Raw genomic sequence first — 60948 nt, 5'->3', positions numbered from 1 at the left:
AACTTTCAGACTTCAAACTGTTTGGCAGTTGTTGGGATATAATTAACCAGCTTTAAAATACACAAATGCTAAGGAAAAATTGTGTGTAAAGATTAAAAAAACAATAAATTACAAGCATCATGTAAACTGTCCAGAAATCACTGGCTGCATCCGAAATCATGCAGATACTCTCTTGTGTAGGTACTTATTTAAATAGACGGTTCACTGAAAAAATTATTCATTAAATGTACTAAATTTTTTTAAGGTAAGTGGTTGCAATCAATTTATTTAAGCTACATTTAAACAAAAAATTGTAAAATAAAATAAAATAAAAAAGTTTTGTTTAAATGTAGCTTAAATAAATTAATTGTAACCACTTACCTTAAAAAAATTGGGTAAATTGAATGAATAATTTTTTTCAGTGTTTCAGCATTAACAACATAAACAGATAGCTATTGTGGCCCAAACTTAAAGGTGCCATAGAATGTAAAACTGTATTTACTTAGGCATAGATGAATAATAAGAGTTTTGTAAATGGCATAGTGAGCCTTAAATACGATTGTTTCCTTCTACTTGTGCATGCAAAAGACAGCTGGAAAACTGGCCAATCTCACATAACACCGGCTTTGATGTTATAGTCGTGATGTATGCCCCAACATTAAATTAATTAAAATTTTGTTACAATGCGAAAAACAAAGTTGTGACTGCTGAGTTTGCACTATATGCTAGTTAATGCTAGTTGACATTACAGTTACGTTTTGCAGGTCCGTAGTAAAAAAAAAAAACGTACCACTCAGAAACGTGCATTAACAATCTCCAAACAATTGATTCCTTATTCCTTAAATTCGGTATCTTTGTCTGATAGAGGCTCAAACATAAGGTCTGTTTGCACACACACAAGTGGGAAATGAGCTGCTCTGTGAAACAGCCAATCAGAGCAGAGCTCAACATTATTATTCATGACCCTTTCAAAGGCAAATCCTATGGTTGTAAATGGACATGTAAATAGTTTCTGGCACTTAGGGGTTGTGTACACCAAAACTTTTAAACGCGGCTGAAAACGCCTTGAGGACGCCAAATGCCAGCTGTTTTTCAGCTGAGTGCCAGCTTTCTTCAGCTGAGCGCTTTGGTAGCTGTGATACTTCAGCTGCGAGCCGGTTGGTTGCTGTGGTAATGTCCCGCCCCTCCTCCACTGTGATTGGGCGGCCGTGTGAGAACTGACATTGACGAGCGGAGCTTTTCTCCCAAAGTTGAATCTCCTTCAACTTTCGACGCTCAGCTCCGAGCGCGGAAAAACCGCCGAGCGCCGGTTTTCAGCGCGGAAAAAACCCGCTTGCGGCTGGCTTATTTGAAAAACGCCGAGCTTCCATTGGAAACAATTGAAAACATGCGCCGGCCGCGGGCGTAAAAGTTTTGGTGTACACAACCCCTTAAAGGGATAGTTCACCCTAAAATGAAAATTGTGTCATCATTTATTCACTCTCGTGTTGTTACAAATCTATATGAATTTCTTTGTCCTGATGAACACGATGGAAGATATTTTGAGGAATGTTTATAACCAAACCGATCATGAGCCCCATTCACTACCATAGTAGATTTTTTTACTATGGAAGTGAATGGGGCTCACAAACGGTTTGGTTAAAAACATCCCTAAAAATCATCAAAACAAATAAATTTATGCAGGTTTGTAATCACATGACAGTGAGTAAATGATGACAGAATTTCATTTTTGGGTGAACTGTCTGTTTGATAAACTCACATAACAAACTATGTAGATTTCAGAGAACAATTTAAAATATTATTTCAATGCATTCTTTGTCAACTTCCGTTAGACTTCCACAAAGAATCAATAACAACAGAGTCCCCCTAGAGTAGATTATTTCTGAAAACAAGCATAGTAAATTACTTTAGTTCAAATCATAACTAAAGCGTATCGACTACTACACTGAGCGAACGTTACTGTGTAAAATTAATGTATAGCTACACTGTAAAAAATTAGCTGTAATTATGCAGCTGGTTGCCAGTAACTTACTGTAGAAGATAAAGACTAAAAAATTTTCATGTTCATTTAACTTTAAACAAACTGTAGCCAGTAAATAACATAAATGTAAAATCTACAGTAAGTTACTGGCAGCTAGTTGCCAGTAATACCCAGTAATACTGTAATTTATACAGAATTTTTTTACAGTGCAGATCTTTGCATTTTTTTGTCTGGCTGCCAAACCTCTCTTCGTACAGTACATGATCCATGTTTGCCGTCCCTCCTCATCTTTAAAAAAACTTTTTATTTTCAACAAGGTATTTGTTCCAGTGGTCGGTTTAACCACTAGCCAGACTGATAAACAAACACATACCCTAAGTCAACTCAGGGCCAGGGATCTAACCGTGACAACGCACCTGCGTCAGATGAAACCGTCTACTTATCTATCCTTCATTAACGATACTGCATTCACCATGTTGTCATGCGACCTACCAGCATCAGTTATGTCGCATCACCTCCGTTCACAAAATAGTGAATCAGATGGTTACTGCCAAAGTTGTTTGAACTCCACATGAAAACACTTGACCAGCATACAATGCAACACCACGCATAATGCAATCGTGGTTGACATTATGCTCCATAGAGTAATCAACATGAGCCATGAGAAAGGGCCTTTACTGAGAAGACTTTGAGCTTTAAGCAAGGTGTGACCGTGACCATTTTAAAGTTTTAGAGCCTCATGCACTCCCATAGCCGAAAGTCGACGGTTGATGTTTCGGTAGCGACATCGAAGCAGGTCTTTATAGGTTGAACGCAGGTCTCGATTAAAGTATGCATAAATGAAAGGGTTCATCAGCGAGTTGGTGTACCCCAACCACAGCAGTACCCGCTCCAGCCAGACAGGGGCGCAGTTGCAAAGCAGTCCACAGATGAACGGCCGTGCTGTAGTGAAGAGGAAAAACGGCAACCAGCAGAACGAAAAGACGCCCATGATCACCCCAAGAGTGGTGGCTGCCTTCTGTTCCCGTCTGAATATGGAGGCGCTCCGGCGTTCGCGGTTCAACAGGCAGGAGAGGGTGGAGAACTGCTCGGTCGCTGTGGCGTTCTTCAACCCGTTCATGCAGAGTCCCTCGACCCCATCTGACGCCGGGCCAGGACACGCCAGCTGAATTGGGGTGAGGGCCGTAAAGTGATGTTTGGCGCCACTTTTGCGGGCAGCTTTAAAAATCTTGTAATACATGAAAAGCATGACCACCATTGGGATGTAGAAAGCCACAGCTGTGGAGTAGAGCGTATAGCCCACATCCTGACTGATCAGACACATACCAGCCGTGTTGATGTTTTGAGCCCAGCCACAGAACGGAGGTAAAGTGATGGATGCCGACATTAACCAGACACCCACTATCATCTTGGCCATCAGCTGTCCATTCTGTCTCGCGGGGTAAGTCAAAGGTTGAGTGATTCCAAGGTATCTACGGAAATAAAGGACAGATATGGTTCACAGTTAATGGGATAAGTTCACAAGACACGTCAGATGATTATACTGCATTCCTCAAAGCAACTGAACCCTAACTTTTGCAAAAGATATGCCAGATAGGGCTCAAAATATCTCAAAAGCATCCAACCCAAAAAATCCTATTGACCTGAAGTTTACCAACAAAGTGGAATAGATTTTGTGTACACTCTCAGAAAAAAAAGCATAATACCTTTAAAAAAGTTCTTAATGTGTATCTAGATGTGTACCTTAGAGGTACCAATATGTACCTTTTAGGTACAAAAGTGAAAAATTTTAAAACTGCCCCAGAGACCACTTGTGTGACCAATGGTTCAAATTTGGCCAATGTTAATTGATGCTAAGAGAAGGGTTCTTGGGTTCTCCAGGGTTAAGGTTAAGTCAAATCTCAATTATTTGATCATGCTTTCAAATAAATTCCAGATTTCCAGATCAACTCAAGCTTTAAGTCGTGAGTTATTTGTTTTGCCATAAACAAATGTGTCTCAGGCCACTATTTAAGGGGACATTTCACAAGGCTTTTTTAAGATGTGAAATAATCTTTGGTGTACCCAGAGTACACATGTGAAGTTTTAACTCAAAATAGCAGATAATGTATTATAACATGTTAAAATTACCACTTTGTAGGTGTGAGCAAAAATGTGGCGTTTTTGGGTGTGTCCTTTTATATGCAAAATAAGTTGATCTCTGCACTAAATGGCAGTGCCGTGGTTGGATAGTGCAGATTAAGGGGCGGTATTATCCCCTTCTGACATCACAAGGGGAACCAAATTTCAATGAACCTAATTTTTCACATGCTTGCAGAGAATGGTTTACCAAAATTAAGTTACTGGGTTTTTGTTTTTTACATTTTCTAGGTTGATAGAAACACTGGGGACCCAACATGAAAAAAGTCAGATTTTCATGATATGTCCCATTTAAATTAATGAACTCGCAAAGCAACTCTTAGGCAGATATTTTTATCCGAATGCATTGGTCTTCCTGGATTCCTGGTTTGGATTCCTGATTGGTTCAATTTTTCTATGTTAAACTTTAATACAAATGTTGAATGATGGCTTTGTCAAAAGTTCAAGATAGCATTCACTCTGGCACTAACTACTGATACTTTCAAAAGCTTTTAAAAACAAAGTCCATGGTGAATATCTAATGCTCGCATTCATTAGCAGTCTTTCTTTCTGAGGCCCTTAATGCTTTGTAGAAATGTAAAGTAAGTAATAGTATGAACCCTGAGAACAAAAGAAATGTGCAATTAACATGGATTACAATTGTTAAAACTGTAATGCAGTCTATGATTTCACAAGTCCTCATCACATGAGGTTTAATTGGACCATTCTTGAGTGCCCTTTTCTCCAATGCTTTTAGGGAAAAAATGGCAAAAATTGAACCCTTTAGAAAGCTCCTAATATGTACAATATAGGAATATAGGATATCTATGCATTTGGTAATAATATGTACCTTTGATGTATAATACCGGTATGCACATTTTGGTACCAAATTGTACCTCTGAGGTACTAATATAAACTCTTTAGATGCAAACGTGTACTTTTTGAATGGGTACCACCCCAGTGACAGCTAGAGTCAAATTTTTGACCATTTTTGTCTTTCCAGACCTGATCCACATATTTCTTCACTTTCAATTTTAACCTTCCGCAAAACCTGATTTGCTGCAGTAATCAGTTCTATGGATCTAAACTTTGAATGTGGCACTTAAAAAGTTTTTACCTACAGAACTAAAAAATGCGTATTCCCTACCTGCCTTCAGAACTAATAGTTTTCATTTCACGCATGAGAATCCTTGTGATCAAGCTTAGAGAAACACTTATTGGACTGGACATTAAAGGTATGTAAAACCTTTCCTACACTGACAGAGAAACTACAAATAAATTGGCAGACCATAAAACCATTACAGATTAGTTAATAGAGTGCATTCTTTATCTTATTACTTTTTCTATTGGACACTAAAACATAATGGCATTTTACATAAGATTTACCCAATATTATTATTTAAAAGTTACAAAGCAAACATTTTTTTTTTTAAACATATACTCTTAAAAATAGGCTAATGTTGCTTTAAAGGGTCTTTAATGCCACAGAAGAACAATTTTTGATTCCTCAAAAAAGCACCATTCGGTCAAATATCTAAAGAACCATTATCTTTTTAGATTTATATAATCTAAAGAACCTTTTTCACGGCAAATAACTTTTTGTACAACAGAAATCATCTGTAAATGTTAAAGGAACTTGTAAAAGTGGATTTAAATAATGTTTAAACAACACACTTTAAACTATGTACACTCTCAGAAAAAGGTATACTCAAACTGGGTTCACAGCAGATGCGAGTTCAACGATTTGCGCGAGTAGATTATATACAAAGTTAAGGCAAAGACTCAATCAGACGCGTCCTCGCGTGGGGTGATGCGAATGACGCAATATGGGCGGCGCGTTTGCAGCGAAACACGTGCTATTCGCCTCAAACGCGTCTTCGCCCATATTGAAAATATTCAACTAGAGCGAAAAATTTGCACGACATGAAGTTAAATCCCGCGAAAAATCTAAAGCGAGTAACGCGATGCCCCGCGTTTGGTGTGTGTGTAGCATAAGAATGGATGTGTTCATTTTTTTTTTACATACTTTTTGTGTTATGCTTCTAACACATTTTTATTATTTTGTGTTGATTTTGTGTGGAAAGTAACACAAGATGCATTGTTCCAATAACAAAGAGCTGTGTGGATTCTAGGACAACGCATTAATTGTTTCGTCCCTAAACTAACACTGACTGTTTTGTTTTTAACACATCCATTCTAAGAGTGTACAAGAAGGTACAAAGTTGTCACTGGGGTGGTACCTTTTTTCAAAAAGTACACCTTTGTACCAAAAATGTGCACATGGGTACCTTAAATGTACACAGATGTACATACTGGTTCCTTGAAGGTACATTTATGTACCAAAATGGTACATCACTCTAAAAACAAATGGGGCTAAATAGCACTAAAAGTGGTTCACTGGCTCGTAATCATAGGGGAACCATTTTAAGTCCTATATAGCACCTATGTAGTACCTGTGTAGAACCATATTGTGCTATATAGAACCATATCTGGTGCTATAGTGGTGCTATAGTGTATCACCCCCGGACGGTTCTTCATAGATGCTTTACAGGTGCTGTATAGCACTAAAAATGGTTCCCCTATTTAGCACCAATTTTTTATATCACCAACTTTTTAAAGGTACCGTCCCAGTGACAACTTTTGTACCTTTAATTTCTGAGAGTGTAGTATTATTGATGCTTGTGTGCACTAATAATATTCACGGCTGCGTTTCCTGTTAACGTGTCTTATCGCACTATGAAGACCCTTAAGGCGGAGTGCACGATTTCTGAAAAACGCTTTGGAAAAGGGAGTCAGGCCGACTACCAAAACACACTTGGGTGGGGCGGATCTATCAAAAGAAGGCGTGTTTGTTTAGGTGATTTCAAATGTCAACATTGGCTTTCAGAGATCATGGACCCTTCCTTTAACTAAAGCCATACCTTTTCGAGCGGTATTTCCCGAACTACACTTTAAGCAACCCTATAAGGTAAACTTTCTTATGTACAATGTTACCAGGTGCTGTCCATGACAGTGGTGCTGAATTGGTTGGTATCGATCGCTCACCAATCAATTTTACACTCTGCAGGGACTACTTCGCTGTGTTTTGTGTCCTTAAAAGAAGCACTTCAGAAAAAGTTTACATTTATTAGGACTATCTTGTAAAAAATAATTCAAATTGCAAACTAAATCTAACCCTGGATATTTAACTTGCAACCTCAACCTGCTTCACCTGCAATATGACTTTACTTGGCCTGGCTGTGCATTATAAAAAGAGAAAGACAAATGTTGTTTCAAAAGATTAACAGTTACACCGTTCATTAGTTCACAGGTTTATTGTGCTTGGACACTGGATGCACAAGTAGCGCATTTACAGAGTGGGCAAAGCGTTTTGCTTCATGGCCTTCATGGCATTCTGGAGATTTTTTTTTAGTTTTAATGAGTTTTAATGTGTGAAATGTGTTGACCTTTGGAGACTATACAAACAGTCATCATTTCAGGAGTAGTTTCTTTGAAGTATATAGCATTGGGCGAACAGTTAATAATCACAGTAACAATATCAAAGGAAATAATACAAATAATCATGATTTCTGCAATAAACGGGAAGCCCTTAGGTGTTATAATATTGCAATCAAGCTTCATTCATGACCAGAAATATAAAAAGAGAAAGAATGTGTGTAGGGAACCCATGATTTCTATTATCAAAATTAATTTGCCATATGCCCCATGGCCCACATCAAATTGGTCTAAATAATGATTTTGGATGACCTACTCAAAAAGCACAATACACAAAACATAATGAACAGATGTCAGAAATAAAGACAGAAAGAGGAGCTTAATTTCGGGGCTGCTATGTTAAGTTTGTTTCGACAAAGTCGGTCCAACAAGATCCAAAGCTGCTGTATTTGCTGCAGTTGCTGGCAACTTTTTTTTTAAATTGCAGCTTACATGGGTCACCAAGGGAATAAAGATTTCACAAATGAAATGGACATACACTAAATGACTCTGTGGAGAGCACTGTCTTTGATTTAGCACAACTATTCACTGTATCACTGCTATAGTTTGACCAAATATGGTATATTACAACATCAGAAGAATATTTTTGAAATGTAAAAAAGCTTTTTTCATAGTGATGGCTACTAGTGGAGTGAACTGTTCAAACAGTCAAGGTATAGCTAAGAGTGGTCCAGACCAACCTTACGAACGTATGATTTAAGGAACCACGTTTTTGGAAACATGCATTAACGATAAGGTACAGCTTAAGGTACAACTTGTAGCATTAAGGTTTCGGGGAAACGCAGGCTAGACGTTTAAAAGCCTCTTCTTGTCAAAATACATTTTCATCTACAAAATAATCAGCAGTGTGGACATCTTTTGATGTTGAGTACTGTCTACACTCCAGTGCTCTCTATGTGGCCTGATCCAAATGGAAAAAATACAAACACAAAGCCTCTCAAAAGAAAGGAAATAATAACTGCATTGGGAACAGTGCTCGGCTCATAAGTGGGACAACAATATGGTAGACTGGTGCACTTCTCAAGATAGCAGTTGCTGACATTGCCAGTTCAATGAAATGAGCAGAAGGTGCTTCCTACATGCACATTTCACTGTGACTTTCAAATGAGTCGTAAACATTTTTAGAACCACCCAGAAAGTAACAACGAGATGGGCATGCACATGTCTTGATCTGTGCAATCTTTCTGTACTGTCTCGAGCAGAAATGTAATCACATTATACACACACGATGTCACAGCGGCATTGATATTATCATTCGGAACACCAACAGATATGTTATGCTGTATCAACCGAATCAGGCACGGACTCAATAGTGTGACAGTCAGACTAAAGGGAAAGTGTGGATCAAAGTGAATAAGGTCTGGATATAACAGGATCATTATGAGACTGTAATTTGTCAATTATATGCATATTATTGAATTTGCACCTCCAGTGTTCAGTGATGTGTAATGAAAGACTCTTGAACTGATGGTTACTATCAAAACTAATGAATTTGAGAGTGCAAAGTACAGATGCAAATAAAAGTAGAAACAAATCATCTGCGGAGACCTCATAAGAGAATTGTGTCTTTTATTTTAACATCACCTAAGCCTCTTTTGTGAAATTAGATTGGTTTTATCAAGAGCTTTATCTGTTTGAAATGACACATCGCTGTAGTGTTCTCAACTGGGGTGCATTGTGTTTATCCCTTTCACGTGGATTTGCATACAATATATGTGGTAGAGTACATGAAGTATGAAGTAAGTATTATAAAATAGTTTGGAAAACCTTTTATTGTTACGGACTACACTACATATAAATGTAATAGAAATAGCAAAATAAAGTGTAAAGCAACAACCACCCAGGCGGGATTACAAGAAACAACCATTTGCTTTTAACCCATGGCTGGGTAAATATTGGACATCAGAAGACATCACTGGGTTAAAAAATGACCTGAATGCACCCAACCAGTAGTTTTTGTTAACCCAACAATGTATTCTGTCCATTATTTACCCAGTCATGGGTTAAAACAATCCTGCATTAGAGTAAGGCCATATTCTGCATTAGATGCTTATAAATGGCGATAACATTGTTATGCAGAGAGTAAAAGTGCTGAATGCCTGTACTGTAATGAACTGTTTACTACACTCAAAAAAATATTTAGGCCTAATTCATAAGATTTATGTATTTTGATTACATGTAACATTTCCATCCATTTGGATTACATACTTTTAATCTAAAATAAACAAATAAACTTTATATGATATATACTTTTTAGATATATGTAAATGAAACCAATAAAATTTATGTAATAGTTTTACTTAATCCAATGTGTTTTAAATGCATTTAAAAAATGGATTATGTATTCTTTATTAATAAACCCAATTCACTTAAAATGCATTACATTTAGGTATCTTACTAATAAACCATTTATACATTTATATATTCCTCCCCCATTCACCCTCCTAAATCACAATATGCTATAACAAAAAAACACAAAAAATAAAAGAAGAGCCAGACCACTTGGTTTTACATTTTATCAATTTATTTAATACTTCAAGGCATTACTCATAAGGCAGCAAAAAAGAGCAGCTAACAACTAGCATGACAGCCATGGCTTATACACCTCGTATTGTGTGCAAAAATAAATAAATAAGCGTGTTTCAGACATTTCAGCCACAATCAACCTCATTCCACAAATAAGAGCAAACATTTTAACAGGCTGCAGAAATACAAAAAACCCTGTAAAACTCGAGGTAGACATAAATCAGGGACAACAACATTACTTTAACATTTTCAGAAATCTGTGACATGTAATAATAATTTAGAATGAAAAAAAAATGGCACATGTTTTGAGTGGCTGTGTGCCATTAACAATTTTCATGCATCTTTAATTACATGTTAGATATACATCAATTACATTTTTAAAAAACTTTTCAACTTTCAAAATTGTTAAAGGAATATCCAATTTAATAAAACAAAAATCACGATAATTTTCTAACCCCATATGTTTATGTTTTACTTTGTTCAGTCAAGAAGAAATAAAGTTTGAGTCAAACATTCCAGGATTTTTCTCAATTTAAGACTTTATTCGACCTCAAGTTTACAGTTTCAATGCAGATTTAAAAGGGCTCTAAATTATCCCAAATAAGGCATAAGGGTCTTATCTAGCTAAACGATTGTCATTTTCAAAAATAAAAATAAAAGAGGACTTTTAAATCACAATGTTTTGCACTAGCTGTGTGACACATAATTTAAACTACCGCTCCAGTGTTTACAAGTGAGGAGAAAGAGAAGCGTTCAGATGTTGTTGTATGTTGAATGATACTAATTAATGTCTTTGGGTACATTTATTATTTAAAATGTTCCACAAATGTGCGTTTCACATTTGTGATGTGTAACCATTCAACGTTATTACATAGTACGCAATGTCGCACTGTGTGTCACATGGATAATGCAAGACAAGAAGTTGTGTTTTTTGCCAAAAATGATAATCTTTTGGATAGATAAAACCCTTATGCCTCGATTGGGATCGTTTAGAGCCCTTCAAAGCTGCTTTGAAACTGCAATTTTAAACTGCATTGAAACTAAACTGTTGAGGTCCAATAAGGTCTATTAAATTAAGAAAAATCCTGGAATGATTTTCTCAAAAAACTTAATTTCTTCTCGACTGAACAAAAAAAGACAAACATCTTGGATGACAGACAGTAAATTATCAGGATTTTTGTTTAATGAAAGTGCAATATTCCTTTAATGTTAAAAACGTCACTTATAAATGTACAAAAATGTACCCACTTTGAGGGGGATGTATCAGCGTGTCTGTCAGGTATTCACTGAAGCATCTTTCAGTGATTGCTTGGTTGTATCAAGTCCAGTTCCATTAGGATTTTTTGAAAGGTCAAAGGTGCACTTGTGGTTCTTCAGGTAGTTCAGTTTAAGTGTTAAAGTCCAAAAAACAATTTCACACCAATGTGTGACACCAAGTAGGTTTTGCCAAACTTCCACTGTCTGTGCAATCCCCAACTCACCAATTTCACAATTCTGGAGAAGAACAACAAAAAAATCAGTCCCAATAGCAGACACACAGTGAAATTTTCAAATATGTGCAGGCAAATTGTTTTACAAACTCTGATATTTAAAATATGTAGACTGATTCAAACGTGTAAAATAATAGAACATTAGTCACAAAACCATCAAAAAAATTGAAAACAGATAATCACCTTGTTTAAACATCTAGTTATCCATAGGATATTTATATACACACACATACACATACATATAAATGGATAGATATAAAAATAGAGTAGGTTGACATACACTTACCACATATTCTTTAATGTGTCTCTCCATGCCTTCTTTGAGGTAGGTACAGATGTCTTCAACTAGAACAAGACAAAAAAAACACATTATTTAATGATTTTCTTTAACAATATTTTATGTAGATAATAGTTTTTATAGAGACAGATAAAGATTTTGTGAGACGAAGAGTATGTATTTTTCTGTTTCAGAAATATTGTGTCCCAGCATGTGTGTACACTACCGGTGAAATGTTTGGAATGAAGTCTCTTATTCTTATCATTACTGCATTTATTTGAAAAAAAAAAACACCTGTTTCCAATTTTCACAATAAATCATTATATTAAAATGATTTCTAAATAATCATGTGACACTGGAATGATGAAAATCCAGCTTTGCATCACAGAAATCAATATATTTGTAGTATAACTTACCCTGTCTAGCAGGTTTTCCCACCATATAGACGATGAAATGATGCTGTATCTGTAAAAAAAGTTTTAGTTAGACACACACAATGCACTCAACAACATAGTATAATTGTAACATTCTTTTGTTAATAAAGTCACAGAGATTATATGATAATTTTATTCTGATTAGCCTACAGTAGCCTATGACTTTATTTATTTCTTAGGTTTCAAACATTAAACCACAAAAAAATAACCAATAAAAGCAACAGTCACTGACATGGTAACTTAACGTACATTCCAACAGACCGTCTGTTGATGTCGGACTGTTTATTGAGGTGTATTTTACTCTGAAACATGCAACGCGTCACACATGTAATTAAACAACAGACAATTATATTTAAGATAATCACATCAAACTTGTTAACTTTACTCACCTACAATTTGGCGATCGTAGACTAGTGAGATGACGATCCAGTCCAATGCAAAATGGCGAAGTCCATGTGCTGTAGCGTTTGTTTTTGATTTTGGCGCCACCTCCTGACTGGAAGGCGTCATTTCCGCTTTTACTAAAGTCAGTTTCCTGACACTTGTATGTAAATCAATCTCATAGAATTTATCCGGTTTGTTTCACGTCTAGCTTTATTTAATTCATATTCATACATTTTAACTGATTAAATCTAATAGATTTTACATTGAACAGATTTATATATATTCTAATAAATCGGATTACATATATTTTAAAAAACGAGTATTTAAATAAAATCTAAATGATCCAAATACTTAAAAGTAAATATTGCCAGGAATCGTTTTTTTGAGTGTATGGGGGAATGGATTTGTTGTGAAGGATGGGTATAAAGGGGCCAACATTGCCTGCTCCAGTCACAATGGACATTTATTTGTGAATTCAACAATGCCATACTGTAAGCCACAAATTAACACATAGCTCCAAGATATACACCATGTGTAGTAGAGCAGAACAATAGAAGATGGTATGAAATGATTTAGATTTTATGAAATGACAGAAATAATTGAAATAAACATTTAAGTGAATATTTATGTTAATGTATGCACACATCTTCCACTTTCCCAATATTCACTAAGCAACTGGGCATATATGTACAGCTGAAATCTTTTATATCATACTTTTATTATTTTATTAAACTTCTTTTATCATTTCCTTTTTCTCACTTTCAATAAAAATATTTTTTTTTTTGAAAAAAAAAGAACAAGCCAATTGACCATATTAAAAACATTAGATCTCCAACATGTCATGTGAGTGGTTGTATTTTGATATGTGAGGATTTATCTTCTAAACAATCTGTAAAGACTTAAACGTTGGAGGAAAAAGCTTTTCACTGAGCTTTAAAAGAGAATATTTCTACGTGATCTTTGAATTTTTTAGCACCAGAAAAATTTCACTGTAACTTCAAAGGATAGTGAAGTAATCTAATATATGACTTTAAAATGAAGTTTGAAGTCTGAACCTTTTTAGCAGCATTGAAGTCTGTACTATTTTAAGATTTTTAAGACAAATCTTTCAGTTTACCATCAGAATCTAGGAAATATTTAAAAAACTGAAGCTGAATTTGGATTCATTTTTATTTATTCAATTATGCTGAACATTTTCATCATATTATTGCCAGCAGTTTCTTCAAAAATGAACCATTTTTACTGGTCTGCTGTATGTTTTTACTGCAACAGTGTAAATGTATTAAGTAATAATGTACTAACATACTACTGTACACTTTTCAATTGACAGTAGGTGCCTCTTTCTAAATACAACACATAACAACATTTTTGCTGTTTTACTGCAGTATTGCAGTCTCTCAGTGTGACTTCACCATGACTGTGATGTAATAAATAGTTTATTGTATGAATTTTGTTCAAAATACACAATTTAGAAAATGACAAAATACTAAAATGGTATTCATTATTAGTGACTTCTAAGAGTCTTTGGTTTATACAAAAACTGGTAAGAGAATGCAATGGCTCTTCATTAGATATAACAGCCTATCTAAAATATTAATTTATTGTGTACCATACTAATATAAAGACAATAAATATATTTAGTATTCTCTCTTAAGTTAACTCACCATTAATTATGCAAGGCACACCACTGACTGAGCTGAGGTTTTTCCACAGACGTGCATTTGAATTTCACTGTGCATAATGTGTCTTTGTGTTAAATTGAGTGCTTACACCTTTTGCTCAGACCGTTATCATTGTTACTTTAGAAAGTGGCTAACTTCTTAATCGAATTATTACGGCTAAGCAGGCTGATGTTGCATGCAATATTCACCTCAGATCTGAGCACACACAGCTTCATGAAAGTCTAATTCGGGCAGGGTTTTGTATATTTTATGACATGGACACATTTAATATTCTGATTTCTCATTTAGGGTAATTTATGTTGCAATGTTGTCGGGGAATATTTTATTTCATGAAAACAAATTAATTGATACCTTTTATGTTCCCCTGTCGTCTGCAAATTATTAATAAACATCAGTATGGCTCAGGTTTAAATGAGTGAGGAGCTAGTTGTCACAAGCTCTTTATCTCAGTGAATATAAAGTATTAAGTTAAAAGTACAGTCAGGATCTTCTTATTTAATCCTTCACATCAAAATTTGAATGCTTAAATATTTTTATAACTTCTGGCCAATTCATAAAAATTTGTGCATTTGGCAAATTTGAAGTGACTTACAGTGCATTAAGCAATATAAATTATACACAGATTCAATTAGTTTATATTATGAAGGTGGATATTTACCTAAAGGCTGAAGTCTTTTCAAACACAGTTTAACAAGTATACTTTTTTATTATAAGTTTGGGTCAACATGTAATATTGATCATTTTTTGATTGCAAACTTTACTAATACAACCTTATTGTAATGTGTTACCAATATTTTTTACTGATTATTTTCATGTTATAAGTCGGTTTCCTTTGCTACAAAAGAATATTCTCAATTTGTATTGCTCATATATGTGCATTTAACACAATTTTCTCTTATATGAAAAGCATATGTTTGACTGCCAGCTATTCAAATACAAAATGAATGATCTATTAGGCATTTTAAAATGTAATTTTGTTTGTTAATTGTCATTTATCAAAGGCATTTTGGTGTTGAGAGTTATATGCAAGTGCATAAAGAAGATAAAACATACTCACTGTATGAATTTCATCTCTTTTAAAAACCTGCAACAAGTCTGTATTTTGTTAAAATTACATGAACTATGAGCAATTTCGTTTTTCAGCATTTCTTAATCTCTGTTAATGCAATAACTAAGGTTAATATTTAAAAAATGTATAAAATAAAAACTCATATAAATGTTGCAGAAGTGTTTTTCATTCATGTTAACTTATGCATTAACTAATAGCCTACACTCTTAAAACAAATGTGTTAAATTAACACATCTTGTGTCTAGTTAAGGACAACACATCTAGTGTGTTGTCCTTAATTTAACACATCTCTGTGTTATTTTTGGAACAACACACTTTGTGTTATTTTAACACATCTTGTGTTGTCCCTTTTATTTATATGAACTCAAAATCAACACGAAATGACACATAATGTGTTAAAAATAACACATAATGTGTTAAATAGTTTAACACAAAACAGTGTGTTAAAATTAACACATCCAGGATGTGTTAATTTTAACACATTATTTTGTGTTAAAATATTTAACACATTATGTGTTGTTTTTAACACATTATGTGTCATTTAAGTTCATAAAAAATTAAAGGGACAACACAAGATGTGTTAAAACAACACAACGTGTGTTGTTCCAAAAATAACACAGAGATGTGTTAAATTAAGGACAACACACTAGATGTGTTGTCCTTAACTAGACACAAGATGTGTTAATTTAACACATTCGTTTTAATACAACCTCTTTGCAAAGTGTTAATCTTTATAAATCGTAATATGAACTTACCTATCCACACTGATCACACATAATGTCATTATGGATGCCGTACAGCACATGACATCCATTCCAATAAAAATATTGCAGAAAACCTCTCCAAACAGCCAGACGCCTCCGGTCAGGTCAGTCACTATCACAAAAGGCATCACTACTACAGCTACAGACAGATCTGCTACGGCAAGAGATACCAGTAAATAGTTTGATGGCTGTCTGAGTTTTTTCACAACACAAACCGCGATGACAACCAGAGTGTTACCCATGACAGTGATCGCCGTGATGGTGCTCAGCATTATACCAATGATGATGCTCTTAGTCAAGTCCAAGTCCAGGGTCTGCTGCTCTCCACAAGACTCATTACTTTTGGGCACCTCTGTGGTTATAGTTGGTGAAAACTCAGTCGATCCATTGAGAAATGCAACGTCGGTCTCTCTGGAACCCAGAACCAGTTCGGCTCCATGTGTCGTGAACATCACGGTATCGATATTTTGAGAGTGAATAAACCATCGGTGCGTCTCACACGGACATTGGACGTCATTATGACTACGACCTTCACAGCTTCACTGTAACGAAATGCCCACTCACGAAGACTTGGACTAACTCACACTGGACTGCATGGGCTAATATGACGAATGGAAAAAAACAAACCCAGACTTTATTAGACAAGTTTTGAGGTTTCCGATATATTGAAATTATTACTGCTAAAATCTCATCTTGTTCATATTTGTTCTTATAGTAATATTTATTAAAATAGCTGATACACTGTATAAATTTTACCTTTATTTCATCAACTCATAAACTTTATTTGAAATGCAGTCTTAAATTGATACTATTTAATATATATATATATATATAATAAAAAAATATATTCAACTCACTTTAAAAATCCAGTGGAATCTCGAATAACGTATATAGGTTTATAAATAAATAAATAAATAAATAAATATATATATATATATATATATATATATATATATATATATATATATATATATATATATATATATATATATATATATATATATATATATATATATATATATATATATATATATATATATATATATTATAAGCCTTGCAAAAAATGTAAACAAAATACGTTGATAATTGATAACGTCATAAACAAGTTTAATAACAATTAATATCAATATTATTATATAATTTATATTATTCATTTCTATGTGCAATAATGTTTGTTATGTTATAAAAGTCAGATTACTATTGTTACTAAATACGTGTGTCACCCAAATGCAGTTCTCTCAGTTTTAAAACATTTAAAAATGCAAAACTATGATTAGCCTACATTAAACAATCTCACATCTTTCCCTTACAGAGTTCAGGGTCTGCAGAATTAAAAATCCTCTCTAACACCTGTTTAAAAACTTGATGACTCAAAACCTTTGAGCGAAGTCTGTTCAAATCTGTTTATAGATTTAGGACCATTAAACCAATTAAACAGTTACATTAACAAGTCATCATGCTGGCATTTTGACGTCCATGCAGTCCAATTTTTGAGCTGTAGAAGGTCGCTCTCTGGTGGTGAATCCTGGATAGCTTCAAAATCACTTATTCCATTTTTTACGTCCACAGTTGCACCATGGAGCACACTGAATTAAGACAGTATATTTTTTAACAGTGAACACTGTCATGCAGTAGCCTAAAGTTAAAATGTTGGCTATTACTCAAATTAATTCAATCTTTACATTAAATAGTATATATAAAAATAGTACCATCTCTTTATTATAAAAAACATCCGATTCATGCTTTCTTCAATTGAACGTGTAGCCCTGCATGTGTATGTGCGTGTTTATAGGCCTAGACCTATATTTTACTGGTAGGCCTATATACGTTTATTGGTAACGCTTTACAATAAAGTTCATTAGTTAACATTAGTTAATGTATTAAATAACATGAACAAACCATGAGCAATACATTTGTTACAGTATTTATTCATTTTTGTTAATGTTAGTTAATAAAAATAAAGCTTTTAATTGTTTGTTCATGTTAGTTCACAGTGCATTAACTAACTTTAACAAGATTTTAATAAAGTATTACTAATTGTTAAAATTAACATTAACAAAAATTAATAAATGCTGTATAACTGCAGTTCATTATTAATTTATGTTAACTTTGTAGTTAACTCATGAACCTTATTGTAAAGTGTTACCAGTTTATTTATTGCCTCTCTGTCGTATTTCTTGTCTTCCTTTTCTGCGTGTCTCTGCATACATGTATTGTACATAATATTTCCCAGAAAATCTCAGTCAGACTCAGTTCTTTATAGCGTTATTTTCTTTTAATATTTAGGAAGCACGTCTAACTACACTACCCACAATTCTGTGCGCGAAACACAAGCCGCCATTTTTGCAGTATGCGGTACACTTTAATCCACATGTAAAAGACGAGGCGGATGATCAGAAAAAATGGCAAAAAACAAAGCAGCGCGGCACAGAAAATTAGGTCGAGTATATATGCAAACTAGGATAAACTGTTAATATTAACGGGGCTTTGGTCGCTTGTCCAAAACTGGTAGCATCACCAACCAGAATCGCGGACAGAGCCCTGCTCTTCTCGCGCTCCGCTCACACTCCAGTCCGTAGCCCAGAGGGGTGCGATTCCGTTTCCGTGTTTTAAACGAATCCAGGCGTATGAGTCGATAGAACCGACTCCATTAATTATGACAAAGTTCATGCTGTCTTATTTATAAACAGCTTCGGATAAAGTCGTCTTAAATGGATAAATGTAAATAACAGCTCATGCACTTTTAGTGTAAAAGCCAAATAAATTAAATTTAGAGACATTTCACAACTTTACCTTGAACTGTCAACAACACAATTCCCTTGTTACTATCTTGTTATAAATTGGGGGAAAAATCCGTGGAAAACACTAAAGTTTTTGCTATAGTAAACTGTAGTAAAATTACTAGATACTATATAGTACCCCATATAATCATAAATTTGTATGTGCAATGTAGTATAATAATCATAGTATAATTACTATAATATAATATAGTATAATACAGTTTACAATAGTGAATGCTGTAGTATTATATAATTGTATAGAATAGGTCGAAATTGCATTTATTTGTATTTCATTCTCTTACAACAAAAAAATATTTACGTGAAACGAGAGCGTACTACATCACACAAAACCAAACATTTGCCGCTGTTCAGGTGTCCCGCCCACAGGTTTAGTCTTTAGCATGTGATTGGTATTTTGAGCTCTAATTCAATAGTCTAAGCCAATCAACAACCCGTTTAAACGATATTAAGAAAAAATGAATCATTTCCTATACCGGAGTCGACTCCTACTCTAACCACTCCACTCTAAACCGTTGCTTTTATTTCTTGTTTTAATTTGTTACATTGTAAATATATTGTACATTTTAAATTGTGTAAATATGTATAAGAATGCTTTAACAATGTGAACAATATTTCACCATGTCCATCCGCTTTATTTTGTAATACGAAAGTGTGTAAAGTTTTACTTCCTTACTGCCTGTAAGACATACATAAATAACTAGAAAAATAATACTACAATTCATTGAATCTTAAACCTACTAGGGCTCCTGAGAGTCGAGGAATCGACTCTTTTTGAATCGAGTCCTCACTACTACCCCCGCCTCTCCCTCCCTCTGAGAAATTGACAGCAGCTGGGTCGCCTGTGTGAGCAAAGCCGAAGGACAGACACGGCAGAAAATAAAACTCTGCCGCTACAGTGGGCTCCCCTTTCCCCCTTCCCTTCACCGTTTGAGTGTACATATCAACAAAGCGACCCAGACGAGCTCTGTGACCCGGTTTCCCCGCTTTCACAGCGGAGCGGTCGGGACTTTTTTCCTCGCGCACCGCAACGTCAGTAGCTTAGCCGAGCTAGCGGACTAGCCGGGTTCAAGCTACACGTAGGAATTACAATTATTCTGCCGAGAGACACTGAAGGATGTCGGGGAAGGAGCAGAATAAACAATCCACCACCGAACGGCTGGTTAAAGGTAAATTGTATTCCCGTAACTTTTTTGCATTTTGTTTCAGTTCATCTGGTTCTCTGTTAGCTAGCCGTGGTAACTTAGCTGACGGGTGACATTCAGTTTGTGTAAGTTGAGTGTAATTGAAATATAAGCGAGCGTGGACGTGTGTTGTGTTTGAGAACTTGGTCAGTCTGTTATTTTAGTGACACACATGTTGATGGTTGATTTGACAGGTGGTTGGGTCAGGCTGTCTTGGACGAGGTAGCATAAATTAGCAACTCTCTACCATTGATGCTATAAGATTTTGTGTTAAACGTAGATTGGAAGTTGTTATTAGCATATCATTTTCATAGAGACTCCCGAGGGGTTGCATGATTGTGAGTTGAATATGCTAAGCCCCTATGGTTTGTGAAATTGGGCGCTGATGCATGTGGAAAATAATAATTCATAATTTAATTGAGATGGTGGTTGCTAAACTAGTTTGGAAATAAGGATTCTGCTTTATTGATTAAATAATTAGGCCTATTTTGAGTACATTTTAAGACTTTTTCCAAAAACAATAAGGTCTTTTGCTTCACATGCCTTGTAGTGTACCTGCTTTGGTCCCCTTACTTGCATCCTTGCTTAGTTCAAGGCATCATCAGTGATGACTCTCTTATTATGAAAGTGTTAAATTCAGAGAATATATGCAAAATGTCACAACACAACTGAACTGCCTGGATGACTTGCATGTGCGATCTTCCACAAATACCTTGTTTGTGGTAGATCTAAACTAATTGAAGTTCTCTGTGTAATCCCAGTTAACCCAATACGTATAATCTTACTCTAGAGGTTAGGTAAGCATCAGCTCCTTATCAAAGACTCGAGGGAATTTTGTATGCCGATGGATGGAGACACAGTAGAGAAATACTCTAATTGGATCATTAGGTCTATGTTTTCATGGATATTGAAGCACCCAGGGATCTCTGACTCCTTTGATTAAAAATGGTCGGTCCACTGACACATAGCCGGTTCTTCCTTTGTGGTCCCTTATTGCGGTAGCGTCAGCTCAGCTGTGTCTCGACTGATCCAACTCAATTGGCCTCTGTAATGAGCTGGTGTCACTGGGCTTCTTTTCAAGGGGGACACTTTAATGTACAAGACCGAAATTTAAGCCTTTGTGAAAAATCACCATAGCACACAAGCGTCTTTTCTGTCCACAATTCTGTGATTCCCGATTTGCGAGAACAGGAGTATTTCTCCCAATATGCTGCCAAATTGGTTCCAGGTTTCACTGAATGCCTCCTTTCAGTAAAGGCACTCCAACACCTGGATTTTACTCTACACGAATGCGTAATTGCAGACTGTCTGAGAAACATTTTGCTAGGGATTTGTTTTGTCGTCTGTGGTTGCCAGGCAGACGCGTAGCTGTAAGTTTGACGTGTGTGTATATAGGAGGAGAATCGTACAAAGTGCGAGGAAGCCGGATAGGGAATAACGTCCGTGAAATTGATGCAAGTGTTAATTGTAGATTGTTAGCACCTTGAAACCACTACTGCATAATCAAAAGTGTTGAGTGCTTGCCGGTTAGACGTCAGTATTTTACAACCACCTCCGAGATGATCTGGCTTGAAAAAAAGTGTTTTTCTGACGCAAGACTTCCTATAAAGATTAATTATATTGAATAATTGAATCAGTCATCGTATTGATGAAATTAATCCAGCAATCAAGTCTAAAATTAGCCTTACATAAGCTTAGATTAGCATACTGATGTTGTTTAACCACGAAAACGTGTTTTCGTGAGGTAAATGATAATAGCTTATGTTTGGACGGACTGCAGGCTCTTTGAGAATAAGCTCCAGCGTGATTGAAGTGTTGAGTGGGAGTTAAGGTTTTCGCCAAGGCCACGTCTTGATGAGTCCTCCCACAGCTAAAGAACGGAGCGTGGGGAATCAAGGATCTCAATGCAGTTTTTTCGACAAAGCACTCATCAGCAAGGCCGTGCTCGCAACAATGAGACTGAGGCGGAGGAAGGATGGTGGTTAAGTGCCTTTAAAAGCTTTGATTAGTTGCTAGACGTTTCCACACAGCTCTCTTTTCACTTTCTCCAGCTGAGCAAATCAAACAGTTGCTTGCATTTCGCTGAATGACAGACAGTTGCAAACCTGATCAAGTGTTACTTTGTTGAGATGGTTTTGCCTGTCACGAAAAGTTTAAATCTTGCTTGTTTCACAATGACAACATGTCACACTAGACTCGCACATAAAAAAAATAAGCAGAAAACTCTTTAGTAGGGTTGTGCTGCACAATATTGAAGATTCACACACACACACAAATAAAAACAATTTACAACATACCGGTTTATAGGGCTGGGCGATATATATCGGATGAGAAAGTTATGCGCATTTAATTAGTAAAGCCAGATCGGTGATTAGTTGTATCAGATGGAGCGGCATTTACTAAACCGAGCCCTAGTTCACTGACATGCTAGGCACGATCGCATTCATTATCGCTAGTGATTCATCCACGATTATGAATGCGATCTTGCCTAGCTTGTCAGTGAACTATTGCTCTGTCTGTGTAGTAAATGCCTCTCCATCTGAAAGCAGGTCATGGCGATTTACTACTAAACACCGAACCGGCTTTACTGATGAGATGTGCATGACAATCCTACCAGATATATTACCCTGCCTTACTGGTTTACAGTGTTGGGTGTAACTAGTTACAAAGTAACTAGTTACTGTAATAATATTACTTTTTTCAGTAACTAGTAGTGTAAGGCATTACCCGTCTGAAAATGGTAATATTATTACAGTTTTCCCAAGCTAGTTACTTGAGTTACATTCGCCAGTAGCACCTTCATCACACAAGGCACAAAACACAGAGAACAAAAGGGAAGGGGAGGAGGGCGTGAATGGAACAGTGATTGGTCTAAGTTTGGCACGAGGTATCATTTACCATCACCGATTGGTCGACACCCGGCAGCCAGCAGCACAGAGCGGCAGCGGCACACTCAAAGACAGATCGGGAAAATGGAAGCGTCAACAACGGCAAGCTCTTTTTCAGAGGAAGGTTCCCAGCAAACAAAAGCTAGTTTCGACGGGTGGAGATTCAGTCATATTTTATTATGTTCAACGGAAGAAAAATAACTTGACGGTGAAGTGCACACTCTTTAATGTTTCTCCGAACGCTGTGCCCCGCGTCCGGTAGCAGGTAAGGAAGCCAGCATTCTCTTGGCAGTGGCTTGCCCAAATAAACATTCTCGTCCAGAAAAAAAATGTAACTAGTAATATAACTAGTAATGTAACTAGTTACTTTCTCCAGGGAGTAATAAAGTAAAGTAAGGCATTACTATTTTTGAGAGTAATATGTAATACGTAATATATTACTTTTTTGAGTAACTAGCCCCAACACTGCTGGTTTAGCATTTTTTTTCTGCGAAAAGAAAACATTACTCTTTCTGTCTTGCTGTCTGCTATCTGCATCGATCTAAAATTGACTGTACGTGACTTTTTGAAGTAATAAATCAGTTGCGGTGTGCTCATCTTTCCACAATCCACTGTCAAACAAACATCTCTAAATCAAAACAAAATCTAGATGTATGTTCTTAAATATCTTATTCAGTTTAATTTTTGAATAACTAAACCTGGCTCTTGTCATTAATGTATAAAAGAAAGGAGAAAATCTTGCTTTCCGTAGCCTTTTTCGGGAGGTGGGGAAATCGCAAGTATAGCTTTTAGCTCAACTTTAACACCCCACCCAGCCTGAAATCATATCACTATCTAATCCATGTCACCTAGAAATGACCTGGTGATGGGTGTGTCTGCAAAATGTTTTGGACCCCTGTCAGGCTGACAGTGAATTTGATGTTTTGACCTTTTGGCTTATTTACAGATAGAAACTAGAGCTGTCAGGGTCAGCGTCACCCTGCTTGTGTAATTATTCTGTCCTCATGCATGATTAACGGACCCCGGGTCCGTCTCTCACCGTTACACCGCTACGTCGCTGTAGGTTTGCATGTACAGCCCAAGATAGCACTCATCAACTTAGCCAAGAAACTCAAAAGTCCATTGAATGGGATGAAAAGCCTGAAGAAGGATATTTTGTAATAGTCAAAAGACTGTTTTTGAGATAAAACCACAGATTAGACCGGGACAGGAAGTTACACATTTCTAGCTTCCTTATTAATCTACATGCGGTCCGATGAGAAAAGTGTCAGGTTAATATCACATAAACAAACTGATCTTGATAGTTGCCGATGGAGCTTTGATGAGCAACAACTTGGGTGTTTTTATTCTTTTAAAAATCTCTCTTTCATTAGGTTGGGTTACATCACATGTCTTTTACAGGCGGCAAACGATCCACTCGCTGCTGAGTGAATGCGTATTTTATTATACTTTGATAGTAAAATCCTCCTTCCGTCCTGCAGGCTTCAATTTCACATGCAAATTTGCCATACTGAGAGGTTACACATTTTCACTGTCGTCCACAGAGAGAGAGATGAAGTCAACCCTCAAGCTGTGTAATAGACCCATCACTGCTTTAGTAGTTAAAACAGGCAAATGAGCAGGTGTCCTTTCTTTACTCTGTCATGCGTGAAAGATTCAACCTTTCTCTTCCTCATCCTGGCACGTAGCCTTCTCGTAGACCAACGCCTTCTCATTTGCTTTTCTGTGAAGAGGCTCCAAAAATCATCTTAGTTGTGTTAACCCAAACTGATAATTGGATTCCACCAATGGAGTCCCTGAAAACTTCATAGTCATCTGAGCCTAAAGCTTTGTTGTGGCAGATCATGCTTGTGGTCCCAGTGCTGGAAGCCATGGCTGTTGGCCAGACCCACATTCTTCTAGAGCGTGAGGATTGCCAACCTGGCCTGTGACCCTGGCGGAGAGGATTTCACAACACTGCCAACAGCTGGGCTTCCACCCCACCCTGACCGTAACTTCCCAGCTCTTCTTGAACAAGTTTAGATGATGTGGAATTCCTACGACTGAAAATAGCTCTCAAAGATCGGGCAGGAGTAATTTCAGCAGGCATTTGTTTGTGTGCCACCCGCCGGAGTGATCCCTGTTGCCTGAATGTGTAATCCTAGGCCCTGGGTTGTTAAGGGTTTATTTAAGCAGTCTTCTTCACAACAGCTAGGGGCTCTGTATCATTTTAACAAGGTCTAGACGCTTTGTTTGGGAGAAGGGGTGGGACCAGCTGTGGCCATATGTGTTCTGATAACCCACTTTGCTTTGTGGGAGAGTCCCAAATCCTGACCAATAACGGTAATAACAGTTACCATGAATACGTTTCGTTTTTAGTTTCTGGCAATGAGCTCAGCATAAAGCTTAGTGTTGCATTTTCAGGTAGCGTCTGAGCAAATGATTTCAGTTTTCAATGATGATTGAGTAATAAATGAAGTTATTTTTGTAAAATGTTGTCATCGGTTTGATGTTTCTGTATTTGGGGAAGCATATTAAAGTGAAGATCAACTAGTTAGTATTACTATTGCAGTTACTTTGATCAGAATGATGTGGTTTCATTTTCTAAGCAGCTTTTTTGCAGATCAGATTTTTGTTTGTTGATGAAATGAGTGGGAAATAATACATACACTCACTTTGAAGGACCCAAGATGTATCTACCAAAAAAATGTGACACTTTTGGGTTTAAGCTTCTTTTGGGTGTGAGAGTTTTGCATGGGCTAGGATAAGTTAGACATAGTTATTTATCTAGTATATAAAATTGTTAGAAAACTCTTGTTGTGAATTTAAGCCTCAAAGTATATGAAACCTGAAGTCATGTTAAGAGTAGCAACAAAGCAAAATAATTTTAGCTTTGCTTTTGGTTCTGCATTTTTATCACACACCGTCTGTATTTTTATGGTGAATCTGTAGGACTGCAGACACATTTGTAAGCAGATATTATGGTATGCTTTGATACTTTGATACTACTTTGAAACAATACAAGGGTTAAATAGTGCAGCACTTGGGTGATTCTTACAAAATCCATACTTTTGTGTCCAGCATCAGAATTTTTAAAAAGCCCTTGAAGCCATTTTTTTTTTTTTTTTTGCACAAATAAGATTAAGGTCTAAACTTACTATAACCATTATTTTAAGAGGATTTAAAACATATTTCCTATAGAATTATTTACATTTTTTAGATTATCATTATAAAAATGATAATTACCGCAACATGATATTACATTAAATATATGCATTTACAAACTCATGTTTTGGTAATGAGAACTAAAAAGTTGTCTAGGTACTAAAACAAACAAAATTTCATGAAGAAAAAATAAGAACTGCTTACCTGGTAGCCATCTTGAGTGTCACAGTCAATTTTGTCCCTTCCAACAATTTTTGAAACGGTTAGTTCTTTGAGGGCTTAAACAATGATTAAAAATTGTTGCGGAGGATGAGAAATTGGTCTTTGACACATTTATATTCCTTATTATTGTCTCTATATTTACCAATGATCACCAAATACCACATGTTTCTTTACTGTAAATGTTATAGTATAACATGCACTGAAGCTTTTTATTTTTTTGATTTTTTTCATTATAAATATTTTCATGTCAAAGAACCCAAATCCAGTCATGGACACGTTGCGGTAATGAAAGTTTTCCCCTTAAATGTGGAAAAAAAATAATTGGTTGGTATGATGTCATTTGAAGTCATGTGCAAAATAGTACATGAAGAGATTTTTGTAATTGTATGCTGTTTATTTTGATACTCTTACTTTGCATTTACTTTTTTAATCAAAATGTTTCAAGACACCTCATAAGTCTAATTTCACCCACTTGCTCAGTTACGGTTCTTTGACACAATCCAAACAGACCAAATCAAGAGCCCAGATGCAAAAGCCGTTAAACGTCACCTCCGTCAAAAATATGATAATGATATTAACCGAATACTCTCGGCACGTTCATCAAATACTTTCGCTTTAAATCCCAGTCTCAAGCCATTCAGAAATACCTTGTTTGCAGAATCCGTTAAATGCCATGACGATTTTTCAGCAAAGTCCTCTTAAGTGCACAGCCAAATTATTGAATGAACAATGGGGCGCGTAAAAGGGTTTTTACCTAAATGAGGTTTACCAAAGATATTAGGATATTGACCAAATTTTAAGTCTTTTACATTTATTTAGAAAGGACTGGTGACATTTTTGCTTGCATGTAGGGTTTCAACCACTTATCGATAATAATTGATTATGAAAATAGCAATCAACAAATGTCATTATTGATTAGTTTGTATGTGATGTCACAACCATCTGCTTCACACAGCACAACCAGCTTTGTTGAATAAAAGGTATTTGCGCAGCACAGGGCAGTGGGAGTGAAGACAGCATGATGGTGTGATGATTGACAGGATGATAAAAAAGCGAAAGCACAAAAGAACGCTTGTTAATAAAGGTTTCCTTTCTTTTATAACTTTATTGTAAATTAGTTTGTTATCGTTTTATTGTTAAATCTAATAGTAATGAATCACAAACAAAACATCTGTTTTAAAGAAACATGTTAGATGCATTTCGAGGGATTTGCGCCTGACCTCTTTAAATGTTTCTTAATCTGTAAACAGTGACACCAGGTTTTGTTGCCAGTAGGGTTTCCCTGTGACTAAGAATCAGTCTCCTCTTCTTTCTCACAGCTGTGCCGTACCCTCCCACGACGCGGCTCACCTTGAAAGAGCTGTACGAGGACGGCAAACCCAAAGTGGAACTCTTGAAGAGCCACCTGGTGAAAGAGGGCCGTCTAGAGGAGGATGCGGCCCTACGCATCATCAACGACGGCGCCAACATCCTCCGCCAAGAGAAGTGCATGCTTGAGGTTGAGGCTCCTATCACAGGTAGGTCCCCCCCCCCCCCCCCCCCCGTTTTTGGTCTTTTCTGATGATTCATCATGTGGTGACACGACAAACCTGTCGTGATTCACGAGCGAGGCATCTACATCCAGGATGTGGTTCTCACAGGGTTTCACAGAACGTTTAGCACACCTAATGCTCTCCAATCACAGAGAGTCAATGTCCGCTTCCAAATATTCCCGCCTACACACCTGATTCCTCTGATGCTGACTGTAGCACTGAAAAAAGAGTTAGCTAAAAGTTAAAATGTGTCCGTTTGGTTTCCGGTGATTCATTTGAAACTGTAGGTGAATCATCTGGACAGTTTGAGTTATGTTACGTGATGAACATTATCTCATGCCCTTTTACCACCAACAGGGTTGGTTGTTTATAAATAATTGCACCTACATCAGCATCAGCCCTACAAGTTTCAAACCAGTAGCTGGTAACATCATAGGTTTGGGTGAGATAATGCTTGCTCCAAGTGAAGTTGTTAGAAAAATGTCAGCTCGGTCTGGTTAGACTTTTGCAAAACAAAACTAGATGCTCCTTTTTACAGTAAAGCTGTTTGCACTTTAACAGACACTTTAAGTGCTAATGCAGCAATAGTTCAGACATCCTGTTGATATGTAAAGTATGTTGCATTGCACAGTAGCTCATGCCACCTTTATTTTTTCCCTTCTTTCTATTATAAAACATCAACAAATGTAATATAAAATATATGCTGCCACAAATTCAGTTCCTTTTGCATTTTATTTCATTTATATTTATGCGTATTCAAGTTTTTTTTGTATTAACACAATCGTTCGAAGTTAAAATAGTTGCCACTTTGCAGATCCAATCACCATTTTTGCACCCTCAAGGTTCAGTGGTCACTTGATCGAGTGTCTCTGATATCATTCTTAATCTTCTAGATTATTCCTGACCCTGACCTAATCCTCAAGCCAGCGAGAAAAGCGTGATTATTTTCATACGGAGATAGTTTTCCACAGCAACATATAATACGGTTGCTCTATAAAGGTCAGAGAAACAGTTGTGTCCTAGGGCTCTCTCTCTTGCACCCCCCCAATCCCAGCCGCCCGACACCTGCCTGATTTTAATTCCCCCTGCGGAGGCCACAGGAAACCCCCAACACTCGCCCTAGACCTCCTTACACACTTTTGTATTTCATAACACCCTAACCAGACCCTGCAAATAATCATTGGGTCGCACAAGAAAGATGACGACATTAAAAGACGATGCTTGTAAAATGCGGCTTGGATAATCGAGAAGGCCTTTCTCTGTCTGCGTTTTCTTTCTGACAACTTTTCACCCTGTGAATACTTAAGAGGAAATGGTTTGGCCACATCCTGTGTGGTGGCTACTATCAATGTTTCGTTCTGCTGTTTTGAGGGGGCCTATATCTGTGCATTTTAGTGGTTAGTATTTTTGCACCCTAAGATGGCATAGCCTTAACATCTTCGAACATGTTGTCTTTACTTGAACTGCATCCAGAAATGTCTTTGCTGGTTGAATTAGCTCCCATCCTAATACACATTCAGTGTATTCAAATAATTTAAAGGGTTACTCCAGCTGAATATCAAAATGACTCCATGATTTACTCGCTCTCAAGCATTCTGACATACATATTTATCCTGCAAAATGTCTCTGTCCCGCCAGCGGGACGCCTACATTTACTTCATTGTTTTGCATGTGAATTGTTATCCAATCACGACAAACTATATATTGTTGGAATTTTCTAAGAGTATCAGTTCATTATAATCACCATTTTGGTAAAAAAATGACATGGTGAGAGCCATTTTCTGAAATGCCACGGTTATAAAGGTGGGCCCACGTTGTTATTATATATTTGGAACACTAATACCCTGTTCTAAACCTAAACAATCATGACAAACTATATATCATTGGAAAGCTCTAAAAATGTATTTTTCATATTGCAGTAATTTTCATATTGCAGTAATAATAATGCAGTGACAGTAATTTATTAATTTGTGACAAGAGTATGCAGCAAACCGTTGACACCTAGTGGCCGTTGTTGGTAAAACCACTAAAAGTGTAACACAAGCCTAATTTTTTGTGATTTTAACTTGAAATTTGGATCGGAACTACTTGATACTTATGGATCCATGTTTGCATTATTACTTTTGTAAAAAATTACTTTTGTAAAATATTTCAATTTTTATAATTTTCTTTATAAAATTAATATTATTATAATTGCATTATTTTTATTTATTAATATTAATGTAAACTGCTATAACAATTAATTTATTTAATATTTTCATCTACCCCCAAAAAACCCCAAAGGGGAGCCATGTTGATCACTTCTGTGAATGATGGATGCATGTTTTTGGGTTTCAAAGTCAGTTGTACCCATTTTCTACCGTTATAAGATTGAAAAAACAAGCAAGGACATTTACTAAAATAACTCCAAAGGTGTTTTTCTGAATGATGATGGACATTTGTATCCCGGATTGCTTGGGGGTGAGTAAATCATGGGGTCATTTTGATATTTGGCTGGGATATCCCTTTAATACATCTTTTCATTGATTCAATTTGCTACTGCAATTGATGATGTCATTTACCATGTTTTCGCTCTGACCTTACATGCATCGTGCTGTATTTTGTCTCCATCTGCAGTGTGCGGAGATGTCCACGGGCAGTTTTTCGACCTGATGAAGCTCTTTGAGGTTGGGGGTTCCCCACACAACACACGCTATCTATTTTTGGGCGACTATGTGGATCGAGGGTATTTTAGTATCGAGGTAAGAGTTACTTTGTAATGTCTGAAGGTTGAATGTAAAGCAGGGTTATGAAACATTTGAATCTTTCCTAATGTTAAGCAACTCTGTCGACAGGCTGTTGAAATACAAAATAAGTTGTAAAAAAGCAAGGGTCACATACAGTAATAAACCTACAATGAACATTTATATGGCAAGCTCCTGCACAGGAGTAAATACGTGTTGTGAACGTGTAGCAACAAGACTTAAACATAAAACATGTTCACATGAGACTGGTGTGATAAAATCTTTTACTAGCCATGTCTGTGTAAACATCACTCTTGTCATGACCATGTAAAGGCGACAACGCCTGTAACTTTTGCATGAATACGTGCAAGAATGCCAAGGAAGTGTTTACATGGACAAGTCCGCTCACAGCAAAGTTCATGGCTGAAAGGATAAAAAATTAAGTCTGACATTTCTTTATCCCATTTTTCAAACTCTAGTTGGTGTGTAATGTGGCTGTTAGAGCATAAATAATGCCTGCAAAATTATGAAGCTCAAAGTTCATATTTTTTTAACAGAAATAGCTTCTCAAGTACTACAGAGAACAGCCGGTTTGGACTACAGCCCCCTACTTCCTGAATGTATGACGTCAATATAAGAGTTTTTGACTAAACTATGCCCACAGGAATACTTCAGTCGCCAGCTAAGCTCAAACGGCTCTGGTTTTCTAAGCTTACCTGCTGTCGAATCGCAACACACTAATCAGCACAACACACTAAACCAATCAGAACTCGTCACATATTTCTGAAGGAGGGACTTAAAGAAAGACATCAGGGTGATTCTCACGTAATCCAGATTTAGAAGGTGTCCAGCATCAGAATTTTTTAAAAGCCCTTGAAGACTATTGTTTTTTGCACATATAAGATTAAGGTCTTGCATTTTTTTTAGATAATCATTATCAAAATTATCATTAACACAACATGATATTAAATTAAATTTATGCATTTACAGACTCATGTTTCGGTAATGAGAACTAAAAAGTTGTCTAGGTACTATGACAAACAAAATTTCAACTTTTATCTGGAGAGAAAAATTTGAGCTGCATACCTGGTAGCCATCTTGAGTGTCACAATCAATTATGTCCCTTACAACAATTTTTTTTTTTAAATGTTAGTTCCTTGAGGGCTTAAACAATGATTGAAAATTGTTGCGGAGGATGAGAAACTTGGTCTTGGACACATTTATATTCCTTATTATTGTCTTTACATTTACCAATGATCACCAAATACCACATTTCTTTACTGTAAATGTTTATAGTATAACATGCACTGAAGCTTTTTATTTTTTAGATTTTTTAATTATAAGTATTTCCATGTGAAAGAACGCAAATCCAGTCATGGACACGTTGCGGTAATGAAAATTTCCCCTAAAATGTGGAAAAAACAACAAAATTGGTTTGTATGGTGTCATTTGAAATCATGTGCAAAATAGGACATGAGTAGATGTTTGTAACTGTATGCGTCTTATTTTGATAGCATTTACTTTTATTATCAAAATATTTCATGATACCTCAAGTCTAATTTCGCAAGAATCACCCAAGGACAGCAAAACCAGCGGTATAAAGAAAAGTAAATTGTGTGAAATATACTGCATGTTCTGACACTCAAAACATAAACACATGTTATATTGCGCACCGTAAACACAATCAAAGCTTTGAAAATGCAGGATAACGGGACCTTTAATATAATCACAAGCTTACATTTCTGCTTTTAGCCATCTGAAATGCCTTGCCTGTCGTAAGTGCATCACCAAACAAAGCCTATTGAAATTTCAAGGCTTTGCACAAATCTAGTTCATTGTAAATACCCAAGATGTTTTCTCAATCTGCTCCTGTTGTACCAGGATGCATTGTGAAGATAAAATCAGCACTCACTTTCTCAGGACTAATTTTACATCTAAATAATTTGGTTTGTCGTCCGCCATGCCTTGATGTCATTATGCCATTCAGGTCCATAAAAAAAGCTTCCATCTCTGCATCATGCTTTGCTAACAAAGTTCAGGGCCGAGTAAAATGTCACGGCCAGAAGAGAGCGGACATGCCGCTGCTCAATACCATCAAACCCAGAGCCACCTGAGACTCAGAGAGGGGGTTTGCATGTGCGCTCTCACAACAAAGTGTGGTGAGTTCGCGCTCCCTCCCTGGACATCACAGACCACAAAGGACCGAACTTCAGTCACCACCTGCTAATGCCCTCTGACTGGGTCGCTGCAGTCATCAAACACTTTCGTAGGTTACGCCACCAGACTGTGCCCCACCCCACCAACCAGAGCTTTGTGGATGACTATTTTTTGTCAGCGTAGAGCCTTTAGCTTAAAACTTCTAGCGGGTTGATAAAACAGGCCTTTTCAAAGATAAGGGACATAAATGCAGCACTTCCTTCCTGTGTGGACAGACACAGACAGAAATGTGTATTATGCTGATTAAAAGCACCATCCTGTCAACTATAAAGCCTTGCAGGTGTCAATGGTATAGATAAGTTAATGGAGCACACTGAAGAGGCGACGGAGAAAAGTGACTGATGGGTGAAGGCTCGAAAAAAGAAAAAGTTAGTTTAGAAACCGAAAGATTAGATGTGGAGGGTTTGGGTTGAGACATGACAGAAAGCAAATGAATCATAGATCGTAATCTTAGTTTTATCGGATCTACTCGGCAAAGTGTGCTCCGCCTGCTTGCACATGTTAGTGCTTCAGCATTTTTGGACCCTCACTTTGTTTCGTAAGATCTTATCTGGTACATGTAGTTTACAAGTGTGTTTAATTCATTTCTGATTAGTTGTATAGGAGTAATGTCTGTCCGGTTGACCTGGAGGTGTTTAAAGATCTGAACTTGTATCAGTACTGCACAATGAATCAAAATGTGCTTCTATTAATTTATTACATAAAGGATTAAGCTTTACATGCCCAAAAGTAAAATTTCCCTATTCCCTTTTGAATGAACTATTTATTTAATAAGCAGGGAGAGCAGAAAGGTATAATCCTCTTATACCTAAAACCTGCCGTGTTGTGGCCTTACAGCATATCGGTTTGGGTAATCCAGTATGCTAATGATTATGGTTACCAACATTGTGTGTATTTATCGGTGGGTCATGTTTTCTCATCTTGTAAGCACTTTAATCTAATTTCCTTTAATGAATGTCTATATTGGCAGCAGTACAGACACCCTGTGTGTCTTTAAAAGAGAGATGCAATACGTTTGATCAGTCTGAAAATCTTTACTTGAATGAAACTAGTCTTTCAATCTGCATGTGCATTCATATTACTTTAAGTATTGCAGTATATTGCAATACATCACGAAATTCAGGCATCAGCCTTATTTGTGTAATGTGTCTTTTTTTTTCTTTGCATTTGCAAGTGTGTGCTCTACCTGTGGGCCCTGAAGATCAACCACCCGAACACCCTCTTCCTCCTCAGAGGCAACCACGAGTGTCGGCATCTCACAGAGTACTTCACCTTTAAACAAGAATGTAAGCTCAGCTCCTTGCCACTTGTTTGTGTGTGTGTGTGTGTGTGTGTGTGTGTGTGTGTGTGTGTGTGTGTGTAAATAGTATCAAGAGAATGAAATGAGCCTATCATTCAACTCTGTCGGGGCAATATTTTCCCCATTACTGCCGTGGCATCCCGAGAGAAATCTTGTTATAAGAGTATTGGATGGCAAGCCACGGGCGGAGAGCTCAATCTTGTACCTCGCCACTTTTCAAACCTCACTTAGATTTTACAACGCCCATCAACCCAGTCATGACAAAAACTGACAGCTAACTAAAACTCATATGGCACTTTTCCATTGCATAGTACCCCATGGTTTGGTTTAGCTCACCTCACTTTGGCTTGGTTAGCTTTTCCATCGAGTTTAGTAACACTTCAGAGTTGGAGGGATTATAGTCGTGTCATTATATTTGCGCTGCCTACTGCTGTGACATCATACAAATGAGAGCTTCGTTGTACATTCCCATACATTTATTTATTTCTCAGTTCACCACAAAATTAAAATTGACCACCACAAAACCACCACAAATAAGATCACGTTTATCACTACCTCTCTCTCACATGACAGTTTCTGTACAAACACCCTTGGTGTCAGTCGACGCGCTCCGCTAAGCCTCATTAAAGTTGCATTTAAGCATATATTCTGCGAATGTGCGGCCACAAACTGCAAATCTGGGAAAATATTGGTATGGAGTTTCTGATTCTTAACCTGTGGATGATTTTCATCGCTAAAAGGGAGTTTTGGAACTTGCAGCAAAGCACAGATGACAACGTTTGCTTGAGACAGCGCAGGCTGGCACGAAGGTAAAGCTAATCTTTTACATTATAGCGGTGACGCTGGTAGTGACGATTTTCTCAGACCAATCAGTGATCTACAGTGTTTCCGCATCACGTTTTGGTGTCAGCTCCGGTCGCTTGGAACCCCAACCAAGGTGGTACTAAAAAAAGTATTGGGTACTACGTACAGCACCCAGTGGAAATGCTCACAAAAGTAAGCTGACCCAAACCAAACCGTGGGGTACTATGCAATGGAAAGCGTCAATAGTTTCTCCCTCACACTTTTCACCAGCATCTGATGATCTTTATGTCCAGTGGAGTGTTTTGTTTACCAAAATGTATTCTGTGATATGATAAACAGTGAAATTAGTATTGCATGAAAATAACTTCGAATTATAAATATGATGATAAATTAGACTTGAAAGAACAAATCCTTAAATAGGTTTGGGATCCTCACGAGAGCTTGAAAAACTCCCTAATTTATCCAGTCACAACCCACGCAGTAGCCATCGACATTTCCCGTTTGTATTGGGAAAATGTTGGCTGCTAATGCACTCCTTTAACCCAAATTGAGGGTGGCTGTTTGGCATCTTTCCAGCCAGCTAATCAAAGAGCATTCAGTAACGATGTGCTATTTCGCCACTTGCCCGCGGTTTGCAACGTTCCCATCGTGCTCATCACGAGGTAGCCTGTTTCTCATCTGTCAGCGCTGCTGTTTACAATATGCTGTACGGCCGGTCTGAAATGTCAGGATTTAATGGCGGTACGCGGCCTTGTTCTGCCTGTAATCTGTCTCCGGCCTCAGCCTTCTTTAATCAACCTCCCGCCGCGCTGGTTTCCTCGGTTCATCCCAATTAGCACGCGGTCCTGCTGCAACATCACCTAACAAGGCATGCAGCCTCCCCCTCCTCCTCCATCCACTCCAGCCTTGGAAAGTTGGCAAGCCTCGGTCTGCCCTCACCCACCCAACATGACTGCGATATGTTAAACTGACAGCGCGAACGCCTTCTGTGCCTGTTTAAAAATACATGGATGTTTTTATTGTGATTCTCTCGTCACAGGCAAGATTAAGTACTCGGAGCGCGTGTACGACGCCTGCATGGTGGCTTTCGACTGCCTTCCCTTGGCCGCTCTGCTCAACCAGCAGTTTCTGTGTGTGCATGGAGGCCTGTCTCCAGAGATCACCTGCCTCGACGATATACGGAAGGTAAGTTCAGTATCACACTTTTTATTGCAACAATAAATTCAGTGGCTCATGGTTAGTTTTGTTCTGCCTTTCTACAGTTGGACAGGTTTAAAGAGCCTCCAGCTTTCGGGCCGATGTGCGACCTGTTGTGGTCCGATCCTGGCGAGGACTACGGCAGCGAAAAGACCTCCGAGCACTTCTGCCACAACAGTGTGAGAGGATGCTCATATTTCTACAGGTACTTCAGCCCACGAGCAGCCCACGGACACGCACGCATGCATGCATATCGTACGGTTGTCTGATCGCTGCCTACACGCTACATGTAAACTAATGGCAGTTGTGAAGTCTGTTACATTAGTCACCAGGGTTTTGATTGACAGACCATTGAAATGGCTAATTGTACCTTTCTCTCCATCCCCATCAGTTATCCTGCAGTATGTGACTTTCTGATGAATAATAACTTGTTGTCAGTTATAAGAGCACATGAAGCCCAGGACGCAGGGTGAGTAGCGCTTTTAAACCAGGTTGCTGAATTCAGTCTTCCTTTGAAACGTTAACATTTTCATTTTCTGTCAAACTTTGACCCAGGTATCGAATGTACAGGAAAAGTCAGACGACAGGTTTTCCATCATTAATCACAATCTTCTCAGCACCAAACTACTTAGATGTGTATAACAATAAAGGTGAGGGCTCTCTTGAGGGATTAAGAGGTTATGGTCAGAAACTAAGTTATAAAGAACCAGTAAAGATCTGTTGTTTTAAGGAAGATGTTGTGATGAATGCACACGACACAAAATCTTTCAAACTAATTTTTACCTTTCTTCTTGTAAGCTGCTGTGTTGAAATATGAGAACAATGTCATGAATATCCGACAGTTCAACTGCTCTCCTCACCCGTACTGGCTGCCCAACTTCATGGATGTCTTCACGTGGTCACTGCCCTTCGTCGGGGAGAAAGGTAAAGAGCAAACGAGACTCACATACTTTTGAAATGAAATTCATATAGTGCGTCTGAAATGTTTTTTTTTTTTTGTTAATGAGCATCTTTTTATCAGACCCTAATGGATTCTGCCAACAAAGTGATATTTCTAAATGGCCTGAGGCCCAGGATGAAGTGGTCTTGAAGTGTTAAATAGATTTATAATACGTGTCAAGAGCATTCGGTTAATATCATTATCTAGTTTTTGACCGAGGTGGCGTTTAGGGGCTTTTGCATCTGAGCTCCTCAAAAATATAAGTGATTATGGATATGCATAGTTAATGAAACTCAGACTTGTTTGTAATTGGTAAGACTGTGTGTTAAAGCCTGCTTTTCTTGTGTGCTTTCAGTTACAGAGATGCTGGTCAACGTGTTAAACATCTGCTCGGATGATGAGCTCATGTCAGAGGGAGACGATACCTGTGAAGGTAAAATTTTGGGTCTCTATTGTTCTGTTGATGGATCTGATCTGTGTTGGGTCTTTTTTGTAGGATTTAGTATGAGTCTGAATGCACACGGTTACATTTTGAGCTACAGGCAAAAGAAAGTATAAATGTCGATTTTGGTCTAAATTGAGATTTTCAAGAATCGACTTGTTCAGTCAGGAAGGATTTTTCTCAATTTAATAGACTTTATTAGACCCCAACACGTTACAGTTTAAATGCAGTTTAACATTGTTGTAACAACACAGCTTCAAATGGCTTTAAAAGATCCCAAACAAGGCATAAGGATCTTTTCTAGTGAAATGAAAAAAAGCACTTTTAAACCACAACTTCTCGTCTTGCACTATACCTGTGACGCCCCACACTCCTGTGTGACCTCACCTAATGCGTCATGACATCGAAAGGTCAAGCAATGACGGATGCGAAACTTCCGCCCCAGTGTTTACAAGTGTGGAAAAAAGGACTGTTCTCACGTTGTTGAATGTGGAATGATATTAATTTATGTCCTTATGTTAGCTTATTTTTTAAAATGATCCACAAACTTGGTTTTTAAGTTTTTAAGAGCACAAGACTCGAAAACGATCTTCTTTGTGCTGACTGACACATCTTAAGGGTGCACACAGAAGCATTAGCCCGCGACCCCGGAATATATACACACATACATAGAATTACAGTTATATAGATGACTGTTTTGATACCCAGATATAATTAAGTGAATGTTTGGTTAACTGTTGGGGAAAAATAAATGATTTGTAACATTATCTTAGATCCTTGCATTAATTAAGTAGATCCTAAAGTTGTCTGTCTCAACGTCAATTAAACAATAAAAGAATATATATTTTTCCTATAGATTGTTTAGGACTTTGTATGTGCCAAATATATTAGTTTTAGGCTACTTTTTATTTTATTTTTTTAGGTGTGGATGCCATGATTTTGTTTTGAAACTTAAAAAAAAAAATTCTCAAAATTTACTTTGCCGACTCAACTTTATACAGGTGTAGGGCTGTCATTTTTGTCAGATTCCAAAAAAATCATACATCATACATCATTTTCAAGTTTTTTTATAAAGTTAAAATTATAAAAAAGTTGAAAATATTTTTTTTAAATAAATATTTAATGTTAAGAGATAAAAAAATTGAACATTTGTTTTTACATGCTTTTTAGGAGCGACCCATAGGTCCATTTCAGCAGTGATTTTTAACAGCATTCCCCTCTTTTAATCAAATGAAAATTTTCTGATTAGTGATAATATAATAATGTTAGGACACTATAGTCACTTTAGTCGTATAATTAATCGTGTTTCATGGGCGTGCCACTGTTTAACTTTCTATGATTGATAGAAATTACATAGCAGGAAATACAAAATGTCAATTAAAATTAGGGATACACCATTATGATTTTGGGGGGGGGGACCGATACCGATTTAAACCGACAACTATTGGCCGATACCGATATTAAACACTTGTATACAATACTATACAGTTGGCCTTTTAGCTAGTTTATTTCTGCATCAAATTAGTTTTGCTAAACATGGATTGGATCTATTTAACATTCACCTAACCAACATAATAAGAGAGGCCCAAAGTATGATAAAATTTCGACTATTTTTGGTCTTTTTCTGAGATTTTGAAAAAAGCCCAAACCGCAACAATTTCCGAAATACTCTGACTGCATGGCTCACGTGAATTAGTAATCTCTTACGTGATTTACTCTTTTTTTCCCCATTGCACGTCTGACAAACTATAATTTGTACAGATTTTATTTTGTTTTGAGAAGTATTTAATTAATTTGATGATTAGAATTATGCAACAGACATGCAACTTAATGCCTTCACGCAGCTAATTAATAAACAATCAGTATTTGTCTTTCTCGTGCTATTGCTGATATGCCGATGGTTTCAAATCCATAAAAAATCGTCCGATACATCGGTGCATCACTAATTACAATCTTATTTTGCATTGCACTAACCCTGCTAAAGCTATCTTATTTAATTGAATAAAATCGCTGTCTGAACTTATAAGCATGGTTCTCAGTTCAGGCACTTTATTAGCTCTAAATATGAAGTGCTCTTAACTCAAGATCATTTATGAAGTACAGTTCTGCTGTAAGGAAACCAGATGAACCCATTCTTAGCTCTCACCTCCCCCATCTGTGGAGCTGTCATGAAGGAATACATTGTCCCATTTACAGTTCTTGATGCTCATTTCGTTTGTCCTTTTTTCAATGGTGCATAATTTTAACTTGACCTGACATACTTCCTCTGTGTCTCTGTGAGCCTTGGAGTTTTGAAATGGGGTTTATTTTATTCCTTAAGGGAATTAAGCATGTAATGCCTCATTTGGTCTTGAATACTTATGGTTTAGGCTTGCAAGTATTGATGTATGCAATATCTGTGATTTATTATTGACTCATTCTCATGTTATTACAAATCTGAATAATCAAAAACCGATCAGAAGTCCCATTGACTTCCTTAGCATTCTTTTTTCCTACTATTGAAGTCAATGGGGCTTTTGCTCTGGCAAATTGTGGTTGAAAATGAACTTTGCTCATCATCCATCATCCATTTTTATTCATTTCAAAAATATGCGTGATGAATCAACATACAGGTATGGGAAATGAATCTTTCTCACTCTCTGCATTTGTGCATGTTTGTGGTAGGTGGAACCCCGGCGGTCCGCAAGGAAGTGATACGAAATAAGATACGTGCCATTGGCAAGATGGCCAGAGTTTTCTCTGTTCTTAGGTAAATTGACACTCTTCATATACAAATCTTTTAATTATAATACTTGCATATTTGCACATTTAAGGAATCAAACCTATCAATTGATAAGTTTATCCCTGCGTATGCTTGTGTGTTATTTCAGAGAGGAGAACGAGAGCGTGTTGCAGTTAAAGGGCTTGACTCCCACTGGCACGTTGCCTCTGGGTGTGCTATCAGGAGGCAGACAGACTCTACAGAGCGGTAAGTCCTACGCTTGTCCTCTTGCTCTGTGGCCATGCAATGATGTGGAAGTCGACACCTGCCACCCACTAACTTCCTTTTCCCTCTATCACTCGCTGTCTTTCTGTCTTTACCCTGCATCTCTTTCTCTCTCTCTCCTCCACATCCACCAGCTCCACTTCCCTCATGGTACAGCACACCCATTTATTATCAATCCCTTCTAAATTCTTGCATCTCTAAACGAGATGGCTTTTGATCGATTGACACGCTCACAATGTCCTGAAAAAACCTTCAAGCGTTGCTAAGATCACAGCTCGTGCCGACGAGCTGCAGGGGTGATGCTGTCGCAGGGATGGGGGCTTCTGTGAGCTTATGACTGTGACGCAATATGACCCAATTTAGCCAGCGCCTGTCGGCATGCCATGCTTTCTCTCTCTCTCTTTCTCTCTCTCAGCATTCACATTAAAAACTCACCAGCTCGCTGGCTTCCAGCCCTACTAACACCACACATGATTAACACAGTCAGGTTTGTTTTTGCTAAAACCATGCCCTTGAACCTGTATGATACATAAAGACTTACCTAGAGACAAAGTATTGAATCATGTGGACAGCCCGTAACTCTTTTCAGTTTCTTAAAGGATGCTCGACGCAGTTGTCAATGCATAATAAAGTTATAAATACAGTCTGGGTGAACTAGGGGAGGGGCGGTAAATTAAAGGATTCTTCAGCAGCTGAAAATAGAAATAAAACGACACATCGCTCAAAGCAGCCTTGCTTCTCATCTTCCTGTGAAGACCACAAATAAACTGTCATCACGCGTATACAGTACGTCGCGTGAACTTTTACGCTGAAGGCTTCTCCTTGTTTGGCTATTGTATACCTTCAGCTTTAAAAATAGATTTGATGTCAGATGTTCAGAAGACCTAGCAGGTTCAAAAGCTTGGTTTCTCAAAAGCAAACCACACCAGATGAAATATGATTTGAAAAATCTGTTTTGCATGAAGCTTCTCAACCTAACCTAACCCTTCATGGTTTTATTTCCTGTGACTTGTGATGCATTTGGGCTAATGCTGGGCGGTTTAAATGAATAATTGGAGATGTGGGGGATTTATATGGACTTGTGATTGCATTGATAACTTGACTCACTCTCTTTCCCCCGTTCGTTTTGGGCATGGCACTACTACTCACGCTTACACAGCCACCGTAGAAGCAGTGGAAGCACGAGGTACGCAAGACATCTGTGAAACGTTCTCACTGTTTGTCTGTCTGTCTGTCTCACACATTAACTGTCTGTCATATGTGATTTCGTGTTGTATTTGGTACTTATTTGTGTTGTTAGCGTTTATAGCTAGCTGTTTTGTTTGGATTTGTACATGTTGACTTGTTTGTTTGTTTGTTTGTTTGTTTGTTTATGTCATTCAGCTTTGTTTATTCACCTACTTGTAAACATTTAAAGTTCAGTGAGTTTCACAACCCATTTTACTTCTGTAATGTGAAATTTTTGAATGAAATAAGGAAAAATATGTAGGATTATTGGTAATAGGCATCCACTTTGTACAATTCAGAGATTGCAGTCAGTTGTGGAGGGCATAACTTTTAGGGTCAATCTTTTTTTAATAGTCAATTGAAGAGTTTGGGTGCAAAACCCTAACAAGTTTTCTTGTAAAGGAAAATTTTTATTTTTTAATCAAACTCTAAATGGATTCTTAATATCCTTATCTCATTTTTGACAGAGGTGGAGTTTTAAGCGGTTTTGCATCTGAGCTCCCCAATTACTATCTGTCGTTTAATATTTTAATGCCTTTCAACATTTAATAGCGTTTCAATCACATTTTGAGTATTTCGAAATACAATTACGGTTAAAATTTGAACAAATATGTAAAAAAATCGAATCCATATGAAACTGAAACGTTGCTTATGATCCGCATTAGATTTTGTGTCTTTATCTCAGACAGACGACTTTTCGTAACGGTTTAAATTTTGTTCTGGAGGCTAAATCCGTGCTTTTTTACCACACTGGTTTACGTTCAACTTTAGCAGCACTGCGTAAACCGATCAGCGTATGACATCAAAGTATCGCAAGAGCGTTTCGAGAATCGAGACTTGCGTTTAATTCTCGCTCTGGCAGAACTTCACCTTAGGGATGCATAACGATTAATCGCGATTAATCTATTGCAGAATAAAAGTTTCTGTTTACATCATATATTATGTGTGTGTAAACGGTGTATAATAATTATGTATATATAAATATGCACACATGCATGTATAATTTTAAGAAAAAGTATGGTTAAGGGTTAAAAGAATTTTTTTTTATAAAAATATACAAATGTATATGTAAACATTTCTTAAATATATAGATGCATGTGTGTGTATTTATCTATAAGTTATTATACACTAATATGCACTGTTAACACACATATTTGTCTTATTTTTCAATAGATTAATCGCGATTAATCGTTATGCATCCCTACTTCACGTTAAACAGTCTGCGTCAAATACGACTGGACACGGCTGGGAATTACATTTACAAGTTACAATAAATGACCCTCAGTGTAATCTGACGAAATGACGGACAGCTTCGCTGCTAAAAATAAATCAATGATTAAATATTTTCAGTTAACATGACCTCCGGCTAAACTACACTAAACTCATGAAACACCGAAAATGACACAGGAAATCATTTAAGGGATTGTTTTAATGAAAGATTAAGAATACGCCTTTCTTTAAAACAACATGTGCGTAGTAAGACTAGAAATTTGATTTCAAAATCATATCATATGTCAAGTCAGTATAAACGTTCATCTTACTTCAAAATAAACAGCTACCTGGTATGTCAGTGACGGTGCTTTATATGGTGCTTTATAAAGGCTCAGAAATTGCAAACACGAGTGTTTTGAGCGCAGCTGTTTTGGGGACGCAGGGGTGAGTGCAGACCACAGTGCGAGACTGAATCTTATCAGTTTCACTTTCAGTCCAAACAAGGCAACAGAGCAGACTGTTTTTGCCTATAATGTCATTTCAACCATCATTTCTGGGTAGTGCTATCTGTTTGGTTTGGGAAACTAGTCTGGTGTTTATTATATGCCCCCTTACTTCTCTTTATAGGGTTTATTGAATTTGGTATACTTCGCTTTGTCTCGACTGAAAGAGTAAATGGCTCTCTGATAGTATATACATGCTAATTTACTGGAGATGTAAAGATACAGTTTGTCAGTTTTGGAAAAGCAATTGGATAATGTAAATTAGTGTAGGATCTTTTCGGGTTGATAGTTGCAACCAATTTGGCAATCTATGTGTGTGTATATAAGAGTTCAGTTTACCAAATAGTCAGACCATTAAAAAAACTGAAGGAAGTAAAGTTCGGACCAGACGTGTTTCGCTTTACCGCACGTGTGTCCGATGAAACCGTCTATACTTTTATATTATATTATATTATATTATATTGTATATTTGTATACCCGGTTTCATCCAACGCACATGCGGTGAAGCGATACACATCTGGTCCGAACATTACTTCCGGTTTCAGCTTTTTTAATGGTCTGACTAGTTGCTAAACTGAACTCTTGAACAAATACCTCACTGAAAATAACTATATTTTGATTTCCTAGGTAATGGACATGTAATTTATTTGGAGTGCTGTCACTTTAAGACATACATGTAATGCACGGATCCAGATGCGTTTTCTTTATGAATTGTTCACATTTACACGACTATGTTTACGAGGATAATCGCGACATTTTTAAATAATTTTGTGTAAATATGTCAGTTCGTGAACCCACCATTTGCGCGCTGTCTAAAGCGAGTCGCATGTTTCAGTCTTATTGAACAGCACACTTAGATCTGTTTTGAATCTTTTTTGCTTAAACATTTTAATTGGCAAGACCTGAAACATGTAAACATGATCATTTTCGTGATGATGTAGCACTGGCCCGAACGTGCAAGTGACAGTTCAGTCAACTGTCCTGAGTATCATTCACGCTTGCCCGGGTCATCCGGCACTCCTCACAAGCCCTCCCTAAAGTAAAGAATGCACATAAAGAATTGATTCAGGGATTTCCCAAATCGATATAGTTTTGTTAAATTAAATATCAATTAAAACCTATTATCCTTACTAAGACCGTAAATATGCTAAGCTTCACTATTTACATGTGAAATTGATTTATAGAAACTGGTTGTTTAACCATAACCATAAGCTAATCTACTTAGCACAACAGTTAAGCAGCAATTTCACAGCCCTAGTAAAACAATTTAGAACAGAAATAAAATAAATTAAAGCAATAAGCCCCAAGAAGCAGTGGGTTACCAGTGCATTTTATAACAGCTAAGGTGCATTGTTAGGCACGACGCGAAGCGGAGTTGTTGCTGTTATAAAATGCACTGTAACCCCACTGCTTTGCGGGGCTTATTGCTTTTATAAAACGGTTACTTCATATGCATAGCAGGATTTCATGAAATAAAACACAAATAAGTTGTAAGGATATTAGTATAAATATTACTCTTCCGCCAAACAAAGTAGTTCCTCAGAATCAAGTGTGGCTGAAACAGAGCGTTGTTCCCAACCAACACAAAATCTAATTTATACATTATATATTATTATTATGTTTGCATTGTTTTTGTCTTCATGTAACATTTCACATTGTCATGTAAAGTTTGTTGGTAGTAGTCAGCTATTGTCAATGGCTTGTCTCTTTACCTTGAATTATTTAGTCCAGTGCATTGTAGTGTAACTGTCAGGAGCCTCCAGCTGTTTTTATGAGGTGTTAACATGAATCCACCTATTATAAACTATATGCATTTTTATTATTTGATCGTTACTTAAATTATTTACATGTGCTTGTTTTCAAAATGTTATGCATATAGTTAAGTTTCTGTATCTTTTGCAAATTAGCTGTAACTAACTCCCATCTTCTCATCCTGTAGCCATCCAAGGCTTTAATCCTCAACACAAGATCCAGAGTTTCGAGGAAGCACGCGGTTTGGACCGGATAAACGAGCGAATGCCTCCACGCAAGGACAGCATTCAACAGGACGGCACTGCCAACTCCATCAATGCAGCCAACTCCCCCGACAAGAACGGCACCAACGCGCAAGCGTAGTAACCTCCAACAGCTACCTACTGCTTTCCTTTACCCCCATCCTTCCTGTCTCTCTTTATTTTTTTTCTTATGTCTCTCGCTCTTTGTCTCTCGTCTCATTCTCTTTTTTTTGGTAGAGGTGATGCCCCTACATGCAAAAATCTCCTGGACTGCCTCAGGGGAGAAATCGCACAATACTATGAAGAGGGCGTAGGGGAAAACAAACCTTGGTTCTTATTTATTTATTGATATAGATGATAAGAAATGTAAGATCTGTAACAGTGGGAAAATCGAGATGAAGAAATACCTGATGAATATTACATGTGTATATAAAATACAGAATAAATATATATATATAGACTTAGCATTGGGGTGGTCATCTTAGGTAGTTACAAAAAGAAAAAAATCCATTTTGTAAATTTCCATTTATAAATTAGAAAAATTTCGTTTTCTTTTTTAACAACCAAGATTGCTCGGCATAATTTCTTGTTGATTTTTTTGCGTGCTTGGCAAGGGACACTTAAGCCCAACATACTTGCGTAGAGTGCTTATTTGTGAATACCTAAGGCAAATATGATACAATTGTTTAAATAAAAAGACGGCAACAACGAAAAAAGTCTGTTTTGGAAACAACATGCCAATTATAGCTATCGCATTGATAACTGAAGTGTTTATATGTACATGTACATTTTCAAGTGTTCCCTTTTTTCATCGTTTATAACCAAAACGACACAGATAGCCTGACAAGTAAAAGTCATCCCATAAGACTGGCTGGATGCTTGAATGTGTCTGCTTGTGTTTCGGTTAATCCGTTTATATTCGATCATGCTGTAATTTTATCAGCCCAAGCCGAATTTTTAGACTTGGCCCATATTTCTTAAATACTAGTTGTATTGTGTAGTGTATTATGGTAATTATGGTTACAAGCCTTTAGTTGCACTTATATAATTCTTCATTCTGCTTCGGCTATTGAGCGAGTCCCAGTGAAAGTGTGATAAAACGACAGAGATGAGCACACATGCCTTACATCTTACCAAGCAATCAGTCAAGGCAGAAGTAGATATTCTCCCTTGCCTTTCATTGCAAAACTTAACTTTTTAGTTGTTTCTACAAGAGGTTTAGTCCACCAATTGGACACTTGAAAGCCCATTTATTGTTTTTTATTTTCAGTTTGTCTCACGTCATGCTAGTTCATGTTTGAATCTTCAGCGCTAGCATTTCTATAGCTCTGCGCTCTTCTTGCTGTATTCTCTAGAGTGGACCATTTCCACCCAAATTTATATTGGTTGCTTTACTGTACTGTGTACTTTTTTCTTTTTTTTTTTGAGAATGCAAAAATTGTTTACCATATTTAACTTTCAGACTTTTTCTTCGTTACCCTCTACTGTATCTGTCAAGCGAATTTGTAGTTTCGGTGACTGGGCTAAGACTCATTCCTGTAAGTTACCCGACTGGTTATGTGCCATTTTACTAACTATAGCAAGACTTCTGTGTGCAGACACACAGCACGTCATGTATTTTACATTTAATACCGCAAGCAATTCTGGATCCATCTTGCCCAGTACTTCATTCAGTGGTGCGCATGCGTCTTCAAGTGAGGAGTGTCGGTGAGGTTTAACCTGCATGTTATCCATACTGTATTTAAAACGAACTCATCCAAAGAAAAAATCAGTGTTTTCATGTGGCTTGATCATTGACGAAATTCGATGATTGTTAAATGTTTCCTCTTCGTTTGCTTGAGAAGAGACGAGCGCTTCAATCGGCCATGTAGTTGTATAATCGCTGCAAAGAAAAAAAACATCAAAGGACAGAAAAAAGCCTCTGAGATAATGCTTTACTCTTTGTGATTTAAAACAAACCTGACGGAGGCGTCCAGGTACCAAAAGTTAAGTAGATTGTCACGACCCCTTAACCACCTCTTTTGTGTCTAAGTGTTTGTCTCCGTTTTATGTAAAGAGCCTCTGCAGACTGGTTTTGTTTTCCTCCATGTTTAATTTAAAGGGGATATCTGCTATGGTGTGCAAATGTTGGACGGGGTTTCGGGTGGGAGGGGTGCTGGGGGTTTGGATATTGTTCGATGTATCTGAATGGAGTGTTTGGACCATTGGCCCTGTTTTTAGCAGAGCTTAATTTTTGACTTCTGTTACAAATCCCAAACATATCTTGAAGAAAATGTTTAAGCTTTTGACGGAGGACTGTGGGGAGGGGGTTTGTGTCGAATGCTTGTATTGCGTGGCCTCTATATAAATCTGGATTTACATTGATGTATCGCTCCATTAAAGATAAAAGAAAAATGAAAGTAAAAGGAAATATAAAAATGTTGGGAAAAGAACTTGGTCTCGTTTCTTTATTTGTCAAATTGTGTGTATTGAAAATTGGACGGCTTTAACTGTCGAGTGGTTTAAGGCTTGATTGACGGCAAATTCATGTTTTGTGAGACAGGCTTTGTCATTTTTCTTTCTAGGCAGGTCTGTGCCGATTAAGGTTCTTCCCTAATTACGACAACATTTTCAAAATTGTGTGCTTTAAGTGTGGTGAAGGACGGCGTATTATTACCTTTTTGAATGGAGCACATACTTTTTTAACCTTGGTCACTGTGTGCTTTTCATGTGCTCGTGTTAGATTAAGCTTGAACAATAAGATTCATTTAAAAGGATTTAATTTTGGTCATTCAGTAATAACACACACACACACACACGATCATAAGTATACATACCCCTTGCATTTAGTTTTTAATTGAGTAATCTGAAAAATCAGTGGTTGACATAAACCGTAGTCCACAACAGGGTTTATAAAAATATCCCAGTTTAAAAATGGACATACTTTAGATTCGTACTGTGCAGTTAAGGTAATTAAAACAATACAGTTCATTATGTAAGGTCTTTATACACCACTGATAATTCTGAAAAGGGAAAAACATCCAGTATGCGGCAGTCCTGTGGGCGAAAATGCCTTGTTGATGCTAGAGGTCAGAGGAGAATGGGCTGACTGATTCAAGCAGATAGAAGAGCAACATTGACTGAAATAACCACTCGTTACAACCGAGGTATGCAGCAAAGCATTTGTGAAGCCACAACACGCACAACCTTCAGGCGGATGGGCTACAACAGCAAAATACCCCACCGGTACCACCCATCTCCACTACAAATAGGACAAAGCGGCTACAATTTGCACGAGCTCACCCAAATTGGACAGTTGAAGACTGGAAAAATGTTGCCTGGTCTGATGAGTCTCGATTTCTGTTGAGAAATTCAGATGGTAGTCAGAATTTGGCGTAAACAGAATGAGAACATGGATCTATCATGCCTTGTTACCACTGTGCAGGCTCGTTGTGGTGGTGCAATGGTGTGGGGGATGTTTTCTTGGCACACTTTAGGCCCCTTGGTGCCAATTGGGCATCGTTTAAATGCCACGGCCTACCTGAGCATTGTTTCTGACCATGTCTATCCCTTTATGACCACCATGTTCCCATCCTCTGATGTCTTCTTCCAGCAGGATAATGCACCATGTAACAAAATCATTTCAAATTGGTTTCTTGAACATGACAATTAGTTCACTGTGCTAAAATGGCCCCCACAGTCACCAGATCTCAACCCAATAGAGCATCTTTGGGATGTGGGTGGAAAGGGAGCTTCGTGCCGTGGATGTGCATCCCACAAATCTTCATCAACTGCAAGATGCTATCCTATCAATATGGGCCAACATTTCTAAAGAATGCTTTCAGCACCTTGTTGAATCAATGCCACCTAGAATAATGGCAGTTCTGAAGGCGAAAGGGGGTCAAACACAAAATTAGTATGGTGTTCCTAATAATCTTTTAGGTGAGTGTATATTATATTGCATTTCTGTCAAGAGATCCTTTTTAAAGTTCAATGAATGATAACTTGCCCCAGTCATCCTGATTAAAGTTTACATACACCTGGCTCTTAATGTATTGTGTAGCATTCTTTAGCATCATTGAATGTTTGGGTACCTCAACTGTATGTGTATATATGATTTGTTCAAATTTTCATACATATTGTTACATAAAACATGTGATGTTCATACTGTTTTATGCTATTAACACACGATCAGCATTTGAATAGCTTAGTTGAAGGTCATGTCTGAATGGTATTTTAGGCTTTTCTGCTCGAACACTCGTGTGAAGGACAGAGCTTGAACATAAATCAGGCTTTAGTTTTATATAAAGGCCTTGAATTAAATCCGGCCCTTAAAATTATGTTTTTGCACCACACAGTGTTTCATAACTCTAGTACAGTACATCACTTTCTGTACTTTCCAGTTTCCAGTTAACATACTATGTGCGTGACATGTTAATCACATTATAACACCAGGTTGTCAGCTGGATAACTAATTAGTATACATACTAAATTAGCTGCATTATTACTCCGTTATTGTTAGTGATGGTCTGGAAGGATGACAAATAAAAGATAGGGAGTGAATAATTTATATAACTCACAAAGTTGCTTCCATTGTCTTGACAAATCATTATATGCTTTTGTCTGTTAAATGTTATGATAACATTATTGGAAAGCCTCAGGGCCTGAGGAGATCTTGCATAAAGAAAGATGAATAATGTATTATGATGATGTGTAAATGAATCGGCCTCAGTTAGGCAGATCTTTTACATCAGATCACTGGCCGTGAAATGGTTCAGGTAAGAGCAGTGTTTTGAGTTCACCCTCATTTACTACAAAATCTATAAATGATTAAGTAGCAAGTACGTCCATTCTGCATCTCTTTACAGCAGGGGTGGGGAACCCTGGTCATGGAGGGCCAATGTCCTGCAGAGTTTAGTTCCAAACCCAATTAAACACACCTAAAAAATGTAATTCAAGTCTTCAGGATTACATGGAAATGAAATTCAGGTGTGTTTGGTTAGGGTTGGAACTAAACTCTGCAGGACAGTGGCCCTCCAGGACCCAGGGTTCCCCACTCCTGCTTTACAATTACTCATTTAACTTGAATACTAAAGTCGACAGCGCCATCTAGTCGAGTAATGGGGTATTGTATGTCCCTCAGCTGTGGCTTGACAGTGGGGTATAGTTTTAAACATTAGGTACTTTTTTCTCAGTAAACGCACATACTGCTAAAACGCATTCAGTGTAGTGCATTTTAAGTTCCTTGGGAACCAAAAGCATAAGTTTAAGTGTAGTTAGTCATTCAGGGCGGTTTCCCGGAAAGGGATTAGCTTAAGCCAGGACTAGGCCTTAGTTTAATTAGGAAATATAACTAGTTTTAACAAACATGCCTCACTAAAAACATTATTTGTGTGCATTCTGAGGCAAAACAAAGGGCACTGATGTATTTTACGATATGTCAGTGCAAGTTGTTTTCAGTTTGGACAGCTCTTATATTTATTTTAGTCTAGGACTAGTCTAATCCCTGTCCAGGAAACTACCCCATAATGATTTAAAAATAAGTAGGATAGATCAGTGGTTCTCAAAGTTTTTCAGCATGAGGCCCCACTTTTGTATGGTTCCCCCCCAAAGAACATTAATGACATAAAACATTGTAAAACATATCATTTGAAACAAACAAAACTTACTAAAATATACAATGATAGTGCTGTTGGTTAGTAGCCTTATTTTTCTGAGGTTTAATTACACAGAATTCATATTAAATTAATGTATTTTATAAAGGGGCCCACAGTTTGAGAATCGCTGGGATAATGTTATTGGGCCTCCTGTCCTACACTATTCTAAAACAAAGGTTATACCCTTTTAAAAGTTCTGATATGTACCTAATATACTTTTTAGGTACTATGCACCCTAAAGGTGTATGCATACCACCCCAGTAACAGCTACCTACACTCTAAAACCCAGCGAAAATAACCCCGAATTGAGTCAAAAAGAAGCAAACCCAGCTGTTGGGTTAAATCAATCCAGAAATGTTTACATTTGACCCAAGAATATATTAAAACAACCCAAACAGGTTAGATACCAACCCAGCAGGTTGGGTTCGTCCCTTTTTGACCCAACGTTGAGTTAAAAATACCCAGCATTTTTTTTAGTGTATTTCTGAGAAATTACTATTATTAATGTTAAATTATTAAATGAGGTTTGCTCTTCTATCTCTTACTTAATTTGAAAACATGCTGGGTTGTTTTATTTGGGTTAATTAATCTTATCTGCATATGCAAATTTAAACATTTTAATTAGGGTAATTTATCCCCAACAATTCGGTGTGTGCATATTTTACATGGGTTGAAAAAACTCAGCATTTTAAAAAGTGTAGCACATCCAAACTCAACAGTGTGATCTGAGACTCAGTCTGTTATTAGATTGATTTATAACATGCATTTAACACATGCAGCTTTTAAAATGTCTATTTTGGACATCTTATATCAACTGTAGTGCTTACATTAGTTTGTTCAAGTTCAGAAACTGTGGATGATCTACAATAAAATGTAAGCACTGTTTTGTTTAGCCACTAGAGTGCCCTGTTGTCAAATCACTGGACTTATGGGCCCTGTTTCAGAGACAAGGCCAAGACTACACTATAAAAATGGCTGGGTTATTTTTGACCCATAATAGGTAAATATTGGACAGAACACATGCTGGGTTAAAAATGACCCAATGTTGGGTTGTTGTTATGCAACCATGGGGTATAATAACCCAGCAGTTGGCTTAAACAACCCAGCATTGGGTCAATTTTAACCCAGCGGTGGGTTCTGTCCAATATTTACCTATCATGGGTACAACATAACACAGCCATTTTAGAGTGTAGGCCTTAAGGTGTTTAAATATGCCTTAGAAAAGTTGTTTCTTGAGACAAATCAATGGCACGGGCATATTTTAAGATTTGTCAGTGCATGTTATTTTCAGTTTAAAACTAAAAGTTTTTGACGAATTAATAATAGCAGTATTTTTCTTTATGGATAAACATCTTTAAAGGCATCAAACATTTGTATTGTACATGATATGGTTATCTATATTGGTTGTGCATGGACTTTGAAGCACTCCTCCCCCCTTCCATGGGTCATCACCACACCCTTAGATGAATATCATGCAACGGAAACACGAAGGAGTGACTGTTAGTTACTGTTGTCATAGCTTCACAACAATGTCCTTATTACTCTAAAGCACATTATAAACAGTGATCATTATCTAAAATGTCCTGTGTAAAAATATGAGTAAATGCAACTGTGTTCTTGTAAACTGTTTCCTCTTTGAATCAGGAATATATGTTACTGGGGCTCTTTGTGACAAGTGACATCATGAAAATAGTTACGAGTGTTTCATCTTCTTGGAAAGGATGAACATCTATGACACAATTTCATTTTCCATCACAGAGAAATTAGAATAGCTAATGGGAGCTACTGTACACTATAAAAAGTCAGTTTAATGTCACTTTTATTGTTTGAATGTTTTTATGAAATGAAGCCATATTTATTTCGATTGTTCAATAAGTCTTAACTGCTATTTTAACACTCAACAATTTACATTAGATTAAATTAAGAAAATCAGATCTATGATGTAAGATTAAAAACTATTTCACGGCATTTTCATGGTACACATGTTGTCCTAAAATATAATCAGTTCCTTTTCCGGACATTATATCATAAAATTAAAGACTAGCAAATGAGCATCACTAATGTGATGATCCACCAGCTTTACTAAATAAACTTTTATTTATTCTGTGTAACTTCTCTTAAAATACAACTGCTAAAGGTTGCTTTATGGTGACATAAAACGTTACACGTGTCTAAATTGCATTAAATTAAATTACATCTGAACTTTGTGTTTGGTCTTCTCATCTATTATTACGACACTATATTACGTCATTCTGTATCTTAACTTGCTGCTATTGAGCTAATTACACATCACAATAGAATAGACCAACAGAGTTTTTTTTTAGGATCTATGAATTGAAAATAAATATTTCTAATAGTTTTAATTTGCACCAAACATCGAGTAAAATCGTGCAAAACGGCGAATCTCGGTGTTCTCGCGAGAACCAACGAGACTTTAATTTCCTCAGCATGCCGCCCGCGACATTTGAATTAGCCCTCGGATCTGCTTTGCTTACAATTTCAATTTCTCTTAATAAACTCAAAATGTTAATACTTTTTTTGACCAATGTAACCAATCTGGATTACTTAAATGATGGACGTGTGCTTTTTGGAGCTTCGTCATGTTGAACCTCATACATGAAGATGACATCATTTTAATATCAAGTTATTCGTATGTGTTTAACTGAGGAAAATGAATGATATACATCTGGGATGGCATGAAGGTGAGTACATTACGAGAGAATGTTCATATTTTGGCAAACAGTTATCTTAGTGAATCCTCAGTGAAGTTTGCTTTGCGTCAGAGTCTGCTCCCAGTTGAACCTGAACTTGGGCGGTCACTAACGTCCTCTATGATGTCATTTCAAAAGGCAACCCCCTATAAAACTGACTGTTATCTAATGTTTGAGTCAGTTAGAGAGCACTACTACACTAGTTAACTATAGTGTTTACAATGTCTTTCTACTCGCCGTCGGGCTCGTGTTGCGTCCGTCCCGCTGTGAGCGCCATCAATTTCGACACCGCGCAGCGCAAAAAAGCGTCGCCAAACATCTTTGCGGACATAAACCAGGAAGTGCTCGTTAAACTTTTTGAGAATGCCGGAGATATGAAAGCGGTCGAAAGAGCAAAGATCATTCTCACACATTACCAGGACCCTGAGGGCATCACCAAACAGCTTGTAGCTCTCCAACACGATAAAAAACACAAATGGATGTTTATAACAGAACTGACGCGACGCGCGTTTACGTTACGCTGAGGCTTCTGTAGAAAGCGTGCAGATGTGTTCACTACGAAAGATGCCGGGAGATTTAGGCTGGATTTCCTCAAGGTGCTGAACTTCTGATGGTTTTCCACGTAAACTCTGTCTGGATAATGTGAATATACTACAGATGGAAATGACTGGACTGTGGATGGAAATGACTGGACTGTGGGCGGACATTTGCCAAGTGACTTTTGTGGATGCTTCTTGACATCTGGAGAACATGACGCATCGAGGACAATTGAGGACATTTAAATGATACCTTAGACTGAAACATTGAATGCACTTATGAAGAAGATTCAACAAAACCTGGATTTCAATTATGCAATCTTTTTGTAATAAATTATTTTGACAAGAAATATACTTGAAAAGTATGAATAAAATACTTGAATTTGATGTGTTGAGTTGGGATTTGTTCAAAATTTTTGTTGACTTTTTTTTACTCTTGTAACAACATTCGATCTGTTTATATTATATCCCAATAGGATTATCTGAACATAAATCCTAAATAAATGACAACTTTACTGAAATATCCACCTAGGTTTAAGCTGGTCCTCCCAGCCTGGCAAAGTTTGTGGGTCAGATGGTTTTCAAGCCTGAGCAGCTAAGTCCATCTTAAAAAGTGACCAAAACACAGCTAAAACAGCTTGCTACACCAAACCAAGTTGGGAAACCAGCTAAAAACAGCTCAGCATATTATGCTGGTCTAAGCTGGATATTTCAGTAAGGAAAAAATTGAAAGAAAGATTTTGACATCTTTGTCACATTCTACATCCTATACACAGACACACACCACTGTTCAGAAATGTAGGTTTATCTAATCATTGCGTTTCTATTCTCTTTAATATCTCTATAAATGGTTTCATGTGACCCAAACTCGTTGCTGTGATTACACGTCTGACCCAAAGTTAACATCCGGTCTGTGCTTGCTTATTCTGGCTAACAACGAAACTGACCTCTGGAAGTTGGAACAAATCTCTTGTGGAAAATTTTGTAATCAAGTTTCAAGTCCAAAGAAAACCTAATGTTGGCACAATTATATATTTGTCTGCAAAAGTAATTTCAAATATTTAAGCATACACTTTAAAATAAAAATTATTTCTCAGTCAAGTGACCCTAAACCTTTGATCGATTGTGTAATTAATAAAAGTTAAAAGTTTTTTTTTAAAGTTTTGTATGACTTAAACCTGAAGCCCATGATCGTTTTATAATAACAGAAACTAGAAATCATTTCTTCCTATTGATAACGTCAGATCAGGAAAGCCACAGCAGATGCAGTGGAAATAATCGTGTCTGTTCATTGAGATAAGAGCAACTTTATATGTTGACACACTGAGTTAACCGTTATTGACTCAGAGAGTCAGTTAAATCTAGTTCAATCCAGTTTGCAAATAAGTTGTATATCATTATTGTTCAGAAATAGGTTGTTTTAGGAATGTATAAATTACAGGTGACCTATATGAGGTGGCCTAGATTTTCATTGGGTTCAAGAAGCTCTTTTGCAGTGTTCTGCAATTTTTGGTGATAGTACACGATCAGAGCACTAAAAATGCACATTAAAAATGTTGTGTAATTTTCATGCCAGTGTTTGGTCGATCCCAGCCGTTGGGTTAAATTAACCCAGAAAATGTTTATATTTGACCCAACAATGGGTTAAACCTAACCAGCATTTTGAGGTTTGAAACAACCAGCATAATTTATATTACAACCAAACGAGCTGGGTTCATTTCTTTCTGGGTTGAAAATAACACCGCATTGTTAAGAGTGTGGTTCAACACTGCTATAGCACTTAAAGAATCATTGTATTTTATATAAAACAATATCAAAAGATGATCCTCTCCTGGGGTAGGGTCCTGTCCCAAATGGCCATTAGTCCAGTATCTAACGTCATATTGCCTTTTCAGTCTGTAAGATGGAAACATGCCATACATAGACATTATAAATACTCATGTTCTTCTGACAGACCACGCAAGTTCTGCTTTTATTGAATATTTTCAGACTAAAACCATTTTAGCTTTGTGACATTGTGTACTCTGTTAATCTGGTGTCTCTTTAAATATAAAATGTCTATAAAATGTAATACTTAACTACTGTATTCGTATCTCTAAAAGAAAGCAGAAGCTTTTTATCGAAAGTGCATTCAGTTTAGCATGTGTGTCGAACCTATGACCTTTGCACTGCTAATGCAATGCCCTATCCATCAGAGCACATACTGTATACGAGTTAGCATATAGTTTTTTTATGAGAAGCCTGAAACAATCCATCTGAAATGCATAAACAAGACATCTTTTGGCGACGGTGTGTTTTCCCCGAGTGGAGCTCTGTAGGTCACAGCAGGTCGTGATAAACAGAGAAAACTGTCGTCATACATTCTCCTGATTAAAGTTGAGCTTTCAGTATCTCTCTAAAGACATTCCCCATGAGCTCATTTCATTGGTGCACTGCAGGGAAAATATTCTGTTTGGCTTTTCCTGTTTCTATGATCAATGAGTCAGACATTTGTGTATGCTATTTTGCTGCTGTATACAATCTTTTTATTTGCCTTATATGGTTGACCCACACCTTTAACATTTTTGAAAACACAGAGCCCAGGCCTGGACAGTCGAACATAAGGTCACGCTGACACGTTAATAAATCTTCAAAGACAACTTAAAATGAAATTTGAAGTCCCAGGTTTATCACGTCAGATGAGGCACAATTACAATTACAGAATGCAATCTGCCTTTCCTTCCAATTTATACATTCTCAGAATAAAGTACAAAAGCTGTCTCTGGGACAGTACCCTTTCAAAAAAGTACACGTTTGTCACATCATGTATGTAGCCCGTCATGTGTGTGGTTCGTAATTCAAAATATGTGTTCGGCGTGTCGAGTAAACCTATGTGCATCACGTGTCTTGTCAAAATACAGTCTTGTTCAAAATAATAGCAGTACAATGTGACTAACCAGAATAATCAAGGTTTTTAGTATATTTTTTATTGCTACGTGGCAAACAAGTTACCAGTAGGTTCAGTAGATTCTCAGAAAACAAATGAGACCCAGCATTCATGATATGCACGCTCTTAAGGCTGTGCAATTGGGCAATTAGTTGAAAGGGGTGTGTTAAAAAAAATAGCAGTGTGGCATTCAATCACTGAGGTCATCAATTTTGTGAAGAAACAGGTGTGAATCAGATGGCCCCTATTTAAGGATGAAGCCAACACTTGTTGAACATGCATTTGAAAGCTGAGGAAAATGGGTCGTTCAAGACAGTGTTCAGAAGAACAGCGTACTTTGATTAAAAAGTTGATTAGAGAGGGGAAAACCTATAAAGAGGTGCAAAAAATGATAGGCTGTTCAGCAAAATGATCTCCAATGCCTTAAAATGGAGAGCAAAACCAGAGAGACGTGGAAGAAAACGGAAGACAACCATCAAAATGGATAGAAGAATAACCAGAATGGCAAGGCTCAGCCAATGATCACCTCCAGGATGATCAAAGACAGTCTGGAGTTACCTGTAAGTACTGTGACAGTTAGAAGACGTCTGCGTGAAGCTAATCTATTTTCAAGAATCCCCTGCAAAGTCCCTCTGTTAAAAAAAGGCATGTGCAGAAGAGGTTACAATTTGCCAAAGAACACATCAACTGGCCTAAAGAGAAATGGAGGAACATTTTGTGGACTGATGAGAGTAAAATTGTTCTTTTTGGGTCCAAGGGCCACAGGCAGTTTGTGAGACGACCCCCAAACTCTGAATTCAAGCCACAGTACACATTGAAGCATGGAGGTGCAAGCATCATGATATGGGCATGTTTCTCCTACTATGGTGTTGGGCCTATTTATCACATACCAGGGATCATGGATCAGTTTGCATATGTTAAAATACTTGAAGAGGTCATGTTGCCCTATGCTGAAGAGGACATGCCCTTGAAATGGTTGTTTCAACAAGACAATGACCCAAAACACACTAGTAAACGGGCAAAGTCTTGGTTCCAAACCAACAAAATTAATGTTATGGAGTGGCCAGCCCAATCTCCAGACCTTAATCCAATTGAGAACTTGTGGGGTGATATCAAAAATGCTGTTTCTGAAGCAAAACCAAGAAATGATAATGAATTGTGGAATGTTGTTAAAGAATCATGGAGTGGAATAACAGCTGAGAGGTGCCACAAGTTGGTTGACTCCATGCCACACAGATGTCAAGCAGTTTTAAAAAACTGTGGTCATACAACTAAATATTAGTTTAGTGATTCACAGGATTGCTAAATCCCAGAAAAAAAATGTTTGTACAAAATAGTTTTGAGTTTGTACAGTCAAAGGTAGACACTGCTATTTTTTTGAACACACCCCTTTCAACTAATACCCCAATTGCACAGCCTTAAGAGCGTGCATATCATGAATGCTGGGTCTTGTTTGTTTTCTGAGAATCTACTGAACCTACTGGTAACTTGTTTGCCACGTAGCAATAAAAAATATACTAAAAACCTTGATTATTCTGGTTAGTCACATTGTACTGCTATTATTTTGAACAAGACTGTATGTGCCTGCTTCAGACGCATCTAAAGGGTTTATGATAAAAAGATGCCTACATTTGCCAGATACTTGCATAATCTCATGTGTAATCAGAGTTTACTGTTAAGGGAGCGTATTGCGTGTATTTTGTGAACGTGAGCGTCTCATTTATCATAAAGGATTTTAAAGCGTGTGCAGCAGGCACTTATTTTGACAAAACACGTGATGCACATGGTTCATTTGACACAACAAACAAATATTTTTGAAAACACGAGCAACACACAAGACACTCTGAACACATATTTTGAATTTACGCCCCTCAGATGAGCAGTCACAAGAGCCGCCACTATAAATTGTAAAAGTAAAGTTGAATTAGCTTAGGTTATTTCAACTTTATTTGTATAATTTATGGCAACTCCTCACTAGTCTTCCTAAAAGGACTAAACTTCCTTTTAAACATTGCAGTGGCAACTTTTGTATCCTTTATTGTACCTTGTACTTTTAGAGCAGAGGTGCCCAAACTATGCCCGTCATGCCACGTGAGATAAGGAAAAGGATAAATGTCATTGACGCAGATATTTCTAATTAAACATTTTTTGTTTTATTTGTACATAACAATAATGTAAATTGAAATGAAATGCAAGAGATTAAAGTAAATATTTTGTTTTATATAGGCTAATAATGGAGAGGTCAAGCCAGTGGCACACAGACATAAGGAAATTAAAAAATTATTGGCAAAATGATTTCTTTTTTTACCAAAGTTACCTTTGAAAATAAATCTGCATTACTAATGCATACACAGATTAATGTTTGCTTATTTTTTTATATTAGAAAATTATAAATTAGGAGAATCAAATCAAGAGTAATTTTTTTAATATCACACAGGAACATTTACTTTCAGCCCACGGCCCTCAGTCAGGTTTGCTTTTTGACACCCCTGTTCTAGAGGTTTCACATACTTTTAAAATGTAAATGTGTATTTATTATGCTCAGTTATACCATGGGCCTGTTAAAAGCTTTATTTTGATTGGCTGAGAAATATTCCACGAGTATGCATTGTTTTTCGATAAACGCACACCTGACCTATCAGATGTCTTAAAATAACCACCAGAGCAATGTCTTAACAATGTCTGTGTTAACTGTGGTGTAAGCCGAAAATAATTGACTATGGTCCTTTGAATTATTTGAAAATAACTCAGCTTTGAGCCGTGCCGCATTACTATTTTGGGTGTGCATTATTTTCAAATAATTCAATGGCACGTTGTCAATTATTCCTTAATTAATATAGACATTAGAAATATTAAGTTCCCTTGTCTTGAGTTTACCCTATAACTGTACAAAAAAAAAACACTGTAGAGGAGTCAAATGAATCGATTTGATCTTGTTCACTTAGGTCCAGATCTCTTTTGAGAGCACTTTGGCATGAAAGTAAAAATTAAGATTTTGAGTATGTCATGTCTCCATCTGCTGGTCAATGTACGATTAGTATATTTTGAATAAGTTTGTCTGTCTATCTATCTATGTGACAGTGTAGTTCAGTTGTTGATTTACAGACAGTGGAAACACAGTAACCACAGCCCTCAAAATGATGAAATGGAAACACATGGAAGAATTTTCCCATCAAAAACTTTGAGCTTCTATGAGAATGAGTATAAATAAACACGTTTACCCCAGATCTTTGTAACAAATGATACTAGAACGTTATTATTTTATATTGAGCAGCTTTTATTTTGCAATGGTATGGTAAATTAAAGCAGGCCGTCATTTATCTTTCATCAGATAAACATAGAAAGCAGGATTGAAAGCAGCTGGAAAAATATACAAGACGAATACTTCAAGTTTATTATTCCAGCAACAATTTAGGGCGAAAACTGCTTGACTAGCTTACATGCAACTGTTATATTGATGTTTGGCAATATTAGACTTGGTGTCAGTGAGAATAAACTTATTACCACTCATACAGAACAGACAATTGACATCACTGCCAGTGCAAAGAAGCTGAAATCAGCACTATTGTAATTGAGTTTACATCAATCCCTCCTGCAAGATACAGTATGTTACAAATGTGCTGTATA

At 37.0% G+C, this 60948-nt stretch overlaps 3 protein-coding genes across 4 annotated transcripts; 2 read left to right on the top strand and 1 right to left on the bottom strand.

The window, feature by feature from the left end:
• Positions 1-2211: 2211 nt before the first annotated feature.
• Positions 2212-16744, bottom strand: LOC135779694 (5-hydroxytryptamine receptor 7). The gene is made up of 2 exons (XM_065290501.2): positions 16191-16744; positions 2212-3432 (listed from the first exon to the last, which is right to left on the bottom strand). Exons 1-2 carry the CDS (start codon positions 16649-16651, stop codon positions 2682-2684), a joined length of 1212 nt encoding a protein of 403 aa, XP_065146573.1. The 5' UTR covers positions 16652-16744; the 3' UTR covers positions 2212-2681.
• A 3059-nt stretch (positions 16745-19803) lies between these two features.
• ppp3ccb (protein phosphatase 3, catalytic subunit, gamma isozyme, b) lies at positions 19804-47944 on the top strand. Of its 2 annotated transcripts, XM_065290502.2 has the most exons (14): positions 19804-20166; positions 27755-27952; positions 30584-30708; positions 34082-34193; positions 36051-36196; positions 36274-36413; positions 36600-36677; positions 36764-36858; positions 37007-37132; positions 37504-37581; positions 40255-40339; positions 40461-40558; positions 41736-41762; positions 45458-47944. In XM_065290502.2, the coding sequence occupies exons 1-14, from the start codon at positions 20115-20117 to the stop codon at positions 45631-45633; spliced, it is 1536 nt and encodes a 511-aa protein (XP_065146574.1). In that variant the 5' UTR covers positions 19804-20114; the 3' UTR covers positions 45634-47944. The 2 variants fall into 2 exon arrangements, with proteins under 2 accessions (XP_065146574.1, XP_065146575.1); XM_065290503.2 differs by lacking the exon at positions 41736-41762.
• Positions 47945-54005: 6061 nt separating this feature from the next.
• Positions 54006-54782, top strand: tcimb (transcriptional and immune response regulator b). Its single transcript, XM_065290770.2, has one exon. The coding sequence runs from the start codon at positions 54081-54083 to the stop codon at positions 54381-54383; it is 303 nt and encodes a 100-aa protein (XP_065146842.1). The 5' UTR covers positions 54006-54080; the 3' UTR covers positions 54384-54782.
• The last annotated feature ends 6166 nt before the right edge of the window (positions 54783-60948 follow it).

Source organism: Paramisgurnus dabryanus, chromosome 10 (genome assembly GCF_030506205.2).
Source record: "Paramisgurnus dabryanus chromosome 10, PD_genome_1.1, whole genome shotgun sequence".
NCBI lineage: Eukaryota > Metazoa > Chordata > Actinopteri > Cypriniformes > Cobitidae > Paramisgurnus > Paramisgurnus dabryanus.
Note: the sequence above shows the minus strand (reverse complement) of the source record. Positions and strands in the feature narration are given on the sequence as shown.

Coding starts and splice junctions, on each gene's coding strand:
- LOC135779694 (XM_065290501.2), bottom strand. CDS start 16,651: ATGTTCACGACACATGGAGCCGAACTGGTTCTGGGTTCCAGAGAGACC. Junction 3,433..16,190: donor TGTGTGATCAGTGTGGATAG/GTAAGTTCATAT, acceptor TTATTTCCGTAG/ATACCTTGGAATCACTCAAC.
- ppp3ccb (XM_065290502.2), top strand. CDS start 20,115: ATGTCGGGGAAGGAGCAGAATAAACAATCCACCACCGAACGGCTGGTT. Junction 36,197..36,273: donor GCCTCGACGATATACGGAAG/GTAAGTTCAGTA, acceptor GCCTTTCTACAG/TTGGACAGGTTTAAAGAGCC. Junction 36,678..36,763: donor CATGAAGCCCAGGACGCAGG/GTGAGTAGCGCT, acceptor ACTTTGACCCAG/GTATCGAATGTACAGGAAAA.
- tcimb (XM_065290770.2), top strand. CDS start 54,081: ATGTCTTTCTACTCGCCGTCGGGCTCGTGTTGCGTCCGTCCCGCTGTG.